This window comes from Tasmannia lanceolata, unplaced genomic scaffold (assembly GCF_043159265.1).
Source record: "Tasmannia lanceolata isolate RefF3 unplaced genomic scaffold, GAP_Taslan_0.1 ptg000016l, whole genome shotgun sequence".
Lineage (NCBI taxonomy): Eukaryota > Viridiplantae > Streptophyta > Magnoliopsida > Canellales > Winteraceae > Tasmannia > Tasmannia lanceolata.
The window spans coordinates 12,258,662-12,319,609 of record NW_027518693.1 but is presented as its reverse complement, the minus strand read 5'-3'; the positions used below and the strand labels follow the sequence as shown (position 1 = coordinate 12,319,609).

General features: G+C 38.7%; 2 protein-coding genes across 2 annotated transcripts; one reads left to right on the top strand and one right to left on the bottom strand.

Annotated features, from left to right (window-relative positions):
* Positions 1–3,436: 3,436 nt before the first annotated feature.
* Positions 3,437–29,788, bottom strand: LOC143847779 (Transducin/WD40 repeat-like superfamily protein). The gene is made up of 24 exons (XM_077356544.1): positions 29,312–29,788; positions 25,716–25,825; positions 24,645–24,810; positions 24,431–24,531; positions 24,271–24,343; positions 23,980–24,115; positions 21,974–22,134; positions 19,726–19,850; positions 19,533–19,632; positions 14,386–14,482; positions 12,453–12,504; positions 11,835–11,936; positions 11,596–11,742; positions 11,292–11,454; positions 10,972–11,202; positions 10,735–10,889; positions 9,502–9,630; positions 9,053–9,170; positions 8,692–8,887; positions 8,309–8,420; positions 8,071–8,225; positions 6,094–7,510; positions 5,811–6,005; positions 3,437–4,250 (listed from the first exon to the last, which is right to left on the bottom strand). Exons 1-24 carry the CDS (start codon positions 29,442–29,444, stop codon positions 3,774–3,776), a joined length of 4,851 nt encoding a protein of 1,616 aa, XP_077212659.1. The 5' UTR covers positions 29,445–29,788; the 3' UTR covers positions 3,437–3,773.
* A 22,954-nt stretch (positions 29,789–52,742) lies between these two features.
* LOC143848251 (uncharacterized) lies at positions 52,743–54,019 on the top strand. Its single transcript, XM_077357149.1, has one exon. It carries the CDS (start codon positions 52,879–52,881, stop codon positions 53,917–53,919), a length of 1,041 nt encoding a protein of 346 aa, XP_077213264.1. The 5' UTR covers positions 52,743–52,878; the 3' UTR covers positions 53,920–54,019.
* Positions 54,020–60,948: the final 6,929 nt, after the last annotated feature.

Genomic DNA, 60,948 nt, shown 5'->3' with positions numbered 1-60,948 from the left:
GATGTACACCCAAAATGCACTTATGGGTCTAAAAGAATAATTGAAAATAACCCAAAATGTAGCAATTTGGGCTGTACATCCAAACACACACAAGCTAAAGGGTTTGTTCACCACAAGGATAGAAATCCTTGGATAAGCTTTTCCACTATTAGCTATCCTGTTTGAATAACTTTATCCTGATATTAATTTGTCTTCTGTTCACCAATTTTGAGTTGGGAATATTGTATCCAAGAACAAATGTAAAGTCGAAATGAACAGTGGATAACAAGTCTATCCAAGGATAAAATAGACCCCAGCTTGCTATCACAGTGGTGAACAAAGCTAAAGAACAAATTGACTTTCGTGAATTTGGCAAGTACCCTTCTCATCTCCATTTCTGCTTTTCTTCCAGGACGCATGGCATACATACGAGTAGTCATTTTCCTTTTGCAAAGTCCATTGGCAAGTGGGTAGCAATACCATTTCCAATTCTATAAATCAACTACTTGACAAAACTGACTTAGCTGTGGTCCTCTAAAGCATCCTCATGACCTTTAGTACTGCCAAAATCCCTTCTTCTATCATTTTGGCCTTTTGGCTGCATTGAGAACCGTTCTAAATCATTGGTACTTGGGAAAACAAATTGACCGTATTTGAATTGGTAGAAACTATATCTGCACTCTCTTACTCTGATAATGCCACTCCACTCATTGTTACACTCCTGATTGTATGTTGATAGCTTTTGAATTGTAGCAGCAATTAGAGGTAATCATAGAAATGTAATTTGAACAAGGTGTCATTACAAACAATGGACATGATAATAAGCTAAATCTGAATGCATTAGTCCATACCTTTCCAAATTAATGTGGATAGATGTACCAAAAGCTTTTCTCATGAAGAGTTTAATTACAAGGGCGGAAACAGTGCTGGAAAAGCTGGACCTTACCTCAATTCCCATATGGGTCCGGCTACTAGGGCTTCCCCTCCAGTTTTGGAACCCAAAAGGGGTAAGCAAAATTGCTAGTGTAATCGGAACCCCTTTGTACATGGACTCCCACACCTCGGAGGCTGCCAGACTAAATTACGCTCTCTTATGCATAGAAGTGGAGGTAGGACCCCTCTTCCAGACATGATCACAATCAAAACCCCTAGAAGATAAGCTCAAGTAGCCAACCATCTACAAATGGAAGCGCGTGCTCGCACACACACACACACACGAAGTGTGGAGGCCGGTTACTGAATTCAACAAACCATCAGAAGTTTAGAAGTTGAGGAAGCGCCAAAGAAATGGGAAGTTGGGTTAGGAGATGATACCCCTCCTCCCACTAAGGACAAACCATAAAAAACAGAGGATAAACCACTAAGAATAAATCATCAGAAGTTGAGGAAGAGCCAGAGAATCAGGAAGTTGAGTCAGAAGATGATAGATCTCCTGAAAATTAAGGGCATCAAGTTCACTCAGGCTATCTACCTATAGTTTGGCATTCCCATGCTATCTATTTTTTGGATCATTTGAGTCATTTGTTTTTCTTATCTAGCGTCCCAAAGATACGGGTTTCATACTTAATTGTATCATCTTTCTTTTCATATAAGAAACCGGTAGGGTCCCCGCCAAATCCAGCTACAAAAAAAAATCATGCCATTTGGTCTTGAGAATGCTTGTGTCACATATCAAAGGGGTCACATTGAATCACCGCAATAGTTGATTTGGTGGTCATGTAATAAAGGCGGCCAATTCCAATTCCCTACAAGAAAACAAGGGGTGCCATTTGAGGCTGCAACGCTACTGAAAGAAGTTTAAGTTGAAAGAGAGGGGATGTACACAACAATTAAATTCCCACTGCACCTGGTAACCCTACTTGTTCTCCATCTGTATTTTGTAAAAAGAGGAATTTATGGTGGGGTGTCAATGTAAGGCACAGAGCTAAGTGCATTCACTGCCAATATTGTCATAGGCCACAAAATAGTAGGAGAATTAAAAACTAGGAGATTGGTTGAACGTGGGAGTCTTTATATGCTTGCAATTCATTAATAAGGTCAGGCATTTTATTATGGCAAAAGGGCCTCTCGGGTTAGTTCTGTTCCGAAATTTATGAACCTAATAAATGAACATACTCCTAAGTTTTTTATAAATGGGGATTCAGACATACCCTTCTTTCACCAGGTGGAAAAGCCTAAAGGGAAGGAAGAGGAAACCCTCTTACCACTTTTTTAGACCTTTCCACACAGTGAAGAGGAAAATGATCACTGCTTTAAGAACTGGACTGATTTACATCAAGCATGGTGAAAAAGTGTTTTAAGACGTCTTTAAGCTATTGATTTTCGCATATCCCAATCTTGCTAATGAGATCTCCATTCAATGTTGGAATTGGACCCAGTAGGCCGCATGTGATGGCCCATCAGATCAACGGTCCCAATCACCTATCACAGATGCTAAGTCTGCCCTAGGTCTTTGATTGTTTTCATTCACCAAAACGAGATATACTCAACAAGGATAAGGATTTTTGCTTATGAAACCATAATATGTAATGGGTCTAATAATACTGGCAAGAGCACGACCATGTTTTGATAAGGGTATGAGTCGCTTTGTTTTACACTTCTCTGATTGGTTGCTGAAAAGTTTTTTTGGAATTGTAATAGACAGCCCGTTAAAAATGTCAAACATAGTGTAACCAATTCACTTTTATTCATCGTTGGAATCCGAATTGCTCCTGACCTTTTTTTTTTTTTTTTTTAAGAGGTCAAGTAAGATTCAAAGATCAGGCAAAAACACAGAGGATGAAGCCACAGTTGAGCTGGTTCTAACTAAATTTCTATTGTAAAGTGTTAATCTGTTGGGCTCAGCCTTGTGTAGCTTACTTCATAGCTATTTATAGATTCTGTTTAATGCCTTCCTGTACCAAGAAAAAGGAAGAAATAGGAACTTCTCTGTTGAATGAAAATAGAGAGATTAGTAATACAGTAAGGCCACCTTTGGATACCTCATGTATTTGGATTTGGACACAATCATCTTAATGCTCATGTTGTACGAGAGAGAGAGAGAGAGAATTAGTAATACACTAACACGTTTGGATACCTCATGTATTTGGATTTGGATACAAAATATATCAATCATCTTCATGCTCATGTTGTACGAGAGAGAGAGAGAGAGAGAGAGAGAGAGAGAGAAGGGGGGGAGGTGGTGTGACGTCTTGCTGCTGCAGCAAGGTCGAGGAGCAGCGAGGGTGAAGGTACTTGCCACAAATATGGATTTCCAAATAATGTCTAGCAGAACAGATTTGAAAATCAGATCTTTTTTCACTGTTGTAGCTGATTTGGAAATTTAAGGATTTGATCTAGATCCAAATCTCAACTGCCAAATGGGTGATTCAAATCTAAATTTGTGGGTATCCAACTGTGGCCTACATTGCTTGTCAAATGTCTTTACCCCTTGAATATTAGTTATTAGAGACACTAGTTAACACAAAAAAAGGTAAAGCTGCCTTGAATTTGCCACAAATTATAAGAACAAAAGTCCCAATCCAGATCTCTAATCCCAATCCTATATAGTTACAGTAAAGATACTATGCTTGTCCATCCAGACTGAAAGACGAACAAATAAAAATACATGTAAAGAAAGCAAAAGAAATCGTAAGTACAAAAAGAAAGAATTTTACCACAACAAATGGACAAAAACTGTTACTCTTCCCATGAAGGGGAAATTGCCTTTTCCAAACAACCCAGCAGAAAAATCCGACATGGAAATAGCAGGCCAAAAGAAAAACTAATTCTTCTTTGAACCTGTTAGAGATAACTCACCCAAATGGTGATGGAACTGGCCCTGGTCCTGCAAGTGCATCTGATCTTTTAATGCTTCCCATACCACATATGATACATCCAGGGCTACTAAGAGCAGAGAATTTGGCCCCGCAGAGGTCACAAACGTCGTGTCCAATGGTCGATAGGCGGCTGAGAGTTGCAGCACAGAACTGAGACGGATCTTCTAAGGGGTCGATTGACTTGTTAGACAACCCTCTCTGGATGCACATGTCGCTCAAGCTCCTCAACTCCTCTTGTTTGTTTGGGGGCGCTTTAGAGAGGAGGAGATCGAGCATCTGTTTGGAATAGGCATAGTTCTGAACCTCCATGTTCCGTTTTATGGCAGTTCTTATGCAGTTTATGCGGTGCTTTGCTAGAAGAGGCAAAGAACCAAGATGGCGGGATAGTCTTGCCATCTCGTCTTTCGCACTAATTGCACTGGGTCCTTGAACCTTCTGAAGACGCCCTATTTCCTGTGAACATTGTGTTGTGTGTTACAGATGAATACAGGGTTTTTCTATTCAAAGAGGCATAATTTGTATTGCTGCAAAATAGTAAAAAAAAAAAGAACTACATTCACAGTACCCCAGCAGTTATTTTTATTTTCTTCAAGTTTCTCAATTGGAACACATAATGAAAACAATTTGTACACTTTCTGTGGTTAATTCCCAAAAAAGTAAACGAGAAAAAGACTTTCAGCCTATGATTTGGCCGACACTCTGAACTTATTGATGATATACGTGTCGTGTTGCGGGATCATGAAAACCATCATTTGAGTTTGATGTAGTTCGGGGAGGAGAATTGAGAAGGAAGTGGTTGGCTGAGATTACGGATTCGGTGCGGCTCCTTCGCCCCCAAATTCATCACATTAGACGATCAGCTAACGAAAAGGCAGACTGGTTGGCAAAGGATGGGATGGCAAAGGCATCCGTTAAAGTGTTTCAAAGCATGCCTCAAGTTGGTGTAGGATAATTGGCTTCACGGGAGTATCCGATGATTATGTTGTGGGTCTATTAGCTTTTCGCCTGATGCGGGCTTTTGGTTCTCTGCTTGTATTCTCAAAGTCTCTTTGGGAGACAGCTTGTCCCCATGTCTAACTCTTTGAGCTTTTCAGTAGTAAAATTTGTTATCTTTCAAAAAGAAATATGATCCCCTCTAGAGTTGCAACTCAGGTAGATTTTTGGGAATTCGGGTTGAGATTTTACTTAAATCGGGTCGCGTTGGGGTTGATTCCAATTCAATTTTTACCAAAAGCTCAACCCGACCCGACCCAAGTTGCACCCCTAATCCCCTTCCCTAAACCTAAAACCCTAGACAAACTCTTATTCTAATAGTATATTCATTGCATCCGATCGGTCTCCCTTTCTCGCTACATATTGAAGACTAAAGAGAAGTGAATTAAATTGAAGAATGAATTGTTAATTGATTATCTCATGCATGTTTTAGATTATAATTGATTAATCCTGATTTATTAATTTGTTAAATGAATACCATATTTATATTGTTGCAAATTATGATAGTAATCAGTAATTTTATATGTATGTACATGTATGGACGTGTCATCATTCCTAGATTTTTAAAGGTTGCCATGTCAGACTCCTTGCATCTTTGTCGAAACTCGACACACAATTATGTGGACTCGAATCTGTATCCACAAATCATGATTGTATATACTTTCTGTTTTAGCCATGTACCCGTTTCTAAATTTTAGGGGTTTACTGTGTCTGACACACCGTGTTCGCGTCCACAGATCATAGCTTTCAGCAGTTGAAAAAAAGCATTGCATGGAAGTAGCACCCCCAAATAGCCCAATTGTTGGGATTAGACTCGCGATGAATATCCAACCATCCGATCCTTGTGTTACAAGATAAAGAGTGTATGTACTTCAATACGTGATATTTCGATTTAATTATCTCTGGAACTTAAATTATGTCCATTTTTCAGGCATAGCAATTCAAGAGGCACTAAAAATTATTTGGCTCAAAGATTATATGTTAACCATCACGTTATTCCAATGTGGATATATATAATACCTGAAGTAGAGGAACTGCAATCTTGTATTGCGCACAGATAGTGGCTTGAGCTCTGATGTCTGCTCCACGGGACTGATCCTTAGCAAGTGCCAGGAAAGCTTCATCAAAACAAGACAGTGCATCTGGAAGTTGATTTTGCTCAAGGTGAGCAAGTCCAGTTTTGAAGCATACTGAAGCAGCAGCTCCACGTGGAACCTGAGAAAAAATGTTACAAGAATAACTATGGAAATTTTCTCCACTTGAAAGACAAGAAAAAAAACATGATGGGCCTCAAAAAATTTACCTGGCCAGGTCGAACAGATACCGGTGGGGATGTAGGACGGGCAAGAGATTTTATGGCATTGACCCCAGAATTGGACCCAACTGCTTCAAGTGCACCAAGATCTAGAGGGTGGGAAGAGTTCAGGACCTGAGCAGCTGGAGCCTGGGATTGTGGTGGGATGCCACCATCTGGAAGTCCAATAGAATCTAGAGGCGCAATGGGTTGTTGGGGTATTTGAGGTTGTAGGGGTGCTTGAGGAGGGACACCCCCATCAGGAAGACTGATATCAGGTGCCACCTTAACTTGGTTAGAAGGTAAGCCATTGCCAGGCCCACTAGTCCCTCGAGCACTCCGATCTAATCTTGGAGGGTATGCTCCTGGAGGAGGTAAAGACGCTGCAACCTGTAGGGATGAAATGGTATTCCGGAAAAAGTCCTCTGGAATAGGCCCAGCTGAGACTCCCATGCCCATAACCATAGGGTTAGGTTGTGTCGTCGGTGGTGGACCCACCAAAGAATCACTTCCAAATATGTCGGCCGCAACAGGAACAGAGTTGGCCGTTGTAGGTTGGGCTAAAATCTGTGAAAGATCTTGTGAACCCCCTGACAATGACTTGGTCCTCATAGGAGGGCCTAACCCCTCACCAAGTTTAAACTGTTTTGTGGCTTCTTTGAGTTTATTGACATCTGTAGCCGGTGCAATTGGCTTGTCACGAATTCTTATCTGTATTTTTTTGGTTTTACTTGTTCCTTCATCCTCCTCACTACTGCTACCATCAGCACCATAAAGGGGTTTCTTAAATTCTTCTTCGGCTTTGGTTTGTTCATCTCCAGCAGCCAATTGTCTGGATATTGTATCCATACCCATCGGAGAGTTACCCCTTGAATCGCCACCAGCAACTCCGTTTGTCTTATTAGATACCGGCTTGGCCAAAGATGTTTGCAAACTATTAACTTTGTGTTCACCATTAGCTGCGGTAAAAGCTTTAACCAAACTGTCTTCTCTTACTTCTATTACATTACCCCTTCCTTTAATTGCACCAAGGTAAACACCGATATGGTCAGTGATGATTGACGGAATGGTACCATCGCTTGTTTTCATGTATGGCATCACCTCGCCAGCTAGCTCCCACTGAGGTATATCCTTTAAATCGGTTGGGGTTTTGATCTCCCAGTTTCCGCCACCCCATTCCGGTCCTTTAGGAACCATACTTTCGGCAGCAAAGTTGGCAAAGATACCTTGTGTCCATCCAGTGGAGCGAACTCTTAATATCCGTTCACAGTAGCGCCTAAGCTCTGAATCAGAACCAGCATCCTCCAACTTCTGAGCAAGACGTCGCATGGCACTAGGATTCAGGTGGCATATAAATAAATCAAGCATGCTTTCAAAGTCTGCAATAACCTCAAAAGTTTCCTTTGCACTGTCAAATTGGCCATACCTGCAATTTTACTGAATAGGTTAAAACATTTTTCTCACTCAACAGAAATTATATAAGGCATACATTTTCGTTCTTACAGTCATAATCAAGGGATTTCCACGATACCAGAAACACGGGAATGGTGAATATATAAGGAAAAGGCATATATTTTATCCGTAAGCCAATACTAAATAAAAAACAGAGAGTTGATTAATACAAATATTTTTGCATATGCTAAAGCAAAATATGTGAATGCATGAAAGGCTGCAACAGAATGCAATCTGTAACATAAACACACATGCATGCATATAAAATATAGGAGATAGAAAATAAGATCTTTGTCAATTTTTTCCCAAAAAGAAGAAAAAAGTTAGATCTTCGTCGATTTTTATGTAGGCTATAAAATAATTCTACGAGATTTTTTAATAAAAAAAAATTCATTATTGTTAACGAACAAAAATAAGAAAAAAGTTCTTTGTCCATTTTTTTGTAGGCTGTAAGAGAATTCTACAAAATTGGTGAACTACGCAACTTAATCTGTACAGCCAAAAATGAAATGAATAATTCCGAAGGTTACATACTTGATGCACGCATATCCCAGTTGGCGAAAACGATGGAACAAATGAGAAGTAGGAGGACACTGTGGATAATCTCTTGAACGCAGGAATTCATCCTTCAAAACTGACAAAGCTGTGGAAAAACGGAGGGCTTTAATTGCATAGATGCACCGCAGTACCTAAGATAACCAGGAACATATTCAGAAACAAACATGGATGAGAAATGAAAAAATTCATACATAAGATAACAGCTGTATCTCACCTGAGTAAACTGTGGACCTGCTTGAGATAACGACACAGCAAGGTCCCCGCAAACAGGAGAACCTTTGGCAAGAATATCAAGAGACCTTGGTGTAATGCGCAAGCTATCAAACCTTAATCCATGGAGCATTTGGAAAAATGTCAGTAGTCACAATTTATATATGTTAATAATAAAAAAAAATATAGAAGACACATCAAATTGTGAGCCATGACTGCTTCTCAATATATCAAAGAAATATATTGCATACATATACATATATAATTGAACAGAAATAAATCAAATTGAGCCATTTAATGGCGACCGAGCATTCTTGTCTCCAAAAAATAAGTTGTATCTATTAGCATAGATGCAGTACTAATTATGCATTAAGGAGAGGAGAAAACCTTGATGTAATTTGGTACAGGGTCTCTTTAAGGTCGAGCTTCTGCTCGAAATTTTGTTGCATGGTAGCAAACCCAATTAGAAGTGGTTCAAGAAGCCCTACAAGACAGCTCCGTATCTCAACCCCTTTCTTTTGTCTAGGATTGATATCTGTTGGGTTTGCGAGCAACAACCGATCATTCAGAGCACCAACCAGCACTGCATGGAACAAGACATCATAATGGCTAAGAAGAAAGGTATGAACAATACCAAAAATGCCGTGACACAACATTTTCCTTCCAAAACAGATTATGTTAACCCCAAAACATGACCCAAAAAAAAAAAGGTCCCAGCATTTGAGACAGAGAAACACAAGAAGCTTACCGGAATAGGGCATACTAATAGAGAGAATGGTTCGAACTTTACTATCCCATCCAAGCACACTAATTGCAGTCGCACTTGAAAACAAAAGAGCAGGACCAACCCATAAAAGGGATCTAAAGTACAACGAAGTTAAGTGTGTAAACAAAAAAGTGGCTGATGAAGCAATCAGTTATAAAATACAAACAGAGAAGGAACATAACACAAATCATGTTATGAACTATTGGAGATACTGAGACGTATCGCCCAGTGTGTCACGATTTTCGGTTGGACGATACAAAACACAAAAGTGGTTATCCAAAAAAAAAAAAAAAGATGACCATATTTGTCCCTAAAATATTTGTATCGGGCCATACGGTATGATACCTATCGGACTTTGAGGTGTCCAATACGTACTTTGCATCGGATGCTTTAACCATGGACAAAAACACACTAAAACTTCTTGAGGATATTGAAGGGAGTCCCTTATCAAATTTGGTAGAACTGCTTGACAGTATGTCTAGATCTGCAGAAGCAATCAGTACCCTGTGGCTAGTCAATATTCCTGCAACATTGCCTCTTAGAGTTTCTTGCCAGTGAACCTGTGAGAAAATGTTGAATCATATAAGAATAATTATTGTAAGCTTCTTCTAATCAATTGGCATGGCATTTTAACCAAATACGTAGAAGTATTAATCTCATAAGTCATAATACAATGAGAGGAAAAATTGCTTTGTCCGTGCAGGATTAAGTGGAACAAGGAAAATAAAAAATATAGCATCATAAAAATTCTAACCTTTCTCACACATGTACAAAAGTTCCTGGAAAGACGCCGAATAAAAGATGTCATGGTAATTTCCATGAGAGTATGCTAGCTTGTTAGAAACTAAATTACCGTGTCTTGGATCATTAAGCAACAACAAAGCTCCACGTAGCAGTAATGTAGAGAAGTAAATATTCAAACAAGTCATCCAACCAATCTAGGAAGCGTCAAGTACATGAAAGCATTCATAAATGCTTTATAAAGTAAACATTCATGATCACCCAAGATAGTTCATTGCCATCAGGTTTTTTTAATGGTTCCATCAGTGAAGATATCGGGAAGATCCTATAGCTACTTGTATGTTCAGACTTTTATGTGGGGAAAGTACAGAAGTTGCATTTTTTTTTTATCAAAACAGAAGTTGCATGTTAAGATTAGGAAATTCCTTGAGAGGTAGAAAAGATGTGCCAGCCAGCTCCCTAGAAACACTTCATCTGATTTTCCCAACTTCATCGTACTTCAAAAGATGGAGCACTTGGAATCTCCATTAGGAATGAAATAGGCCAAGCAGTATGTCGTTATAAAGAAAAAACAGTAACTTTGTTATAAAGTTTTTTTTTTTTTGAATGGTAACTGTGTTATAAAGTTCCAGTACAACCCTCAACTTTCTTCCATAAAAATGTATTCATGCATAGATAAAGAAATTCTCAGAAGGAAAATTGCCAATCCCAAAAGGAAATCAAAATATACCAGTGGCAAAAAAAGAGTAGATTGATATTTCAACCCTGGTAAGCCATTACCGAAACAAATGGAACTATCATACTATTTGACCAATCTTTTACAATACGGCAGTTCAACACAAACAGCACAATGAAAATAACCAAGAAACGATTACAAGTTGGGCAAACCATGAGTCTACAAGAAGAGGGGCAGAACCAATTACCTGGAGTACAATTTCATTTACTTTCAGCTTTATCGATTTTTTCCCTTCAGCTTTTGTTGATATATACTGACCATCATCAGATGAAAGGCGGTATCCTTGAAGAAGCTTAGCCAATCCAATATGGTCCCCGTGAATGGCATAAAGGACAGTTGATTCTACAATAAGGAAGAAATACGCTCAGCAAGAATCATATACGTTTATTATGCAATACGTTTAGAGAAAGTTTGTTTAATCCACCTAGTGGTGAAGAAAAAATGCGGTCAACTTCAGTTTCAAAAACAAACAGCAGAGGGCCCCGCTCTGAACCAACATTGGCATCAGCAAATGAGTTTGGATCAAGTGCTCCATTATTTTCGCCAATTTCTTGTGGGGCAACCCCTGGCAGAATATACAAAGCTATGCTAGTCCTATCGTCATCCAGAATAGCATATTGATTTTCATTAGGGCCAGTAAATGCGGCATCTCGACCTACACAAAAGAAATAGGCAGAGGTTAATGGTGTTTCACATGAATATATACGCAACTAGAAAAAAACACATCAAGAAAGATACGCAAACCTCTGATTGTGCTTCCTTTAGTATTGCTTGACTGTAAATCAGTTTGTTCCCGATAAAGTACGACTTCATTTGTAACACCATTTAGCTCAAAAACAACTAGAAATAAGTGTTGCTTTGAACTATAAAGCATCCTCTTGGGAAGGATTTCAACATTTCCAGGTATCTGAAACCAGATAATGAGTAAGTCTCCACTCAAATGTAGATGAAAAATCAATCGCCTTTGTGGTTTGCTATATGATACTGCTATTGCTCAATGAAATATCACAATGAACACATTAGGAAAAAAATATACTTTCATCATTACCGTGGAATATAGCTTCTTGTATATATTATCCACTCCAGAGCAAAGATTATATGCCATAAGGTTGGCACCATCTATATAAAACGCCCTGACAGGATAATGAAGAACTCGGTTTTCTTTATTGAAAAAATTCAGCTCCAAATGAAATGGCTGGAAAAGCACCCATTGCATAAGTTTAAAGAGTGGAAAATAATAACAAAACTATTCAGGAGACAAAATGACTAGATCCCTCAATAGCATACCTGGCACACAGGAACATCCCTCAGATGATGGTTACCATCTAAGATAGTGATGAGAGGCAACCGAGAAATTGGTCCATTCTTGGAATTTCCTTCCATGAAATGCTATATCAAGAATACATATAAATATGAATCAAGCACTCAAATGGAAAGTATAACAGCATTAAAGATGTCATGCCACTACCCAACTCAACTCAACTCAACTCAACAAAGCCTTTGTCCCAAACTAGTTGGGGTCGGCTAAATGTCATGCCACTACCATTGTGTATGTAAAGGAACAGTACAGAAATGAGAATGACTGAGCAGAAAAGTTTTGTACAATGTAGATGCTAGAAACAAGCATATATTTCTAACATAAGAGAGTAAAACAGACGTTTATTTTCCACGGAAGTTATCTTGAAATTATCTGCACTGGTACAATGGAATACCGATATGGATATGGATAAGGCCTACATGTCTATGCATGTCATGTATGCATTGATATCTATAACAATCACCCTACATTCAATAATTATGAGGATTTGTGTGCCCTACCATTTCTAGGTTTATGGAAATCCTTCCCCATATCCAGATTAAAAATTGAGCACCTTAGGTACCAATGCAAGAAACAAAGCGACATACACTGTGAAGAAATGCCTTCCGTGCAATATCTGAGATTGTAAGCTGACTTTGCCTGGAAGAAAGGAAATTACATTGTCACTTTAGGATACAGGATAAAGCATCTAAGATTCAAATATGCTGTCAGAGAATCAGCAGAAGAAAGATATTATTCTCAGCAAGGAAAAACGAAGCACCGTAATGATTTCCATGGATTGTTTTGGAATGAATGCTTGGAAGACTTTTTCTACAACTACTTTATTTATTAGTCCTAGTAAGTTGTATTTCATTAAACTAGTCTAGTAGGCTGTGTTTCATTAAATAGTGTCTAGTAAGTTGTATTTCATTAAGTCTAGTAAGTTATGTTACTTTAATTAAGTTTAATTAAGTTGTGGTATTGAAAATTATAGTAGTTAATGTTGTGGGAGAGTCCTATGGAAGAATTCCATACAATGTGTTGTATAGGATGTAGTTGGGGGATTTTTGACAAAACTTATGTAATTTCCTTCTCCTTCTCTTTGGTTGTGTTATTGTGTTCTACTTTCTTCTTCCCTCTTAATCACCCGCATCATCAGGTATCAGAGCTAACGTTACTCTCTCGAGCTAGCTTCACTTTGCTTTCTTTTTCATGGTAGCACGAATCTGTAAAGGAAGACTTAGTAACCACATGATGGATGATTTGAGAGATAAAAGAGATGATGAACTTCAAGCATTTTGAAGACAAGTTGAGCAACTTTCCATGCGACTTGAATGCCACAAAGATCGTAGCAAGTGGTGTGGGGTGAAGACATGGAAATTCTAGTGATGAGCCCGATGTGAACCCCTTCACTAATAATCACGAGGCTAGGTTGGGGAGGTTCTATCGTGATTTCGACACTTTGAAGATTGACTTGTTGGGGAGGTTCAGCCTGGATATGAAACCCTAGGTTGCCAGTTCAAGTAGGCATCTACAAATCCTAAGTTACCTGTTCAATCAAATTCATAGTATGTACAACCACAAATTCCTTAGTCTAACTTGTGGCGCTCTTAGTGAGCCCAAAAATCAATTCACAATGTAAGTGGGCTTCAGATTCAACCCCAATCAGGGCACAAAAAAAAGTGATAAAAGAAAGGGGAAGATTCATATAAACTTAGTTTTTCATGAGCCAAATATGACAAGTAATTGCATAGCTAACAAGCAGAATCTTCAAAAATAATAAATGATTAACTCTCTCTCAACTCAACAAAGCCTTTGTCCCAAACTAGTTGGGGTCAGCATAATAAATGATTAACATCAAAACAAAAATAAAAAAATAGCAATAAATATATTAGTCTGTGCTTGAAATTAAGAGAACGATTTGGAGGAACCAAAAAGATAGATACTTATCCTTCACTGCTGTCCACTTTCTAATTGTTTTACTCTCAGTTTTTAGAAACAGAGCTTCCTTCTATATTTCATTTGTATGAAGTAAAAATCACAACCAAAAGAAGCTACAAATTTCATTATGTCATAAATAACAAAATGCAAACAGAAACAATAAACAATTGAGGGAGAAAAACAATTCTGTCCTCACAACGATGACCAGACGAGGACCAAACAAGAGCTGATATAGGCATCTATCCTATAATAACGGCTAGTACAAATAGAAGGTCCCAAATCTTACAGAAATATTGATTGTATATTTGTATCATCTAGTTTCTTGTGATATAAAGGAATAATAAAAAATAATTACTCATACATGATATTCTCAATATATAAATGTAGAGGGAAAAACAAAAAAGAAACCATTCTCCGTAAATAAATAGGCAACCTACATGTTAAAGTTATTTGAGTTTTTACATTAATGATTAAACTTGGTTTGTCTTTACACTGGACGTAAATAAAAAATGATAATAGCAACTTACCCCTTCAAGTGATGCTCTTGCAACTGTGATCTTTACACTGGTTATAAATAAAAAAATGAAAATAGCAACTTACCCTTTCGAATGATGCTCTTGCAACTGCGCTTGGAGCTGGTGATCGGCCAAAATTCCAGACGAACCTAAAGATGAGAGCTTTTCCTTCAAAACTGTGGCTGCAAGTCACCTCTAGTAATTAGGAAAGCTGATTACGGAATACAAAATGCTAGCAACCAATCCATAAAATTGAACAGAATGTTGAATGCATGAATTAGCAACCAAGAAAGTCCATAAAAGAATAAATATCTCAAATGTACAAGACACATCCAAAATTCTTGTGAACAGAATGTCTAATGCATGAATTAGCGACCAAGAAAGTCCATAGAAGAATAAAGATCTCAAATGTACAAGACATCCAAGATAATTTCCAAGACTAGCACAAACTTAACCACCTACAACAAGGGCCAAGAAGGATATGAAAATATGCATTCAGGCAATCCCAAAGAACAAAATGATGCAGCAAAATTAGGATTAAATGCAAATTGATCTGATCTAAGAGGCTAGGAAATAAATGTCCAAAGAAGAGAGCAAGAGAGATCGAAGGTAATACTTAAAATGGTGCACACTTAACCCTTAAACATAAGTCAATGCTAAAATAAATCTACCGCCTTTTTTTGTTTTTGTGTGTGTTTGTTGTAGTTTTTTCCTTCCAAACGCTCAATGTAAAAAATCTCTCAAAATAACATGGGAGGTCTCCTTTCTAAGCCAATGAATCATGTTAAAGAAATCACCCTCAATCCACAGCTTTGCGGCTCTGTTTGAAACAAATTTGATGCCACTCCACACAATACAAAAATTCCCTCCCCCTGCAGCACAAACCAAAGGGGTCGCAAAACCATCCGTGATATGGACCTTGCTACGCACAGATCTAAATCCAATTATAAATAATATCATGGTCCAAAACCCCTCAAACCACTAATTTTTAAAAGCAAGCTCAGAAACCTCAACGATAATCTAGTTTATGATTTTATCAATTGCAATAAATTTATCATTAAAAAATTGCTCGTTCCTAACTTTCCACACAATCCAAATTGTTGAGGTAAGAAGAATTTTCCAAAGGTAGTCCAATCTCCTATTGCCAGTTGGTTTGTTCCACACAGCAAAAGGGCCATGACTAAGGATGTCGCCGAATTATTCGAAAAGAATTTAAAAAGGACGAAAAAGAAGCACCATATCTGAGATGCCCTAGGGACTAGATAAATAAATGGGTTGGGGATTCTACCTAGAAAGCACAGAGCACCTCTCTCTTCCACCAAAGAAGTGCGCAACTCCTTTCAATTTCAGCTATACATACCAGTGTTTAAAAACACGGATGTGACGCGGAATGCAGCCAAGAAAAATCCTTGTCGACTCGGCGCAGACATGGCCAAGAACACGCTTGACGTGGTCATAACTCAGGAGAGTCAAAGAGTTTTTATTGACTCTGCAGGGTAAAACGTGGAATGCGGATGCAGTGCAACGCGGAACACGGCCAAGGTAAAAGGGAGTCGACTCGAGCGAGTTCCGAGTCGATTCAACGAGTTTTTAAACACTGACAAAAACAACACATTTCTTTCCTCTGTCATTGGTTTCCATTCAAAATAAACGTCTAAACTCGATTACTAATCAAGGAGATCAACGGCATGCATCTTCCCAAAATATTAGCAACCTCAATCTTAATTCCTCTATCATCCAGATCAAACATTCTGAGCAAACAATCTTCTAATCCACCTCTTTAGGATCAGGAATTGTGGGACCATGGAATGGATATTATCTTTCATATTACCATCATCATCTTTCCATCAACCTTTTGACTAAAGGGTTGCAGACTCCTTTCATTACCTCTATTTAGGCTTTCACTTGATCTACGCCGCAAAGTCTGCACTTCGCACATAAGCTACTCAATAAATCATCTCATTTACGACATCTCACCATGTTGGGCCTGGTTTTTCCTTGGAAGTTGCAACTAGAAAACATCGTATTGGCATCTTGAATCACATATCTACTTCAGCTCTAAAACCAACTTTTCACAGCAAAAGTAAAAGAATCAGATGCAAAATTATCCGATCTAAGAGGTATGGGGATAGACATCCAAAATAGAGAGCAAGAGTGATTGAACATAACACAAAAAAATGGTGCTTGTTGGACTCCACAAACAGTTTGAGAGAGAGAGAGAGTTGCTTTCATGATTTCCAATAGCTCTAATAATGATGTCCCATTACAACTTAAACCTTTTAAACTTAAACAAACCCTAAAATCAATCTAAACTTTAGCGATCATCGAATCTCAACCATACGAAGCCTCTTCAGTTAAATAAAATAAAATATTCTACAGTAATAACTCAAGTGGATCTTCCCTACTTGAGTTATTAATCATGGCTCAAGTTGATGGTCCCCACCACTTAAGTCACTAAAATCCAGAAACCTTTAACTTACCTCATCGATCCTTCATCGTCCTTTCATCCTCCCATATTAGTATGGTTGCATAGGTGCTTGGGCGTGCTTCTCCCATTATAACAATGGAAAGGAACTCTCACTGAAATCAACTCAATCAACAAAAACTGGTAAAGACCCAACACTATATGCTGATAGTCTTTTTTTCTCACTTATGACAGAACAAATAATTTCCCTTCAAAACATAGAGCTATTGATGCCACCCTTAGTGTCCTTGTTAAAACAATCTTTTTGTGAAAAGGTAGCTACTCTACAATCCGTTTTTTTTTAATGGTAGCTACTCTACAATCTTGAATACATGGTATTTATAAAAGTTAAAACAATTCAAGCTCAAGAGTGTAATGCTTCCAAGAACTTGATTTTGTTGCCAGGAGTGACAGATCATATGAAGAAATCGGGATATATCATCAAGCTTAAGGCTACTGACATGATGGAGCACTATGAAGCTAAACATGTCGCAAACATAGATGTATGTGGTCAACAACAACAAAAAGTACATTAGCAACAGTCAGATGGATAATCATCTTTCATGTCATTTTGGCAAAAATGGCAACAAAGCAATAGAACCTATTTCAAATGGACATGAGTGCTTTTCTTCACAATAACCTACCAGAAATATTTTTTTGAACAACCAGGACTTGGTGGGTACATCTTGAACAACCAGGACTTGGTGGGCACATCTTTTTTAGATGTTTGAGATACTTAAGATTTTTAGTTGAATGATGGTTTAGAGCAGGAAAAATGAGCACATTTTTTTCCAGAATTTATAACAATTCTTTTGGTATTTTTATTTTTCTTCATTTTCCTAATTTTTATTTTTTAAAATGGGAAAATTCGAGAAGCGTTAGCCTCTCCTCACATGTACACCTACCAGGTATGCGTTACTATTTGCTCAAACTCAACTCAACTCAACTAAGCCTTTGTCCCAAACTAGTTGGGGCCAGCTAATGCATTACTATTTGCTAATGGGACAAATTAAAGCATATTGATCCACCCAAGCATAACATAAAAATATATTTTGAGGGTACTTTGGGCAGTTCTGCACTTGATATCCACATAGTACAAACATGGTAGTTTGGTACTTTGGTGTACATATGGCATTTCCAATTTTTTTATTGCACTCAACCTAAAGTTTTCTATGGCATAATGTGCATTCATTAGTCACTAAATTGTCCCAACAGTTTTACAAGGTATAAGAAGTTAAGAACAATAAGGGGGCACAGAGTTAGTATAAGAACAATAAGGGACCACATAGTTAAACATTATACAACCCACAGAAAACAGATGCCTATGACGTCACCAACACATGTCATAAGCATAAGTACTTAAATAGCAGAAAACTTAATTAACGTTAATAACACAATGCTTACCCATAAAACATCTCAAAGCATAAAGGCCCATGATGTGATTAGACATAGAATATAGTTATGTCAACAATAAACTAACTTCTAATACCCACACTCCAAGTGCATGTTTGGAGTCACCGTGCTAAGAGTCTTGCCTTGGAGATTTAAAAGCAAAAGCATATGAAGGACCGAAAAAATTTATATGTATTTGTTCTGTTGTAAAGTTTTGTTTATCAGATTAACAGTGCATATGTGCAAGTTAGTTACTGCAATTGAGAATATGAAAGTCATGAAATTATCTAACATTTACAATTTTTATATACTCCACAAAAGTGCAAGAAAATCGAAAAAGTTGAGCACGGATCAGTTAAAGACGAGTACGATCACCCAAGCTCTGGCAGCAATAGGCAATCTTCTTGGAACGGCAGCAAGACTAAATTATAGGCAACATAATCTAATACGAACTATAAAATCCCTACCAGGCTGAAGGGGGGAAGTTTTATAAGACAGCTGTGAGGCCAACCATGCTGTACGGCTCAGAATGTTGGGCCACCAAGAAGCAGCATGTGCGTAAGATGAGTGTAGCGGACATGCGAATGCTTAGATGGATGTGCAGCCGCACAAGGTTAGATAGAATTCAAAATGAAGACATTCCGTAAAAAGGTAGGGGTGGCACCAATTGAGGAGAAGATGAGAGAGCACCGCTTAAGATGGTTTGGACATATCCAACGTAGGCCTTTGGATCCTCCGGTGAGAAGAGGCGACTCGTGCCAAATTGATGGAGTAAAAAGAGGTAGGGGCAGACCGAAAACAACTTGGGTACAAACAGTGAGGAAAGACTTTGATAGCTAGGAACATAACATAAAACATGACCTTGGATAAGATAGAATGGAAGAAAATGATCCACGTAGAAGAACCCAACTAGAGCCAGGATTAGAACCGGGTAGATTCCTTCTTCATGAAATTTCTTAAGGATTCATTTAGCCAACCCCAACTAGTGTGAGACAAAGGCTTTGTTGAGTTGAGTTGATAATCTAATACGAAAATGCTCCAATTTGCATGCTGGACACTTTGCCTATAATAAGCAATTCAGGCATGAAGAAAACAATAGACAGAACCAAAATTAATATGTCCAATTCCTCACCTTGAAATTTTCGAAAAAAAATTTCCTCACCTTGAAGACAAAAACAACCAACAAAAACAAGAACCACAAAGCATGATCCCATTCATTATGAAAATAAGAATCGAGATAACAAACTAAAAAAACACGGCATATATACATGACCAAACTGCAATCTACAGCTCAAACGGGTAGTTACATTGGCAGAGTCCATTATTGTATAAAATATTTTTCAAATTAACCATATAGAATGCTCCTATATAGTTACCGGTGGATCCCCTTGCACTTTGAAGAACCGCAAACAGTTGTTTCCTTCCTTCCCTAGTGTATGCACCTCTACTTTTCAAATTGTCTCCACCTGTAACATTCTTTTACAGAAGGAATGGGAACACATTTCTTAAGGCATTAAACTCATGGTAAATTAATTTTGAATTAGTAATCATTTGATGCTGCATACTTACTGCGAACAACAATGCTGCTAAATTTAACTTTGGGTGGACTACTAAACACTTGATGCGCGGCAAGGGATAAACAGCCTCTCCACCTTGCATAGATAATATTTGGGTAACATCGATTGATTCAATTGCTGCAAAATCAAACAGAAAAGAAATAGAGACAAGTATCAGAGACTTACCAAAGATGGTCCGGTTAAAATTTTTGAATCTGACATCCAATTACTACTTTTGAAGTGATTCACAAGAATCCAAGGCTAGAACCTGAGCGGTTGACTCAATCTCACGCACTCAAACACAAACTAGGTCAAGAGAAAGATAAATGAGAAAACCAAACTAAATCTTAGGCCACCGTGAAAACAACGATGATTACCAAGCCCTAACTAAAATATTTAATGAATATTGCCCCCCCCCCCCCCCCCCCCCCCCGCGGGGCAATCGTTGAAACCGTGTCATAACCATGGTTTTAAACTCGGTTTCGGACCCCACCGAAATTGGAATTTTGACCGAAATACGACGAAATCAAAAAAGCCATTTTTTATCCCACCTGAAATTACGGCCGAAATTACAGGGAAATATTAAATAATGAATAAAATACAATTTTTTCCTAAAATTTAGGACCGAAATTGCAGGAAACTGAAATTTCGACCGTGAAATAAAGTACCATTTCGGGTATTAGCTGTTTCGGTGTTGGTCCCGACCGAAACCTGAAATTTCAGTCCGAAATTTCAGATTTCGGTCGAAATTTAAAACCATGGTCATAACTAAAACCAACCTCTCAAAAATTCCAATGATTGACATCCATTCAGAAGGGTGATGTCAAAATTATCCAAGGACATGTCATCAACAATGCAAAATGGGATTAATAAAAGGAAAAATAAAAAAATACCCACGGGATGGAGAAGTATCCTTAATGTGAGAGACACTGCCACTATAATCAGAAACGATGAGTCATCAACTCTTTGGTAAGACCCAAGGCATTATAATGAAAGCCAAAATGATAAAATTTAAGCATTGAAAAATTATTGATCTTCCATTCTCAAAAGTGGAGGATTAGTAATTATATGAAGGAAAGCAAATGGGATCTTGATCTTTCCTCCTGACCTTCATTGAGAGATATTGAAGGAAAACTCAATGATGCAATTTCTGTGGTAAACACTGAAGATATTTTCGTTTGGGCTGCAAGCCTGAATGGAAACTACTCCCTAAAGGGTGCTTGGAACTCTCTTAGGTGCAAATATCCTAATTTGAATGCCATTCTCTAATTTGGTTTGAAGGCCACATAGCAAGGCACTTTTTCAAGGTGTATGAACCAATCCAAGGGAGGCTTAATACTAAAGGTACCACCATCAAGTTGGACACTCAAATTGATCCTATACGCCCTATATGCATATGCCTCACTGAATCCATAGATCAGTTATTCTTTGGAAGTAGTTTTTCTGCTTGGATTTGGAAATCTATCCTATGGAGATTTCACAAAAGAAATGATGTGATTTAGCCTTAGGGTTAGTTTATATATGAGGACAAGTTTGTTTTATCTCATTTAGAGTTTTATTTTAGTTTTTTTAAGATAGATTTGATTGGTCCTAGATCTGGGAGATCATAGCGAAAATGTAACCTCAAATAACATCATTAGTAAAGAATATATTAGTATACCAGAGTAATGCTAGAAAGTACAATTATGTTCTGCATAGTTAATTATTTTTGCATGTAATATTTAGAAGTAAGAATTGTGAATTCCTACATAACATGTAAAGTGGATACGGATATACATATATTATTGCATAATCGACAAAACTAAATAAATTTAACATAATATTTGATTAATGGCATAAACAGTCATTCCAGAAATGCCAAGATTTGGAAAGGGCTGAATCATGGTTGGAAATCCACTCAGATCACAGAGAGAAATCAAACTCAGCGCATGAATTCGATATGGTCTTCTTTTAAAACGTGGTAGCAACCTTAGCCAGGAAAAAAAAGGCACCGTAATATCTCAAAATGAAATGAAATTAAGAAACCTCTGTGGAGATTATTCAACGGATCCACCAGAACTAAATAAACAAATGAAACAAGGAAAATGTGCAGCGGCAGTACAACAAAACAATAAGGAACATAAGACAAGAAATTGCATAGCTGCAAAAAATTCAGCACAATTCAACTCATCCACACCATTGTTCTCTTTAAGAATTGGAAAAGGCAATAAAATAACTAATGCTAACTGAATTTGCCCTAAAGAAAAGGACAGTTAACTAACCAGCGGGCTCAAAAAAATTTGCTTGCATAGGCTGTCTATTTGGATTAACTGAGACACGTGTTTTCCACACTTGGAGAGTTCCATCCTTTGAAAGAGTGACAAGAACCCGCAGCATAGGTAACCATGCAATAGATGTTACTGGATGAGAACCCACCTGTGTACTGGATTTACAATTGAAAGTAAACTCAAGTAAAAAACCAGCAGTAATATGGCATCAAAGGAACTGAGAAGTTATCTTTGATAACAGAAGATAAGGAACAAGACAAAGAAAATTATAATATACAACAAATACTATGGAAATGCAAAAAATGCACACGATGAAAACTCATCCAATTTTAGGTCTACAATAAATAATCACACAAAAGGCTACCATTCAAAAAAGAAAAGAAAAAATCACAAAAGGCCAGCCTTAACTCTTCCTTCTAGCAGGATGAAATTGAAAACCCACTTATAGGAATCATCATGAACATATCCAGATTTACCAGATTATCTCATTGCCAGCTCTCGAATCCGAACAGTCTCAAGGACATGCCTCAACTCCAAACAAAGAAATAGGAATAACAACAGCTTACATCATGTCATTGTCATCCCTGGCCAGAAATTTAGAACCATCAGATGAGAGCCTATGGAACAATGTCTTTCTACAACTAGATTAACCATTGAGATAAAAGAATGTTGTATCATGGCCACAAACCACAAAGTAGCCCTGAATTGCTGCTTCCAAAGATGCAACACCCAACAATTTCTGCCTAAACCAAAAGAAATACTCAAGAACCTCTATAGAGAGGAGTGGAGTCTCCTCAAGATAGACTAGAATCACCAAGCCATTCCAAGTTTGACATTTTCACAATCTTAGGGAGAGGAACACCTGATCCATCTTTCGAGCAAAAAAATATAGTGCTTTAGAGTCCAAGAACGAAGTGAACACCCAAAGAACTATTGAATTCAATATCAGTCCAACCAAAAATAAGGTCCTTTAAGAGAGCCAAGCCGCACAATTTCAAAACAAAATGGTGGGAACTTTTATGGGCAAAGGATGGAACAAGCACAAAATAGAGTTATTCCATACCAGAATTAACCTAAACGAGAGAAAAAAGGACTGGAATCCTTCAAATGGAATTATTTGCAAAAGTTTTCCTTTTTGAACAAAGAAACAGAATTTTTAATAAAACAAATATATTCAACCTTACAAAAGCGGCAGAAGTTACACACAGAGTGTCTACTTGCACTGGTCTTTGCTAAAATATTAGCCAACTTCTTGTTCACTCTAGGAAGATGAGAAACAAAGACCCCATTCCCCTAATCCCGTCAACCATTTCATCAGTGATGTTAGCCAATCTCCAAAGACCAACAGAATTTCCAGATGGCCACCCAATCATGTTTCTTGATTCCACCCATAGCCTACCTTCCATCTCCCTTTTAAAGATACAAATTTCCATAAGCAGTGTATGCACCTCTGCCTCATTCGAGTGTGTAATGTCGATCGGACCCAAATAAGAAAAAATGATCCTGCCTCTATGGTCTCTAAAAACTCCACCAACCCATTAATTTGGAATTCCTAAAGAAAAGAATTTCAAAGTTCAACTTAATGGGATTTGGAAGTGATGGCACCCACTAGGCCACTTCCCTCACCTTCAGTAGTCATCGCAATAAATTTCTTTCCCCTTTCTAAGAAAGAGTAGTAGGCAGACGTCTCTAAATTTCCACTCCCATGATTTCTTTCATCTCCCTTCCCTTCTTCTCTTCCATCCATCTTCCTCCCTTCTTCATCCATCACCCCAGGGTTTTAATCAATATTTTTTACTAGATCCGTTCATGCAAAACTGATTTAAAATTCACCATGTATGATAATGAAAGGAGTCATATTTATGATTCAAACTTTGATTGAAGTAATTTATGATCCAAACTTAACAATCAGCATTCTCTCTTTTACCAAGTCAACCTCAAAAGGATAAGTGAAAAGCCAACCACCCAGTGAACAAAAAAAGAAAGAAAAGAAAACTCACATTCCTATCATATTGGGTCTCTCAGTTGATACATCCCATGCCAAAAGTGTACCCCGCCTATCACCAACAAAAATCCACTCCAAGGTTGGATGGAAGGAAAAAGCACTAGCACCAAGGAGCTTAATTGTATTATCAACTGCACAGGCAGAAAAGAAAAAGAAAAAAAAGAAAGAAAGAAAGAAAAGATGGTAGCAAAGAAAAACACGTGTTAAAAAACAAGTACAAAAATTCAACCAAAATAAATTTAAAATAAACAAAAATTAAAATTAAACATTGTTATTCTCATCTTACGTTGTAGTGTATAAAGAACGGCATATGTCTGAATGTTGTAAGCTCGAATCAAACCATCAGCATAAGCTACATACTGAAACCAAAACCTAGGTTACAAGCCTCTAACAATGAGGGATCATAAGAAGCGAGAAATGCTATTAATCAACATTATGCATGTTACCAGGACAGGAAGGCGAGGATGGCAAGCAAGGTTGACTATAGGTTTCTTAAGATCTGTTCTAATTTTTGTTGGTGCCCTTCCCCCTTCAACAGTTCCAACAACTTCATACAGTCCAAACAATATGTGATTCAGAAGCAACTATTTGGCATTATCACTCTAAGAGCATGTTAACAATGAAAGAAACAAAAAAAAATGAAGCAACAAAACAAGGAACCTGTCACACTCATCCGACGGTGAAAACCAAAAAATACAACAGGTTGCAGGGGAGTCAACGCAAGGTGCACTTCAGCATCAGAGGAAATGTGTTCCGTCTTTTTTTCAGGAGAATGTAACACAGAAGTCTGCTCAGTGTCAAAATCACAGGATCGAATTGTACAATCCTAGACCATAAAAGGAACAAGTCAGTGATCATGATAAAAGAATAATGTATTTCCTTATTAGCTCGTGAACCTAGGTAAGAACAATAAAAAATGCTACACAACATTAAAAAGAGGTGAGATGGCACAGAAGCAATAAGACATTCTTAAAGCAAATGGTTTCCAGAATGTACTAAAAATAGAACATTGAAACTTGCCATCGCTACGAGGGAAACTTTGTACGGTGCCAGAATGAGCACAAGAAGAAGAAATTAGTAAATAGAATAATTCAACAACATCCAAAGCAACCATAATAAATAAAAGCTCTGCAGCTTGGTCAATCATTTACGTCCTTCTCGGGCAAACAAATCTTACATCATCTCAGAGTGAAACAATTCCTAAGGTACAGATATAGAAATCATCAATAATTTCCCGATCATCTTACCTTTGTTAGGTCTCATGGGAGAGATTTATGACTACTTCTATTACAATTTAAATTCGTCTTCTGATAAAGCGCTAATAAGAACACCATTTAAACATCACTGTTCTGTGCTGGAGCAAGAAGAAAGTTCAGAAAGGTTTCATAAAACTATCAAGTACCATATTTCTAACTCTTGTAAAGAATGTAGATCAGATTAAGTTTTGCATATCATAAGAAATATAATTTGCTCACACTAGAGAGGAATACATCAAACACGCATTAGATGATTTGAGAGAAACAAACATAGTACGACATAATTGTGTTATAGTTTTAGGAGCATTAATAAACCTCTAAGATGATTGGAAGAACTTGACACCAAAAAAATTTCCCATAACACATGTAAGTTGACACTAAGAGAAAATCATACAACGAAAGCGTATAATACAGTTATCTTCTATAGCACATGTAAGATGATTTAAATTCAAAGTAGGTGCAAAAAAAACCAAACCTCAAGAACAGCAATCACAGCATGCCCGCTAGTAGGGCTGTATAACATACGAACAACAGGTGCACCAATGTCAATTGAAGAAATCTTGCTTCCAGTAAGGGCATCAAATTCTGTAGGGCCAAACATTATAGCATATCAAATACACAACATAACAGTCCAAAGGAAAAAAAGGACTATATAAGTCCGTCTAGACTAAAATCCTTTAATAGTTAAAGCTACTGATTAAGAACATGAGCCAGATACAACTGCAAGATGAAAACCAGTAAAGATTGTACGGATAACTGATAAAAAATCACCAAATAGAACTTCAAAATCAACAGAATCCATTCGACCCACCTAAGCAAAATGAAACAGTTAATTGCATTGAGATGCCAACTGTTCCAGCATTCCAATATCCAATTAAGTCAAAAGGAATATCAAATAGTTAAAGGAAAATATCAGCATCGCTCTAAAACTTCAAGGAGTTTCATCAAGATACTCCTAAATTGATATTTTAAATGAAAGAGCACAGCAATTCATGTGTTGAGAAAATCCACCGGGCAAATCCGATCAGATCGTGCACAAATAAACGGAAAAGTAGAAAATTAATAGCAAGCCACGAGATGAACACCGAAATTTTACGTGGTTCAGCCCAGATGCCTATATCCACGAGCAAGAACACGATCTTCCACTATGAGAAAACAAAATAGAAAGATAACAATGGGATAAACACGCGAACCCATAAACCGCAACCCTTTCCTTCCCCTCTCAACCAAGACCGTACCCGAGAGTAACCCGAGGAAATACCCAAGAAGAACCCTCTCCTAATCTCTTTCCTGTTTCGCTCTCCTCTCTTTCTCTCTCCCCTCCTCTTTGCGGTTACCACACAAACAGCTTCTCACCAAGAGAAAACGCCCCTCTCTTATATAAACCTAGGTTTTCCAAAAACCTATAAACACTCGTTTTCTAATTTAGCTTCCCACTAAACCGTGGGAAACAAGGCAACTTTCCCAACAATCTCCACCTTGGCTTGTTTCCCAACCTCTGAAGATTTACCATTAATATTGCCACCGGTCCGTTGTTGCCGCAACCCACGATTGGCCTTCTGAATTTGAAGTACTAGCTACACACCATCGAATCGAATCACCCAGGTCCTGACTCCACCTAACCCGATCAACACGGCCAATGCACATGTGTAGCTATCAACCCATTGAGTCACCCAGTCAACCCTTGAGAGGGATCCCGATCCATCTTCCCCATCATAGGAGCTGTCACCTCACCAGCACCTACAACCTGGAAAGATGTCTCCGTACCAATTGAGAAAGAGACCTTACGTGTAAGTGTGGACATGCCACTCGGTTTCCAACCAGACATTGAGATCTTAGGAACACTCGTCACAGTGTCCCTGACTATACGATATAATTCGGTACACTCGATATCCATCATCTTCTCCAGCTTCCCATCATTTCCCTTCAACGCCTTAGTAAGGGCCCGTTGAACAAGGATGTCCCTCACCATCATCTGTCATAGGGTGAAACTAACCTTTCCATTAAACCTGTCAATGTTAAGTTGGGTAGAAAACGATTTTACCGTCATCTCAACTCTCCCTTGTTACGAAGCTCATCCAACAAGAATCTCTCGAATAATTTTTCTACCTCTGACGATCACTCTAACCATGATCTAACAACGACACCCACGATCACTCCAAACTAAACTCTGATACTACTTATTGAGAAAATCTGTCGGGAAAATCTAATTCGATCGTGCACAAATAAATAGAAAAGTAGAAAATTAAAAGCAAGCCACAAGGTGGACACCGAGACTTTACATAGTTCGGCCAAGATGCTTACATCCACGGGCGAGAACAAGATATTCCACTATGAGAAAACAAATTACAAGAATTACAATGGGATTAACCCGCAAACCTGCGAACCCGTAAACCGCAACCCTTTCCTTGCCCTTCCAACAAAGACCGTACGCGAGAGAAATACCCAAGAAGAACCATCTCCTCTCTTGCAGTGGATCCTCCTCCTGGGTTTGTGAAGATGAACTTTGATGGGTTGAACCTCAGTGATCCGGTCCTGCTAGCATTGGAGGTCTTCTCAAGAGCTCTTTGAATGAGGCTGGATGGGCTTTCTCAGGCTCAATCGGCGAGAGGTTCTACGTTCTAACAAGGCAGAGGTCCACGCTCTTCAATGTGACATTAGACTAGTTGATCAGAATGTGCTAGAATGTCTCATCATAGAGGGTGATTCCCTCGATGTTATTTGATGAGTGAGAGGTAGTGATTGCTACCGTAAATGATTCACAGACGTCACTGAAGAAGTTTTGGATGCGATTGAGGGTCACAAAGTTGATATACGGCATGTTTGGCCTTCGGCAAACAGTGAGGCAGACCGTCTTGACCACTCTGAGATCGTTAGAGATGAGAATATTGTTTTTTTTATTTTCCTCCTACTTGAGTTTATAATTTTAGTAGCCTTGTTTATTTTCTGTTTAGAGTTTGCGATTTGTCTAGTTGTCTTTTCTTTCCAAGACCTCCTCTTCCTTGCAGTTTCTTCTGCTTTTAATAAAGTTTACTGTCATTCAGGAAAAGAGGTGTAATGGGTTTTTCCCCTTTCTTTGAAGGACTTATTTCAGACTTGGCGGAGGCCTCACCCGAAAGAGAGACGGATATTTTCTTCGGTTTGGGGTCTCCTTTGCACTCATTTGGACTATGCACCAAAAGAAACTAGCATAGTTTTTATGGGAGTTGCTGGTCTCTAAAACGGATGTTATGGGAGGCCAAATTTCTTCTCTGCCAAGCTGGGCTCTGGTGAAAGAAGAATTCTTTTTTTTCTTCTTGGAAGGGGCGAGAGGGGGGGAGCAGATCTTGGATTTTTCAAGAAATGTAAACAGACCTAGCTAGTCGTATAGTGAAAAGGAGGACTACATCTTGGGTTCAACCTTTAATTGGTTTGTTGTTCGTTGGGGAACCCTGGCCTAGCCGGGATAGGAGGCATTTTTAGAGACGGAAATAGGGGGGAGATAATGGGAGTTCTTCAGTCCCATTGGAGTTTCCAATTCCAATGAGGTTGACACTAAGACCCACTTGATCGCATATTTTTTTCACGAAGTTTGATGGCCCTCTCATGGTGGAAGGGGATTCTAAAAAATGCAGTCAATTGGGGAGCAATGAACAGTAGAGGGGTGTGGCATTTGGGGCTAAACATCAATGAGATGCCCATTCAATCAAGGGGCAGGGATATCTCTATTGTGGATGCTCTTAGAGAGGCCAATGATATTGCTGATATAAAATTGGCCAAAGATGGCGTTAGCAGAGAGAGTTTAGTTGAGGGGCAATCTCTGCTCCCTCATGTAATTGTTCTGTATTGTTATCCTCTTCTTTTGAATAAAATCATACCTCAGTATTGCTCCAAAGTTCAAACCTAGCAATCAGGTGAGAATTGTAGAACCCAACATTAATTGCCAGGCTACAAATATCATATGCAAATTCATTAGCGAGAGTTATGAATCACTAGTTAGAATCGATTGAGTACTAAATGCCAACGAGCAATTCATCTAAAAATCGGATTTTGAATAGGAAAAAAAAAAAAAAAAAGAGGAGAGGAATGTACCGATTATGAAGCTTCCAATGGCGGCAGCGATGATCGCCTGATTAGGGTGAAATGCAGCGGCGTGGGGCTGCAAGGGTTTGAGGCCGCGATTGACATGGCGGAGATCAAGATGATGGACCGTGGACCACTCCATCGCGATTCAGGAGAAATATTAGGTCAGATCAGAAAGAATTGGGGAAGAACAAAACCCTAACAAAATTGTCCAAGAACAGAGAGAGAGGATGAGATCTGACTACATCAGGGGAAAGATGACCTCGATCTGATCGAGAATTTGATTTATTCCACTATCAGATAGAGAGAATCATGAGAGAGAGAGAGAGAGGGAGAGGGAGGGAGAGAGAGAGAGAGAGAGAGAGAGAGAGAGAGAGAGAGGAATCCTTGGGAAAGAAGAAGGATTTCTCAGGTGAGAAATGGGTTTTCCCGGTGCAATCATAAGCCAAATTGCATCGGGAGATTTTAGGCTTTTTTTGTGCGCGTTTGCGGGTCTTTGTTTGTTTCAGAGTGCTGCTAGGGAGACGCTGGCGGTGTCAGGGGTGACTCTGACAGCAACTAATATGCGGCCATCTGGACAAAGGAACAAATTGTTAGGACAAATTGTACACTTATTACTTTTATAAAAGGGTAAATTACATTTACACCACCTCTAGTTTCTGACACATCCACTTCAACCCCTATAGTTTAAAACCTGACAAAGACATCCCCTCTAATTTCATTGGGTTTTTTTTTCACTGGACAGTGCAAACGGCGCGCGTGAAATGACCTATTTGCCCTCTGTTTTAACTCGACTGAAAAGGAAGAAAACAACTGTTGGGTTTTTTATCTTTGAGTTTTTACTCGACGGAACTAGGGTTTTCACTGTATGGAAGACGAACGACGATTTCCTGTCATCTTCAACCTTGGAACCATCGATTCGAGGGTTTCTAAAACATTCGTCTTCTCCAAGCGTTTCAGGTTTGGAAGATTTCTGTCTTTTAATGTCGTGTTGTGGGAATATTGTAGAAAATGATTGGTGGGTGTTAAAATAGTTTACAAACCCTTTTGTCTCTAAATATTTTATGAAGTTTTAATGGCTTGATTCCAAAGTTTCCACTTAAAACAAAGTTTATGTGATTTTTTAATGAAAAATTGTCGGGTTAGATGTTCTTTCGATGTAAACTGCAATATTAGTTAGGGTTTATGAGTATTTTATTGGTTTTTGCGCTGGAAATTTCATCGTTGTTCCCAACATAAACTTTAAAATGGACTTCTGTACAAAGGAACCCTTATAGTAGTTTTCTAGTCTCAAAGATGACCGAGTCCTATTCGGAAGGTGAAATGTGATATCAGCTGACTCGGTCTAAATTAGTTAACTTGTCTGATCCTAATCTCTAACCCCAACCAAAATCCCTCGAATGTAAACTTTTATGAGTACCTGTTTTACACTACAAGGGGTGGCCCGGGATAGAAAAGGGGCCAATAAATCACTTCCCAATTAAGAAAGAGAGAATTATATGGTAAATGGGTTCCATATATGGGATGAGGCATGTTCATCTATCCCAGTGGAGAAACACTATGTTGTGGTCCCAATTTGTGAGAAATATGTCATTTTGCCCCTTTTTTAGGGCTTTTTGTGCTATCTGTCTTGCATATGGTGTTACTGTGGTCCCACTTAGATTGTTGTGGTATCTGTGTTGCATATTTGTGTTCACATTAAGCATGTTGGGTTCCCCCACTGGAGATTCAGCGCTTTTTTTTGTTTGAAAGTAGGGTGCATATGTTGTGGTCCCCCTGGAGAATCCATGTATTTTGGATTGAAAATAGGGGTCTGCCATTGCAGATGTGCAAATGTTGTGGTCCCCCCACTGAAAATTCTATGATTTATGCTTTGAAAGTAGGGTCTCCCTCTGCACAATGAGTGAATGTTGTGGTCCCCCCCTTTGTAAAGTTAATATTTTTTGCTTTCTAATTAGGGGTCTTGCAGTGCAATTGGGTATATATTGTGCTCTCCCACTGTAAGGGGGTATATGTTGTGCTCCCCCTTTGCAAAGTCAATGCTTTTGCTTTAAAATTAGGGTTGTCCCCATGCAAATTAGTATATGTAGTGGTCCCCTACTGGAAATGATTATATGTTGATTTGAAATGATTATATGATGCTTTAAAATGGTCCCCTTCTATCACTGTTGAGTCAAATGCAATGCGTATATATTGTCCCTTTCAGTGTATTTTAACTTTGCTCTTTACCTTTATATGGCAGTGATGGCCCCTGGGTATCTCACTTTCGAGGTGCATCATGGTGGGAAATTTGATAGTAAAAAGAGGGGGTATAAAGGGGGAACTGTGAAGCACATCGATGACATCGACCCAGATTTGTTATCATTGTTTAAGATGCAAGACATGGTGGGAGAGATAGTTGGTGTTCCTATCCATTTGTTTATGTACCATAGGGTCCCGGGAGAGGTAAGCATTGTGGTTTTCGAAGGATTGATTTAGACAGAGATGTCCTAGAAATGATAGACCTTCATAAAGGGAAGTCTACAATTCAGATATATCTTGACACTCCCCCATTGCCAGCAGGTGTAGCTGATGTCTTGGGAGGGACATCACAAGGACATGTTCTGGGAGGTGATGGAGGTTTGCATGGGCAAGTTGTGGCCCCCATGCCAACAGGTGGTAGCACCTCCATTCCAACAGGTGGTAGTGAGAGGCATGGTGAAGCTGTCGATGATGAAGAGCACACCCCCATTCCAACAGGTGGTAGCTCCTCCATTCCAACAGGTGGTAGTGAGAGGCATCGTGAAGCTGTCGATGATGAAGAGCACACCCCCATTCCAACAGGTGGTAGTGAGAGGCATGGTGAAGCTGTCGATGGTGAAGAGCACACCCCCATTCTATCAGATAGTAGTGATGAACATTGTGAGGATTTTGAAGACTCTGATTCAGAGGATGAAGATTTTGTTGCCTCTAGAATGTCAGATTACAGTGGGAGTAGTTGTTGACTAGGCAGTGAGTCTGATTATGTCGATGAATCTGCTAATATTTTGGGAGGAGGTGAATTTGTGGGAGATGATGTATATGAAGAGGAAGATGTGTTTGGGGCATGTGCAGAGGAGGTTATACCTGAAGATCCTCTGAGGTCAAATGCATGTGAAGATGAGGAAGATGAGTATTACCTTAGAAGTTCAATATCTTCTTCAGATGAAAGAGAACCCAAGATAGAGTTCAATGAGCATGTGGACATGGAAAAGCTACTGTTGGCTGTGGGGATGATTTTTAGCTCCCACAAAGTGTTTAGAGCTGCATTGAAAGAGTATGCAGTTCAGCATGGGTTTGACTACATGTATGTCAAGAATGAGCCTTCTAGAGTTACTGCAGAATGCAAGAGCAAATGTGGTTGGAGAATACATGCATCTCATATGCAACAGGGAGAAGGATTTTAAATACAAACTTTCAATTCCATTCATAAGTGCCCTAAATCATATAACAACCACCATGTTTCTTCTACTTGGTTGTCGTCAAAATATCTTGAGAAGATCAAGGATGATCCCAAATGGAATGTTCATGCAATACGGAAGAGTATTAAGAGAGATTTCAAGGTTGATGTACCTAAGTGAAAGATTTATAGGGCCAAGAGGAAGGCTTTAGAATGTATTGAGGGAGGGTATGTTGAGCAATATGCTAGAATTTGGGACTATTGTGATCTTGTCAGGGTTAAAAACCCAGGTAGTTGTTTGAAGTTGAAGGTCGAGAGGCCTACTTTTGGATGTGTTGCCAACCTTTCAGAGGCTATATATCAGTCTCCATGCTATGAGGTCGGGATTCTTGGCCGATTGTAGGACTTTTATAGGCTTGGATAGCTGCCATTTAAAAGGTCCATGGGAAGGCCAAATTCTAAGTGCAGTTGGGAAGGATGCAAATGATCAGATGATCCCAATAGCCTATGCAATAGTGGAGGCTGAATTGAAAGAGTCATAGACTTGGTTTCTGACAACACTCCTCAATGACATTGGTCAAATTGAGACTCATGGTTGGACCTTCATTTCTGGCAGACAGAAGGTATACGCCATTTACTTACAGTTTCAAGTGTTTATATGTTAATGTAGTTGTCTTTTAATTCTAGAATTCTATAATTGTATCTATCACCTTGTTATTGCAGGGATTGGTTGAAACTTTTGAAGATATCTTGCCAAATGCGGACCACCGGTTTTGTGTCAGGCATATGTATAGCAACTTTAAGGCGGAGTTCAAGGGTAAGATTTTGAAGGATACTATGTGGGCAGCAGCATATGCTAGCGAACAATCTTCTAGTGAACAACCTGTCGGAGATCAACATTTAGCCCTAGGCTAAAATGCAATCTTCTAGTGAACAACCTGTCGGAGACATTCAATGCCTTTATTCTACCTGCTAGGGACAAGCCCATTCTAACGATATTGGAAACCATAGGAAGGCTTCTTATGGGGAGATTCCAGAAATAGAGATCGGATATGGAGAGTTATGGGGGACCTATATGCCCCAAAATACAAGAGAAGTTGGAGAAGGCAAAGGTTGCAGCTTGTGATTGCCATGTCGAATGGTCTGGTGGGGAGGAGTATGAGGTCCAAAGGTATGGGAAGCAATATGTTGTTAACTTAGGGCAAAAGACTTGTGGATGTAGGAGTTGGGACTTGAGTGGTATCCCATGCATGCATGCTATTGTAGCCATCTTCTACCGGCATGAGACTGTAGAGAAATATGTCGACCCCTGCTACCAGAAAGATGCCTTCCAGAGGAGTTACAAAGAACTGATTCACCCCATGCCTAGTATGGAGCAGTGGCCATCTTTAGACATGGACCTGGTCCTCCCACCTCTAATAAGAAGGCCCCCAGGAAGGCCAAAGAAGCTGAGGAGGAGGGATGCAGATGAACCCAGAAGACCTACAAATCCATTCAAGTTAGTAAGAAATTATGGGTCACTAAAATGTAGTAAGTGTGGTCTGTTTGGACACAACAGTCGAACTTGCAAATGGCCTATCAAGGAAAAAAAGAAGTCGGCTTCTCGAGGGAGAAGAACACCATCTACTACTAGTGATGCAGCTGGTGCTAGTACATCTGTTGTTGGGCATCGTAGGGGAAAAGAACCAGTCACCAAGGGCTTGCACACACCTGGAGGAAGAAGTGAGAGAGGTAGTAGAGGTGGGAGAAGAGGCCACTTTTTCTCTTATCCGACAAGAAAAGTAAGTAACCTTCCTAGTTCCTTATCTTTCCATATGAGTTAGTACATATCACTATCACCTAATTTCTTCTTGTTGGCAACTTTGTAGTCACCTCGCAAATTAAGTGCACCTGGTGCTACTGCTAGTACTTCTGCTGTTGAAAGTACTTCTGTACCTTATTTTGGGACCCAACAGTCTTCAGCTCCAGGTGGGAAGTGATGTTTGGATTCTCTTCATAGATGTCTTCAGCTCCAGGTGGAGGGTTTTTGATGGGCATGCTTACTTTCAAGTTGAAGATGGCCAATGTTTTGGAAGTTTATTGCAGGGATTAGTTATATTATGTTAACATTATTATGTAAACACTGTTTTTTCTATGTTCTTCATGAATACTTGGGGGGTCAAATACAAAATGTTGCTTGTACATGACTGTTTGTGGGCCGACTGGTTGTCTTCTTCTTGCATGTGGAGGGTTTTGGGTTTTTGCAATGAACAAGTGTAATTTGACATTAGTTTCAGATGGCATACGTGTCTTTGTAATGCAAATGACAGACATGTATTTCTCCATCGCTTGTATTAAATGAACAGGTGGTCTATGCTTCTATTGAATGAACAAGTGATCTATGTTGTATTGAATGGATATTTGTCCATATGTTGTATTAAATGAACAGGTGCTCTATGCTTGTATTGAATGGAATTTACTTCATGCTTATATTCAATCAACATGTGCTCTATCCTTGTAATGAATGGGATCTGCTTCATGCTTGTATTCAATGAACAGGTTCTACATTCTTGTATTGAATGAACATGTGCTACATGCTTGTATTGAATGAACATGTGCAGCAGAATCATTGAATGAACAGGTGCTTCATGCTTATATTGAATGAACAGGTGCTTCATGCTTCTAGTCAATGAACATGTGCTTCATGCTTGTATTCAATGGACAGGTGCTTCAGATGGGTTGTATTCAATGAACAGGTGCTCTATGCTTCTATTGAATGGCATCTGCTTCTTATGGTTTGTATGGAATGACATAGGGTTCAGATGGGTTGTAATGCTTACCGTACAATTCACATGTGTTGTATTGAATGACAATGGTTGAGATGGTATATGGTCTGTCTTTTTATATGGTTTAGGTCTGTCTTCTTATATGGTTCAGATGGGTTGAGATGGTATATGCTATGGTAATTGAACATGGTAATTCAACCTGGTAATTCAAAATGGTAGTTCAACATGGTAATTCAACCAGCTCATTCAACCTGATAATTGAACATGGTAATTCACAGTGGTTATTGAAGGTGCTGGCAATTGATGTTGATTGCATTCAATCATTATTAATGTTGGTTGAATGCCTTTCATGGTTGGTAAGTCAACATGGTAATTGAACCTAGTAATTCAGACCAACCATTAAGAAGTATTCAGACCTCCCAATTAAGAAGTAAAAACCGAAATAAGACCAAGCATCATAATAAGAAATAGATTGAAATCCACTTTCATTTCTTCAACACATTTCCTACATAGATAGAGTTAGATTAGAAGTCTTTCAAAACATCATTTCAATACAGACAAATCCATGGGTACTATATTTTCTTCCCACTCACAATCACATTCCAATAAACTATACCCATTAAGAAAACAGCACATAGAAGAGCAACACCCCATGACATGGCAAGTAAGGTCCGCAAAATCTTTTCCCTGCGACGATACTTGTCGACTTCAGCGTCCAACCTTTCAAGCTCTGCTAGCACCTTTGAGAACTTCTGCATAACCTTCGGTACGATAGCACTTCCTCGAACACATATCGGTGGATCCACCCATTCGAAAAAATCATAAGAAGCATCCATCTGAAATCATACAAGCTCATTCAGAGTTACCCCATAATTCATATCCAAAGTATGTCTATTCACAAAAGATTGCTTACCTCATACCCAGAACACCCCAAAAACCTTCGCCCGAAGTTAGTGCTAGTCCATGATGTCCTTAGTGGCGCTCGTTGTCCACAGTGGCATGGTGTGAAGGCAGAACCTTGTGAATGTTTACTACTTGAAGAGGAACCGGCTGATGCCATCTACCTAGGCCAAAAAATTACCCAACTGTCATTTTTTTCCAAATTAGGCAAACCCTTATAATGCACTTATGAGGGTTTCTTACTTGTAAATTAACCAACATTAAATGGTAGGGTTTCTATAAATAAAACTCATTTCAAACCCTAACTTACAAGGGTTTCTGACAAATAAATCATAGCCACAAATCAAATACAAGAAAACCCCAAGAACTCAAATACAAAAAAACCCCACAAATCAAACACAAGAAAACCCCCAAAAATCACAGCTAAGTAAACAACAAACATTAGGGTTTTTAAAAAAGTAACATTAGGTTTACAGAACAACAAAAATTACATTGGATGAAATGACAAACTTTTCTGCCTCAAATAGTAACAAATTTCACCACACAGACGTGATTAACAATATATTACTTCGTTTGCACAAGGAGAAATGATGAAATACATACATGTAGTATAAAATCACAAAACATACCTGTAACCATGTGGGAGGTGTGTCCAGACAAAAACCCTAACCCTTCGAAGTTCCCTCTTCCACAACAAAGCTCTGTTTCAGATATTTAAAAAAAAACGGTCTGTAAATGCCTTATACAAAGAGAACACAGATACGGGGGTATTTTGGTCCATAAAATATCAACCATGGTTACTTTCTGCGGTTCCGTCGGGTTAACGTAACGATAAGTTGACGGAAGGGTATACTTATAACAAAACGAAACTAGAGGGGATGTCTTTGTCACATTTTAAACTATAGGGGTTGAAGTGGATGTGTTAGAAACTAGAGGGGGTGTAAATGTAATTTACCCTTTATAAAATAACAAATATATTCCGAGTTTTGGTTCAATCGCCAACAATAAGGAGCTGTTTGAAACAACCGTGACACAAACGTGTCTTCAAATCGTTTTTCCTTTCTTAGTCTTTTGTGGGTGAGTTTGGTTGCACTTAAGCTAGGGGCCGTTTGAATATGCGGATTTTATAATTATGGATTTCCTCAAAATCGTAAATGGGAGATGAGAAAAGAAGGGGACTAGCCGTATTTTTTCTAATTTCTTGCCCTTCTTTCCGTCAGCAAGAGAGTAAGAGATCATCACATGTTTCCAGGTTTTAGAAATCTCAAGATGTAGGAGAGATTTCTAAAACCTGGATTTCTTACTTAAAATCTGAGATTCTAAAGAGCAGTGGAACGATTGGTTTCCTTCTCTTTGTCTCCTGTCTAGGATTTTGAGAAAATCCTAGATTCTAAAATCTACGTACCCAAACAGCCCGTTAGGGATTTTGCTTGGCATTTAGGAGTCACATCAGTAAAATTTCTTATTTGGTTGACAATATAGCATGAAAATCCCTTGAGACTCCTACGGACATCTCCTAATTAATCATTGCATATCTGGTTGACGCGTTACTCTTGTCTTTCCCCGAGAAATTCAAGCCAAAATTCACAAAAAAGGTAGATTTTTGCTCACTCTCTCTCTCTCTCTCTCTTTTCTCTCTATATTAGTAATTACACCCCCTACCACTATTCTGCAATGTTGAAAACCAAACACTACATACCACTATTCTCCCTGGTAAGTTGTGGGTAGATCCAATGCTTGTCTACTCGCTGTTGACTACCTACACCACTACTTTTCTAGGTAAATCAACCCATTGAATTTTTTTGATGAGGTTTTATTCTGTGAAAAGAGAATTTGATGACCTTCGAATGGTAGAAATTCCACTACTTTGGAACTTAAATTGAGAGAGTTATTGATGTTTTATCAAATAACTCCCTATCTTATCTCAAAATTAAGGTTTATTACTGTTTAGGGTAAAGAGACTAAAACTCTCTCAACCCATTGAATTTTTTGATGAGGTTTTTTTTCTATGGAAAGAGAAATTGACGACCTCCGAACGGTAGAAATTTTCCCACTTTAGTAATTAAATTGAGAAAGTTAGTGATGTTTTATTAAATAATTCCCCGTATTATCTCAAAATTTCGGTTTAATACTATTTAGGGTAAAGAGACCATAACTCTCTCAAACTATTGAATTTTTTGATGAGATTTTTTTCTATGGAAAGAGAATTTGATGACCACCGAATGGTAGAAAATTCTCCACCTTGGCACTTAAAATGAGAGAATTACTGATGTTTTATCAAATAATTCCTTATATTCTCTCAAAATTATGGTTTAATACTTTTTAGCGTAAAAAGACCATAACTCACTCAACGTATTGAATTTTTTTATGAGGTTTTTTTTCTGTGGAAAGAGAATTTGACGACCTCTGAATGGTTGAAATTTCACCACTTTGGCACTTAAAATGAGAGAGTTATTGCTGTTTTATCAAATAACTCCCTATATTATCTCAAAATTACGATTTAATAATGTTTAGGGTAAAGAGACCATGACTCCCTCAACCCATTGATTTTTTTGATGAGGATTTTTTCTATGGAAAGAGAATTTGATGACCTCCGAATGGTAGAAATTCCCCCAGTTTTGCACTTAAAATGAGAGAGTTACTGATGTTTTATCCAATAACTCCTTATATTATCTGAAAATTACGGTATAATACTTTTTAGGATAAAGATACCATAACTCACTCAACCTATTAATTTTTTTGATGAGGTTTTTTTCTGTGGAAAGAGAATTTGACGACCTCCGAATGGTAGAAATTTCACCACTTTGGCTCTTAAAATGAGAGAGGTATTGTTGTTTTATCAAATAACTCCATATATAATCTCAAAATTACGGTTTAATGCTGTTTAGGGTAAAGAGACCATAACTCTCTCAACCCATTGAATTTTTTGATAAGGTTTTTTTCTATGGGAAGGGAATTTGACGACCTCTGAATGGTTAAAATTTGCCCCACCCTCTCTCAGTCTACATTAGGTGCTGGAAGCATTTCTCAGAAAGCAGGACTTGGGGTATGCCAGAGGTGAAGCTGCGATAGATTTGGAACCATTCTGTTTGCCTAATTATTTCTCGGTGGCAAGAACATGACTTCGTCACCCATATGTAATGCAAATTCAAGTCTTGTGAGTTTGACAGAGGCAAGAAAGAGTTCCTTGGCCATGGATTATCCGATTGCTCAGCTCGAATGGGTTTATTTCATTTTTAATGGGATTATTAAATTCAATCTGAGCTCGTACCATCTTTGCTCCTCCAGATAATGGGTTCACCATTGCTTGAAAGGATTGTGACGTTTCATATATTGGCTCTAATGCCAGAGAAAACAGTTCTTCAGACCTTGGTTCCGGATCAAGATCTCAGAATAGCTAGCGGCTAAAAATTCAACTGAGACGCTTTCCACAGGAGTCAAGGTCACACTGATGAATATCTTCTCATCACAGGGGTTTGTTCTTGGGGTATTTCATGATATTTCAAGATGAAGAAGCTTTCAACAAAAAGCTTGCTAGAGAAGCTTCAGATTCATACGAGTCCACATAATTGTTCTTTGGTTTATTATGTTCTTGAGATTGCTGTTTTTTGTCATCTTGGTGAGTTAATTTCATGAAGAAGAATGATCTTTCCAAAGATGAGATAGAAATCTTCCCAAGTACATAATTCGCATTCATCCAAAGTTAGTCCCAAAACTCTGATCACAAAAGATTAGGGAAATACTCAACAACAACCTCCACTCCCTTACTGGCTTGGCTCCCAAAAGGAAATACTCAAACCACAAACTTTTACCCTTTTGAAATGTAGGTAATCTTGAGATGAGACTATATTTTAACACCAACAGAGGAAAAAAAACAAAGCTCTTGGTCTTTGGCTCTAGGAAGCTTCTTCCTGCTCTAAAATTCCAAGCCACTCTTGTTTAATGTTTGATCTTGCAGACCTGATCATTTCTTAAGAGAAAGCTTCTTGCTTTTGGTCTGGCGTAGCTATCATGTTACTTACAAGTAACAACTTACAACTTGGCTCTTCCTAACTTTGAGACTGTCAAGGTTTCTTTACCGAACTACCTAATTTCCACTTTTAACACTTCAAGGAATAAAGACCCCCGAGGACCAAACTTGGTTTGGCATCTACTACTTTATTCTAAAATCCGTATGGAAATGATTTTGGGGGCACATCGAATTTACTCTAAAACTTGGTTTTTTCAAAAGTACGGTACTGACCGTACTTTTAGGATGATCCAAACCGGCCACAACGTAAATAGGTTGTGCCCAAAAAATCATTTCTATAGGATGATGATGATCCTAGCCCATAAAGGAACTTCATAATATGGAAACCTCTATATATCAGAGGGGCTAGGATCATCCTATGGAAATGATTTCCTCTATATATTAGAGGCGCTAGGATCATCCTATGGAAATGATTTTGGGGGCACGTCTCCTATTCACGTTGTGTTCCATCACATGGACGGTTTGGATCATCCTATGATGTGGTCTGTACCGTACTATTTTGAAAAATACGAGACTATAAGGACTCACACTATATAAAATCTCCACGTTTGAGTGAATTTACCATTTTAGATTTATTTTGATTAATTAAAAGACCAAAATGTCCTTGTTTGTGAAAAGAAACAACCACATAAGATTTAAATGTAAAAATACCCGTGATGCTCAATGATATCTTTTGAGTAGGTATAGGGGCTATGAAGCAAGGTGGAATGTTTACGGTCCTAAGTGGTTTAAGGGCCTAGCCGAGTGCATTCCATCAGTCATAAGACCTTTCGAGTGTTGGTTAGGTAATAGGGACCTAGCAAGATTCTTTCCCATAAAGTTACTTATTTTGTCTTATAAAGAATTCCCTTTATCCATAATTCAAAATCTCTCAATTTGATGGACGTCCTCATTATGAAACCCATAACCCGTCAAATCTCTGTAATTCAAACTGCTTCTTATTGAAACAGTTAGGGGTGTGTAACTGAAATTGTTCTTGAAATGGTATTTACCTTGTAGATTAGAGGTGTAAGTAGTCAACAGGGAGGAGGCAAGCATTGGATTTAGCTGGAGCATACCTTGTAGAATAATGGTAAAGTAGTGTTTGGTTGTCAAACTCGTATTGTAGTGGCATTGGGCGTCATTACCAATATAGAGAGAGAATAGAGAGGGAGGAAGAGAGAGGAGAAAAAACATCATTCTCAATAAATCCAAGCAAAATTCCACCTTTTTTGTGGATTTTGACTTGGTTTTCATAGGGAGGGGACAAGGGTGACTCATCAACAAACATGCAATGACTAACCAGGAGACATCTTTGGTAATCTCTTGGGAATTCAATGCTATATTGGCAACCAAACAAGGGGTTTTGTTGACATGGCACCCAAATGCCAGACCCGAAAAGCCATCCGGGCTTTCGTGAAACCAAACACACCTAGAGAGGCTCTGTTTGGATGTAGTTACCTTGTAGATTAGTGGTATAAGTAGTCAATAGGAAGGAGACAAACATTTGATTTACTTAGAATTTACCTTGTAGAATAGTGATATAAGTAGTGTTTGGTTGCCAACATCGTAGAGTAGTGGGAGGGGATGTCATTACCAAGATAGAAAGAGAAGAGAGAAAATGAAGAGCGAAAGAGAAAGAGGAAAATTTTCAATGTCAAATTCCTCATTTTTTTTAGAAATTTGGTTTGGAAAGTATAAGGCGGCATTGATGCCACGTACCTCTGATGCTTGTCAGGTAGTCTCAAGGGATTTCGACACCAAACACCATAAAGTTACCCAGAAGTGGATTTTTTTTTTGCTTGGAAAATCATTGAGGATGCCAGGCATGTGGCAACCAAACAGAGGCAATCCCAACACAACTAGAAACCATCTACTGTCTTTTATTTGAACTCAAATTCTCATGGTAGTGGGGACCCACTCTCGGAAGTGGCCGTTTACTCTTCAGCTTCATGCTCCCTTTGTTGGTATACCGCATGCGAGGCCCCACTGTTTATCCTATTTATTTTTCTCTTTTAGCCGAATGGGGGTTTGCAAATCCTTTCTCTGTGTGTTACCTCCATGGATACACTTATTTGACAACAAATAAGGAGTGCTTCTCTTTCTTTCCCTAGAGAGATGCTTCATGCTTGTGTCAAGATTATTCTAAACATCCCTGGTAGGCTTGTCAAGTGTACCAAGGCAGGGGTATGTCTTCATTTTATAAAAAAAATATAAGGCCTTTTTTGTTATGAAAAAAAAAAGTGTTATTAGCATTTTTTAAAAACAGATACTGATTTTATTACAAAAAAAAAGAAGAAGAAGAAGAAGAAGAATAAATGTGCACTTCAGGGGTAAAGATTGCCCCATTTAAAATGAGACCCTAGAAGCTCCGGATGAGTGCATTAGCATATGAATGACCACATGGCGTGAAAAGAACAATCATAGCTTAAAATTTAACATAGTGGAGATTATAGATAAGAGGAGGGTTTCACTTACCAGGGGCAAAGATTTTTTGGGATAAAAAACAATGTCCAAGAACAATAGGTAAAACTAAGCCGGGACAAGCTTTCCATGATAACAGTCAGTTCAGAACAAGGTCTTATTCAAGGTTTATGTATTCTGCAATCAATTAAAACCGAATTGCTTACATTCATGATACATTTTTAGATAGAATTTGAATGCTTAGTTTTCTTTCTTCTCTACGTGAAGTTTCCTTTTTTGTTATTTTAATCACACATCTCTTTCTTTTCATCATGCTTAAAGTAGATCTAGGGCTAGTTTGGGTGTACGTGCAATCCAATTGGATTGAGGGTGCAGCTTGTGTAAAGAGACACAATTTGCACACAAATTGCACCCACAATCCAATTAGATTGCAGACCAGTCTAGTCCAAGTCTGACTTTATGAAACTTGTCTGACTCAATGGGTCCCAAAAACTTCAATATACTAACAGAGATATAATTCAAAATAGAATGAAATCTATGAAGAGAGTTTCTGTCAAAGAGTGCATACCCTCTAGGGGGTGCAAGCATGTATTTATACTAATAGTACAAGAGTTTGATCTCCTTAGGAGATTACAACAGATTACATCAAGTCCTATCTCCTTATGAGATTACCACAGATTACATCAAGTCCTTATCAACATCTCAAGTGATATCAACAGTTACAGGTTTTTGGGATTTTGGGTGATGAGCTTTATCAACAGTTGCAAGAGATAAGGTAGCTGGTTTACGTGGATCTTTATCAATAATAAAATTTAATTTACACCAAACCAAGTTTCCATGGATGAAATGAAATACCCTTATACTTAATGTTTGGAAATTAAAACCGCTCTCCCTTGTTTTGATAATGGCTACCCTCTCTTTGTTAGACACTTTCAGATTGAATGTTGATAGTTTCTTTGAGATATGAGAGAGGAGAGCCATTATTCAATCAAATATCATTTCCTTTATGTTGCTATCATACAAGATATTTCTTTGGGACAGTAGTGGAAATCCAACTCATCCAATGGTTCTAACTACATATTTCATGCCACAAGTTGAGGCTCTCACACATGACCACGACTGAACTTGGAAGACAGGTTTTGGAAGACCACGACCTACTTTTTTCTCTCTTCATTGACTTGACTTTTTGAATAGTAAAGTCTAAAGTGTATAGATACATAGCATAGAGATCATGAAAATCTTAAAAAGGTGAACCTTTTCCCTCTTCCTTTACTCTTTGTTTATTTTCTAGTTCATGCTCACCTCATACACCACTACAAACTGCTATTCCTAAAAGAGACTTCTTTTTTTGAAATGGTTCAAATTTATTAATGAGATCAAGCCATGACCGAGCAGTCATGGGAACAAAGAAAGCATTGCAAAGGAGGGAAGGGGGGGATAGAAGGACAATAACCCTCGTCGAGGAGGGAGAGAAACAAAGACCTCAAGTGTCACTTTGAACACCCTTTTGTGAGTTAGACAACTGGCATCGATCTCCATTCACTGACCTCCTCACATGTTGGAAGCTCTTCTTAAAAGACACTTGTTGGGCTACATAAAGTGAATTTATTCATGATATGCTGACAAGGGGAAATAGAGCAGATATGTTGTTTTCCCTTTCTAATTTTGTCAGGGTGGCTGACATTGTTTTGTTGAGGCTAGTCAGCTTTTGGAAATGCGAAAGATATATATATATATATATATATATATATATATAGAGAGAGAGAGAGAGAGAGAGAGAGAGAGAGAGAGAGAAGTGTTTCTAGTCCGGCTTACTAGAGATCATTCTCTAGTCCGCCACCCAAAAACACATGGGTCCCACATATTTGGGTGATCTAAAGCATTCATTTGATAGGCCTCATCATAGATAGGATGTCCACAAAAATTCAGCTTCATAGGATCTTCTAAACCCTTCGATTTGTGGAGTTAAAAAATGGACAGATTTGTGGCGGTTTATAGCCGTCCATTTTAAGCTCCACAAATCATAGGGTTGGGATGATCCTATGAAGCTAATTTCTTGTGGACACCGTCTCTATGTCAGGGCCCATCAAATGAATGCTTTGCATCACCCAAATATGTGGGACCCATGTGTTTTTGGGTGGCGGACTAGAAAATGATCTCTAGTCGGCCGGACTAGAAACACTTTCCTCATATATATATATATATATATGAGTAAGCATTTGCTGCGCTCGAGCACAGAAACAGGGTGGGGCCACATTTTGAGTGGGATCTAAAGCATTCATTTGATGGGCCCTTTCATGGTAGGGTGTCCACCAAAAATCAGCTCCATTGGATCACCTTAGGGTGTCCATTTGTGGGGCAAAAAATGGACAGATTTGTGGACAAACAGTATCTGTCCTTGCCCCATAAATGGACACCCATTGGTGATCCAATGGAGCTGATTTTTGGTAGGCCCTCCATCCATGATGGGGCCTTCTAAATGAATGCTTAGGATCACCCCCCAATGGCCCCACCTCCTTGTTTTTGTGTTCGCGCGCAGCAACCCTTCTCTCTCTCTCTCTCTCTCTCTCTCTCTCTCTCTCTCTCACACACACACACACACACACACACAAATTTTATATGGTGTAAGGGTTTACAACAATACGGTAGGGGTACCGCCCTTGATATTTGATCCAACAGCAGCTCACTTTTTGAGCTTTTTAGGAGCTGCTGTTGGATCAAATGTCAAGGGTTGTACTTCCACCATACAAAAGGCCTTACTGTTGTAAGGCCTTCCACCATATAATTTCTCATATATACAATGATTCAAAGATTGACAAATAGCTTTCTAAACATCTCTGATACCACTTTGATGGAAACGGTACTGTTTGACGGAGAAGAGTGAAGAAATAACCTCTTAGAATTTTTGACTCAAAATTTGGAGGGAAGATTCAAAATAAGAATCTTCCTCCTATTGTGTTTAAACTCATTGTCTTTTGGTGTTGCCTTGGAACTTGAACCTAAGGTCATACGTGTTGTGAGAGTGTGTTTAAAACATAGTTACCAGGTCAGGTCAGGAAACGGATATATGAAACGAAACATTAAACGGAAACGTGAAACGTGTGAAAAAAATTAAAGGAGAAACAAAAAACGGAAACGATAGAAAATCACATAGGAAACGCATTGGAAAACGTCTAGGGAGATATTTGGGAAACACAAGGGGAACGGAGATGAAGCCTAAGGGAAACGAGAGTGAAACGTACATGAAACCCCCTAAGGCTCTGTTTGGATGCAAATAGTTACCTTGTAGATTAGTGGTATATGTAGTCAATAGGAAGGAGACAAACATTTATAATGTTTGATCTACCTAAGATTTACCTGGTAGAATATTGATAAGCAGTGTTTGGTTTCCAATCTAGTACAAGTAATGGGAGGGGGTGTCATTAACAATATATAGCAAGAGAGGAGAGAGAGAGAGAGAGAGAGAGAGAGAGAGAGAGAGAGAGAGAGCAAATTCTACTTGAGGAATTTTTCCTTTTTTGAGGAGGATGGCATGAAAGGTATAAGTAGGGAACATGGGTGCCACGTCACCAAACAAGCATAAATTAGCTTTGAATCTTATCTCTAGAGATTGTGGTGCTAAATTGGCTACCAAACACCATAAAAGTCACCAAAAAAGCATTTTCTACTTGGGACATCCTTGAGGATGCCAAGCATGTGACAACCAAACAGAGCCTAAGGGAGAGATTTTAGACTTTTCGAGCCAGAGAGATGAGTGATTTTTAGGGTTAGATGTTAACTTAAAATGGTTGGAAAAAATTTTCCCGTAAAACATAAGAATTTTTCTTACCAATTTGAATTAGGTAAAAAGAATTCCCAAAAAATATAAAAATAGTCATTCGGAAATGCGTTTCCAGGTTCTGGAAACACGTTTCCCCAACGTTTCCAAGGCGTTTCCCAGATGTTTCACACGCGTTTCTCCAATTTTTAAATTTTGTTTTGTTTCCATTTCGGAAACATATTTCCCACTTGCATATAATGGTTCCGGTAACTATAGTTTGAAATCAAATGCAAAAACATTTAGTCTCGCATTGGAAAGTTGAAGAAATTTTTGCCTCCTTATAAGAGGTGGTCCAAAGATAAAGGCCTTTCAAGAGGCATTTGAATTGTTTGAGTGGGCCAATTTTATACAGAACAAAAATAAACACGCGCGCGCTGGGCTAGGCCAGGGCCCTGGTGTGTCGAGCTGCATCATGGGCATACAGATTCTTATTTTTTAAAATAATGGTTCCTTTACCGTTCTAAATGGCTTATTTGTCATCCTATATTGTTCTTTACGGTTTTAAACGTTTTGCCATCTTATTTTTTGAACGTTACTGCTTGTCTTCTCCTGTTTTACTGTTTCAAAGAAGATGCTTGTGTTGGGACCCGGAAAGAACTTACCCTTCAAAGCTAGACGCTAAGGGGAGGGTGCCCAGGTCCTTATAAGCCCATCCACATCAACTCACTTTTCCAATGTGGGCCCAGCTGCCCAGGTCCTTATAAGCCCATCCACTCACCTTTTTCCTTATAATCCCCCCCCCCCCACCCAACACACACACAAACGTAGAAGCAACGTGGACAAACTCGCCCCTCCACGCGATGGCAATGTGGGAATTACGAGATCTTCTCCGAGGGAATTTCACCGTCCTCGAAGGTACACCGGGGTTACCGAGATGTTCCTCGACAGAATTTCAGAGTCCTCCGGGTAGAACTCACCTTTTAAAGCTAGCCATGAAGGGGAGGGTGCTCAAGTCCTTATAAGGCCATCCACATCCACTCACTTTTCCGATGTGGGATCTTTGCTTTTGCGTGGAACCCCCAACGGCTTGTTTTGCTCAAGAGGCGTCTTCTTTCTCCATAAAAGGAGAAGAATTCCAGCACCAAAGGAGTATTTGGTTCTGCTTTTTTCTATAAGAGCTCTGCTCTACATGAAAAAGCGCATTTTTCTGTGTAAGTCTCTAATTATATTTGTGCAAGGCTGCAAGCACACTCTGTATAAGCGCACCCTTTGTTCTCTCAACAATTCTGTGTGATCATAATTCTAAAGTGATTAGAAGAGGACCTATAATAGACTGCACGTCTACCAAAGCTTGCGGGAGTTCGCAGATATTAGTTGCACCATAGGGGCGAATACGATTTTAAGGAGAATGACCAAGTGGCATGGCTTAGCCTCATTCATTCTTTAACGTCATCTTCTTTAATAGTCAGCGAGCACAAGTTTCATACAAGGGTTATATCTACAGTAAATAGGTAAGTGCATTGCCTCTTATTTATTTTACAACGGTGATTAATATGCTCCATGTTTTAACCATGGCCACCCTTCTTTAGTGTTTTTTTGACATCTTTCCATGTTTATGGAACCCCTAGGAGTAGGGGTGCAACTTGGGTCGGGTTGGGTAGGGTTAAGGCCAACCCGACCCAAACCGGAAACCTGAACCTCCAACCCTAACCCAACCCAACCTGACTCTTAACCCGGTTTGGTTAACCTGACCCAACCTGGATTTGTTTTTCCACAACACGAACCCAACCCGACCCGATTTCCTAATTCATGTTGGGTTGGGTTGGATTGACCCGCTGAGCAGATGTTTGTTACCTAGAAAAACAAAGCAACCTATCATTGTTCCACTCTACTCGCACCATACATCATTCATTTTCAAAGTCTATATTTGTTTTGTCTTTTTTTTTTACATAATACAATTATCAAATCTGAATATACAATACAAAATGAATTAATGAATCAATTATAGATTGTGGTTTCCAACTCGGCAACATTCGAGAAAACCCCAAAATGGCAAAACTCATAAAAAAAATGTGAAATATCAATAGATATTACTATATTAGTCGGGTTACGGGTCGGATTGGGTTGCCCAATACCCCAACCCGATTTTCGGCAGGGTTGACAATTCTCAACCTGGACCCAAACCCAACCCGCCCAAAAAATCGGGTTGAACCCGTCGGGTTTGGGTTGACCCGACCCAAGTTGCACCCTAACTAAATAACTAGGAGGGGCGCCCCTGGTAAATAAAAAGGCGAATTTATCATTTCCCATTTATATATAATTTAATTAAATAAAACAGCTCAATTTGGTCACATCCTGGAGGAGAGATCAGTGATGACTAGATTTATCATCTTTTATCAACTTAATTAAATAATAATGTTAGAAACTTGGTATCTAGTGGAATGGTTGTTGGATTCGGATTAAACAAACCTTGAAAGGAGATAAGAAGAGAAGAATAATAAGAAGCAAACGAGGGGATTTGCAGTCGTAATTTGAAAGTTGAATATGAGATAATAAAATATACTAACGATAACAACAAACGATTATGATAATGAAATATAATCAATTATGATAATAAAATGAACATGATAAAAACAAGCGATAATGGTAATAAAATATCCTCATGATAAAAAAGCGAGAAATTATGATAATATAATAGATGGTGATGAGAGGATCCGATCAGCTAATCCACCATCATTCGTCTATGTCATATGCCACAATCAGATCCACACGTCTTCCTAATAAAGATCTCTCTAATTAATTAAAGAGGCACGATTAATCGGATCGATCACCTAAACTCATCTTCTTTTTGGTGGATGATGTTATAACAGCCTTCAATTTGGGCAAAACCCTTCTCAATGAGCTCACCTACATGGCATTAACATAAAAAATTTACCATTGATCTTGTGGGTCCCCATTAGGGTTGGAGGGGGACAACCTGAAATTAATAATATATATGAGCCATGCAAAGTGCTGAACATGGGATAGTAATTTATCGCGGATTTTATACGCACTGTGCACTTAAAAGTACAATATTTTTCAAAAATTATAGTGGGGCCCACTTCTTAGGATGATCCAAACCATTCATTTGTTGAGTCACAATGTAAACAGGTGGCAACCCTACAATCGTCTCCGTAGGATGATCCTAACCCTACAATCGATAGAGGTTTCTATAATGTTCAGTCCTTCCACAGACCCGAGGGTTTGGATCATCCTATGGAGATGGTTTTATGGGGTACAACCTATGTTTGTTGCGGCCGAACAAATGAAAGGTTTGGATGATCCTATGAAGTGGGCCCAACTACTTTTGGGAAAATAGTGTACTTCACACAGCACACAACAGATAAAATCGCAATTTATTTATTAGAACTTAGGCTTCGGAGGTCCACAAAAAGGGCTCTAAGAAAAAATTCCCCCTTTTTATTCTCCCCTCGTTTTCTAAACTTTATTTGTGAATAAGATATTCGTAGAACAGATGGGGTTCAATCTGAGGTAAGTTCCATAATCAAATTTATATTATTCTACTCTGAAATTTCCATTTCAACGTATGGACGTGAAACAAATTCTATGCCTATTTTTCCACTTAAAATGGGTGTAAATTTTGTTTTACAACCATTTTAGTACCGTACTTAGAAAAAATTGGTTGAAATAAATTAAACTTTAAACTTCTCTCCATGGGCATATAATGAGCAAAAATCCCATCCGTAGAAAGCCAACACCTGGCTGGATGCAAGTATTTACCTCGTAGATTAGTGGTGTAAGTAGTCAACAAGGAAGAGGCAAGCATTGGATTTGTTTGGAACTTATCTTGTGCAATAGTGTTAAGTAGTGTTTGGTTGTCACCTCGTCGGAGTATTGCCAAATTTCATTACCAATACAGAGAGAAGGAAGAGAAAGAGAGAAAAAGTATCATTAGTTCCAAGCAAATATCCACCTTTGTTGTGGGTTTTGGCTTGGATATTATAGGAAGGGGACAGGGGTGACACATCATGCAATGATTAGACGAGAGACAACCTTGGAAGTCTCCAAGGATTTCAATGCCATATTGGCAACTAAAAAATGAGTTTAGTGGCACCCCAAAACCAAGCAAATCCCCTATCATGCTGGCTTCTTGTGCAACCAAACACACCCATGATGCCAATTGAGAAAATGTAGAAACAAAATAAAATGACTGTCATTTTCCAAGTAAAGTGAAAGTAAAAATTCTGTTTATTTTTTTCCTTTCCTCCTGATCTGGAGTAAACTCAAGAGGCTATTATTTTAGAAAATTCCTTGAGGAAACTAGAATGAAATTACCGGCCATGAGGAAATATATATTTCTTCATGTTTTCTAGATGGTCATGGCTTCGAACCCACTTGTGGGCTGACAAAATGAAAAATATCAAAAATTGAAAGAGTGCGGGACTATACTTCTCTCAGGTCAGCATATAATGCCTTCGTTGGCTTCAAAAGGACAAAAACACCCTCAGATGGAACAGAATTGTCAATTTACGTGGCCGGTACGGAAGGGTATTATAGGCTTTTTAATTAGATAAGACGTGTGACGGACTACGTTTAAGTTTGCACCGAGAAGTCGACGGAAGCTTCAAAAGTGATGTTTTAAAAGGACATACCGTTTACCACCTCAGATTAACTATGGCCCACAAGATCAACGGCCCTGATCAGATCACTGTATGTGTCTCTGATGTTCGGTTTAGATGATGGGGGATGATCACTAAAATCTGGAATCCTTGGGAAAGATGTGGAAGATCTGAAATCGAAACTGCTTGTTTTGGTCCTCTTACCTAACGTCCACTTGATTGGATGATCCTAGGCCATTGATAAATCGGGCCTCCCTTAGTGTCTGTTCTTTTAAGATCACACACTACCATTCTTGGCTCACGCTATGCATGTTTGTAAAAAATGAGCCTCATTCCATCAAAACATGAGAAAAATTGCGGGCTCCACTGTATGCATGGTTGTAAAATGATAGGTAACACCGTATGCATGGTTTGGGTAGAGACGGTGAGTGCGCTCGTGAGTGTAAAATGGTGGGCAACACTGTAGGCATGTGTTTAGGTAGAGATGGTTGGCCCTACCCTATCAAAACATGAGATGTAAAATGACCCGCCTCACTTTATCAAATACATGCACAGACCCATACTTTGCATGAGTTTTTCAATAAAAATTGGGAAATGTGAGTATTTTTTACCACTCTTTTACACTAGAGACTAGAGAGGGTGTCCCGAGTGAGAAAAGGGGAAACTATACCAATTCCCGATAAATTTTCCGTGGAAAGAAAACGAATGACAAAAGGAAAGGAAAATGATCAGTCGACAAATAGGACGTCCATTTTGAATGGGGTACAAGATGAAGGGTCGTGATTGATCTTAATTATCCACATGATGGGCCTTGTTTTGGATCTACAGTGGTCTAAAAACTATGCCAATCATCCAATTCTCCAAAAAATAAACATTATTTGATGTAACAATTGAGTGATTAGCTTGATTTTTAAACATTAGGAGATCCAAAGTGATGAACAGTTCAAATCAAGAAATATTGTTGGCGTCACTCTGTGGTAGCAAACCCCACCTTGGCATTCCCCATCAAAGGTATTGGGTGTACGTACCAAAACAGTGGGGCTGTAAATAGAACTCCTTTGAGTAGTAAGGAAGATGGTTTTTTCGCCCCACTTTTAGGATAATTCGCCCCCCTTTTAACGTGAATTGTGGGTGTGGGAAGACTTTAACGCTTTTTTGACGTCAAATCACGTTAAATGGGACGTATTATCATACAGTGGGGGCGAAAAAATAATGTCCCAGACTTTAACGTTTTTTGACGTCAAATAACGTTAAGAGGGGGCCTCATTATCCTAAGAGGGGGCTGTGGGGGGAGAAAAAATCATCGCCCTTAAAGTAAATAACAAACATTGGCCATTTGGGCCAACATGTTCCACGAGTGCGCGATGCACACACCGAGTATTTGCCGTTGCGAACTGGTTTTTGAAATTTCATTCCTCGGTCAAAAATTCAAAAAAACAAATAACAGAGGACGAGTGATAGACTAAAAACAACATAAAAAAACAAAGATATTAAAGGGCGGCTAAAACCCCCTTAATGTTAGTCAATCCTCTTCACCTTCATCTCTCTTTCCTCTCTCTCTCTTCCTCCTTTTCTCTTTATAAAAGCCTCCAAAGTCCAAACCCAAAACATCCCCTCCTCAAATCTCAGCCCATTACATAAAAATCAAGAAAGAAAAAGGATAGAGAGAGAGAAGATAGAGATGGAAGTGGCAATTCCGGTACCGGCTAGTGATTTTGATTTCTCTAGCACATGCTCATCTCCATACATAAGTGCACCTTCAAGTCCAAAACGTTTTGGTGAGTTCTTCTACTATAGTGCTCCAACTAGCCCAAGATACTCCTCTTCTATCTACAACGAATTCACCACCCTCTCCATTGATAACACCACCACCCCTTCTGTAATCCCTTTCAATTGGGAAGACAAACCCGGAAAACCCAAATCAAACCAAACCTTAGACGGTGATTACAACTTCGAATTCAATTTCAGTGGTCCATTAATCAAAACCCCTCTCACAACAGCTGAAGAGCTTTTTGAAAAAGGCAAAATCCGTCCTCTAAAACCCCCACCTCGTTTACAAGTTGAAGAATTCATATCTGCACGAAATTCAGCTGTTTCTTCTCCAAAATCTCCAAAATCACCAAAATTTCATATATTTGGTAGAGCTTTTTCCCCTAGAGAGAAAAAAGAGTTCGACCCTTTTGAAGCTGCAATGGAAGAGATAGAACGAGGAAGAGACAAAAGATCCACTTCAGATATCTCGAATCCTACCCGTAGATCTTCAAGATCACTCTCTCCTTATCGTGTATCAAATTTTGATTGCGAAGAACAAGAAAATAACAAGCAAGAGAGCACTAAAAAAGCTCAGATTACTCCTCCTTTGAAGGGAAATAGTAAGAAGTGGAAATTGAAGGATTTTTTGCTTTTTCGAAGTGCTTCTGAGGGTAGTTCTACAGACAAAGATCCTCTAAGAAAATATAGAATGTTGAGTAAAAAGACTGAGGATGTGAAAAATTCGAGTTTCCGGTCTACAGATAGTTCCGGTTCGGTGTCCGGTTCGAGCCGGGGAAGAAAAGGACCGGTCTCAGCTCATGAGTTGCATTATACTGCGAACCGGGCGGTTTCAGAGGGGTTGAAAAAGAAGACTTTTTTGCCTTATAGGCAGGGTCTTCTGGGTTGTTTGGGATTTAATCCAACCGTACATGGTTTAGCCAAGGGCTTCAATAATGTTACACGTGTATGATCTAGATTGGTTTTTTTTTTTTTTTCTCTATGTTGAATGAGTTTGTGTAGAAATTCTTCATTCATGACTCATGATATGAATATAGTCTCTTTTCCTATCATTTTTCATGTTTTTGTATTCTTAATGGGTTTGTGTTATCTTAATTTCTTTAAGTGAAAGCCACTCGTGATATAAATATATTATACTCTCTCTCTTTCTATCATTTTTTTTTATGTTGGGCTCTCTTCGTAGAGTCAGTCGAATTAGTAGACCACATGTTCTTCGAATTAGTAGACCACATGTTCTTGCATTGCAGGATGGCTAGAGAAGTGTGGAGCAAGATCATTTCCTGGTTTGGTATAGTGCGGGTCTTCCCATTGAGACTTTTAGATCTTTTGGAGGGATGGTTCCATGATAGATAGATTTCTAATGCTTAATTTTGTGTTTCTTTTGCCTTGTATTAACCATCTCGGTAGTTGGGAAAAGAGATTTGCGGAATAAAATCCAATAGAAAGAGGCTTTTTAAGAATAGATATTACTAAATCTATCTAATGAGAGTGATTTGGTAGTAAATGCTATAATATTGTAAACTTCGTTTGGATTTCTGGAATCAGGCATTGGAATCGGCATCCTATTTTGATTCCACCTAATTCTAACATTTGGTTCGAAAAGACCATTGGAATCGGCATCCTATTTTGATTCCACCTAATTCTAACGTTTGGTTGGAAAAGACAATTGGAATCGGTGGTAGAAAATGACACCAGAATAGAATGAAGGAGGGAAAGATTGCCGGAATCAATTTCCCACCTCTAAGATGTGGTATTCTGATTCCGCCCCCGATAGGGATGAAATTCCTATTACAATTTTTTGAATTGATTTTTTTTTTTCTATTACATTACTTAGGGGGAATCAGAATTGGAAAAGAACAGAAGATGGGGGGTTGTTTCTACTTATAACTTTGATTTGGTAAAAAAAAATCTAACACTAGGGATTGAGTGAAGGGGTTGATATTCTTACCGTCTCTCTCTTGTTTTGGATATTTGGACCTTTGTCTTTCATTTTTAATTTAAACTTCTTCCAATGGTTGTTGACAGCTTGTTGGGAATTTCAATCCATGCAATAAAAGAGAAAAATATCCCCACTTTATCTAAAGTTTTACCTTTTTGCTTTTCCTGAGAAGCTGAGGTCATTTTTCACAATTTTCCCATGTGGTAGGTAAGATAGAGGAATATGTAATCCTTGAACTTTATTTCTTGAATGAGGGTTTTAACATGAAGCCATTGATTATTATGTCTTTTCTACTAAGTGGGTTTTAAACTTTTGATCGTCACTAATGACTCTCCCTCTACCAAAGGACAAATGCAAGGAACACTACCAGTTATCACTGTGGTTTAAACTTTAAGAAGCACATTCAAATGGGTTTGGATTTGAAATTGGAAAGGAAATTACCACAGAGATAGAAGGTTGATTCCTCTTCCTCATTTCCTCTTCATTATGTTGGGAAAAGAAGGGACCAGTCATGCATGTGGAAGGCTTTTTTAAGGCAGGCCATGAGAAATAGCATGATCTTCATTTGCCTTTTTGAGCACTTTGGTTGAAAGTAAAAGGAGTGCCAATACCATTATAAGCAATCATAGATTGATTCCAAACAAAGCCTAATGTGGCGTCAAATGGGCTGTGACAAAAAAATCATGGTGGCATGTATTATTATTCTATATGCTATGGATTGAGCTGGATTTTCATTGTAATTCAATAGACGCAATGATAAACTATGAAATTGCACTCGTATCTGTTTGACTCTTAGGCCCAGTTCGTTTGGGAGTTTGAGCCCAAACATGATTATTGGGCTCAAAATTAAACGCAAGTTTGAGTCTAATAATCAGTTTTGGACTCAGAATCATTTCTAAAAATCCAATACGAATAGGGCCTTAGTGTAGGGGTGGAGCTCGGGTCTGGTCAACCCTAACCCAACTAGAGGTTGCATTCCCTCAATCCTAACCTGACATGACATGAGCCTTGGGTCGAGGGGGTCAACCAATACCCAACCCGCCTCTAAATCTCTCAACCCTAACCCAAACCGGCTAACTTGTTTTTGCCCAATGCCTCAACCCTGGCCCAACCCGTAATTAAATTGGGTTGGCCTTTTCTAACCGTAACCCAACCCAACCCAAGGAAATGTGAACTCAACCATAGCGAAATTGGGTTGAACGCGTCCAATTCGGGTTGAGAACAACCCAAGTTGCACCCTATCATAAAGTGGGTGCACCGATGGCGATGGCGATGTTGATATTATTATTAGATGCATGAGAGAGACAGAGCCAATCCATATTCAAATCCTTGTATTTTGGTCATTTTCATGACATAAGGGTAAATTAGGATTGCATCGTTTTTAGGAATATTTTTTTCTTCTAATTTTATCTCACTTTTTCATGATATAAAGGTATTTTGGTCATTTTATGACATAGAGAGTATTTCGAGATTGGCTATTTTCATGACTCCTGTAAAGGCTTGATGGATCAAGGGTCTAGGATCATCCGATCAAGGTGTGAGCCCGGCATAGGAAAATGTGCCCAATTAAGCTCCAAAGAAGAGGTTGGGAATCTCTCTCTCTCTCTCTCTCTCTCAAGCAAAACCTTCAAATGTCCAAGTTTGCTACAGACCAGATCTTCCAATTAGTCAACCCGTGACTCGACTCGTAAGAGTTTTTGAAAAGAGCAGAAATGTAGTTGAAAAAAATATCATTAACACAATTGCACATAGATAAAGCACTAAGCCAAAAATATTCATCTATCCATAATATATAATAAGCACGTAACTTTCCAAATGTGATTCACCTTTTCCATAAAAAGTTTTTCCTGTGAAGTATTTTCCCCTACATCATGTTTTGATCTTTTGATTGGGTCGGGTGCGGCCCATATTCTATACCCAATAATAGCATGGGTAGGGTCCACTATTTTACCCTTAATCTGATGAGCCCACCAACTCTATCCAAACCCATGCATACACCGTGGGACCAACTCTTTTTTTTTAATGGTTTGGACTAATTATTTTACACCTCATGCTATGATGGGGTGTGGCCCAATATTTAATGACCATGCATAGGATTGGTGGGGCCCAATGCCTCTACCCAAACCAATGAAGAAAGTGGTGTCCACCATCCCTACCCCTAATGTTATCGACAAGGTGGTGTCCACCATCCCTACCCAAACCTATGCATTTGACTGAAGCCCGCCATTTTACATCTCATGTTTTGATGGCGTGGGACCCACCATTTACTAGTAAATAACTACATGCTTGTAACTTGCTTGAACAAAAATAATTAAATTTTAAGTTCCTACTTCCAAATTTTCAACTATCAAAGCAAGAAAGCACAGGCTTAGCAACACGATTCGACTTGTAAGAGTCATAGTTTTTTACTCGACTCGGAGCGATTCGTAAGAGTCACCAGATGACTCGTGAGAGTTTTCGACAAAAGTGACTCAATTCGAAAGCCCGGCGGCTCGACTCGACTCTAGAGATGACTCGTACAACTCATAAGAGTTTAACAACACATCCAATCCGACCACTAAAACCAGCCAATACGTTGACAGACTTACACCGTGTGTTTAGTGGGCTTGGTGTTGGTGCTAAGGAATTCAATTCTGTGGCCCAAAACGTACAAACAAAACATGTGCTCGCAAGTGATTACCGCCAAACAAACTGACAGTCTCGCAGATTTATTTGACTTGAAAAGAGAAGTGTAGAGTCACTTTACAGAGAGGTTGCTTTGCACAAAAGTCAAAGATAACGGAAGAAGACCGTAGGCTCATTCCCTGCGTCTTCATATAAATAAAGGACCAATTACCAATGAGGGACAAACATTAGGCAGAATTATCAACTGGACCCAGGCTTTTCAGAAATTACCAAAGGGGGACAAAATCTGTCTTGTCAGTAAAAGCTGGACGAAAATACCATTTGGCATATAAAACACGTTTTGACTTTAGAAGGGGGTTTTCAAGTCTCTACAATTGGGGTTATTAGGTATCAAAATGGGGTTACCAATTTCAGAATGGGCTTATCAAGTCCCTGAAAATTGGCCGAGAATTTTGGAGTTTTGGAAGAGGGTTTTCAAGTCTTTAGGAATGGGGTTATCTAGTATAAAAAATAGGGTTACTAATTTCCGAATGGGGTGATCAAGTTCTTGAAAATTGGCCAAGGATACTAGAGTTTTGGAAGGGGGTTTTCAAGTCTCTGGGATTGGAGTTATCTAGTATAAAAATGGGGTTATCAATTTCTAAATGGGCTTATCAAGTCCTTGAAAATTGGCCGAGGGTACTGGAGTTTTGGAATGGGGTTTTCAAATCTCTAGGATTGGGGTTATCAAGTATCAAAATGGGGTTACCAATTTCCGAATAGGCATATCAAGTCCCTGAAAATTGGCAGAGGGCACTAGAGTTTTGGAAAGGGGTTTTCAAGGGACTTGACAAGCCCATTCTGAAATTGGTAACCCCATTTTGATACCTAATAACCCCAATCGTAGAGACTTGAAAACTCCCTTCCAAAGTCAAAACGTGTTTTATATACCAAAGGGTATTTTCGTCCAGCTTTTAATGACAAGACAGATTTTGTCCCCCATTGGTAATTTCTGAAAAGCCTGGGTCCAGTTGATAATTCTGCCTAATGTTTGTCCCTCATTGGTAATTGGTCCATAAATAAAAACCACTTGCCCGATAATGGTACCCTTCGAATGTCACTTTTACTATCCACGGTGAAAGTCTATCTTTGGGCCCTACACCATCTTGACCCCTCAAGACAAGACTCGTCTAGGGTTCAATTGAGGGATGCCTGTTCTAAGAGAAAGACCATGTAGGTCACCTCATGATTTTCTTCAATGAGAGGGTCTATGGTCGGTCTGTGACCCCTGGATGCTGAAGGCGTCCTTAGGGTGATCTCGTAGTTCCTACGGGGTGGAGACGATGGGGTCGGTCCATGGATTTTCCTCTCAATTAGGCCCCCAAAACTCAATTGAGCCATGTTCGTTTAAGATTATAACGACCGATCGTGGGTCCAAAATCACTTGGACTCGAAATGAAATGCAATTTTGAGTTTCATAATTGGTTTTGGACTCACTATCAATTGTTATAATCTTAAACGATCCAACAACAGCTGAGTTTATAAGTTGCTGTCTTTTGATCAAATATCAAGGGGAGCACCTTTGTTGTGCCCCCACTGCACGCATGTAAGCGCGGACCCAATACAATTTGTCTCTTTTGATAAGGGCCAAATTCCCTCTTTTTTTTTTTCTTTTTTCTTGGCTTCCCTTAAGGTAAAGACAAAAGAAGAGGGGCCCTCGTAGTAGAGGAGATGAGAGTATCCATATCTACGTCAGACTAATAATTCCCATTGTGAGAGTTATGACTGCTAACACTCTCTCTCTCATCTGATATTGTTCTAATTTGCTACATTTTTTTACTCATTCAAACAAGAAAAAGGAGGTTTGAGTAGTAGGAAACATGAACCTTGATTACTTTTGCTTATGTCATTCAACCAGCATTTTACAATCTTAGCCTAAGATGGCTGCAACAAGTCATTAACTTATTTATTTTTCCATGAAGACAGCAAGAATTAGTTACATAAGCTTGAACTTTTCTTTCTATAGATTGTGTTTTGTTTTGTTAGGCGAAGCTAGTGAGCCGTAGGGAAGATATGGTTGTCTTGCTGTAAATGTACTCTTCACTGTTTTAAGCCTTTTCTAATCTCCCACTAATCTATGATTAAATTGTAAGGGAAAAAACACCCTTTAGGGGCCGTTTGGATACGCAGATTTTAGAATCTTGGATTTCCTCCAAATCATAATTAGGAGACGAGAGGAGAGACCAGCCATCGTTTTCGATTTTCTCACCCTTCTTTCCGTGTAAGAGAACAGGCAGGGGCGGAGCCAGGAATTTGCACTCCGCATGTTTATCTAAACATTGGAGTGCTGAAATAATTTCCCATACTTTATTTTAATCACCAGTTTCATTTTTTATTCTTGGTTAAATGATCAGAGATAAGTGGATATGTTTCAGACCCAAAACTGTGATGGAACAAAATTTTAGTTCAAGAATAAAAAGCTGAAGCACCCACCCAGAGAGGTAAAGTGCAAAACTGGTTGCTTAATGATCTTCTAGGCCAAAATCTGAAAATATTTTGAAGGATCAGTAAGGTCCTGGTGAAGTTAACTGATCCAAAACAACAAATAAACATACAATATCATATTTGCATTTGTGATCTTTTTAATTGTAAACCATGTCATCAAGAATTGTTAGGTGGATTCTTTTGTGTGTAGGCATGCCACTTGAACTGCAAACTCTCTTATCAACTTCAAAGAATTTAGAGCAGATTACCACGCTGAATATATGAGGAATGATATGCAATGTAGAAGTTGCAGGTACTGGTTAGAGTGAGCTTATAATTCCAGGGGGAAAGGAACTTATAATGGTAGAAACTTTCTGCATATACAAAGCGTGCCGAGGTGTCATATTTGTTTAGAGACGTAGCCCCTCTGGATTTTGCAAAATGTATGGCATGATTTTAAATTTGCACCAAAGCCGACATGAAATGACAAAAACGTTTTAGTTTTCATCCCCACTGAAACATACCGAAATCGAAACACGTACTGACACCAAAGCCACAAGTGTATTCGTGGTATACTATACCAATGTGTTACAAAATTATATTTATATGAATTGCATGTGACGTATGATATAGGTATTATGTATAAATATTTATAAAGATGTGGTATGTATTGAATTATCAGATATACGCAACAATGCATGCCATTAGGTGTTTGATATTGATAAACCACTACAAGTGGGTTTTTTTTTTTTTTGCTTAAATAATGGATTTTGAGTGTATTTGTAGTTATTCAGCACCTCCTAAAGTTTCATATTAAATGTCCATCTCATTTACATATGTTTCCTTGTGTTTATGTAATTTTACTGGATTTCTACAAAAAATTCCATCCGAAACAGACATGTTTCCATTTCCATCATGGCCGAAACACATGTCGAAATCGAGATCTGAAACTTT

What these genes read in the sequence shown, in the direction of transcription:
- LOC143847779 (XM_077356544.1), bottom strand. Translation starts at nt 29,444, where the DNA reads ATGGAGTGGTCCACGGTCCATCATCTTGATCTCCGCCATGTCAATCGC. An exon ending in TAGCAGCATTGTTGTTCGCA is followed by an intron (nt 19,633 to 19,725) that starts GTAAGTATGCAG and finishes CTTCTGTAAAAG; the next exon opens with AATGTTACAGGTGGAGACAA. An exon ending in TTGCAGTTCCTCTACTTCAG is followed by an intron (nt 4,251 to 5,810) that starts GTATTATATATA and finishes CAATGTTCACAG; the next exon opens with GAAATAGGGCGTCTTCAGAA.
- LOC143848251 (XM_077357149.1), top strand. Translation starts at nt 52,879, where the DNA reads ATGGAAGTGGCAATTCCGGTACCGGCTAGTGATTTTGATTTCTCTAGC.